Below are 69,008 nucleotides of genomic sequence, written 5' to 3'. Positions count from 1 at the left end.
GCCTTCTTTATGGTCCAGCTCTCACTGGACCATAAAGGGGTATAACGGCGTTTTAAACGTATAGTGTGGATGGGGCCTAAATCCACCTGTCTGCTTCTCTTATGGTGCAAAGATCCCTCCAGCGTCTCGCCCTCCACCCCCGTTTCCCAAAGTTGTCGACCACTAGCTGGGGCGCCCCTGAGAGGCCGGCGCCCTGGCGTAGCGCACCAGTAAACCCAATGGGAAAGACGGCTCTGTCTGCAGGCAGGGCTGGGAATGTCCTCTGCCTGAACTCTGAAGAGCTGTTGCCAATCAGTGTGGGAGATACTGGGCTTGATGGGCCAATGGTCTGCTTTGATACAGGGCAGCTTCCAATATTCCTTTGTAAACCACAAACCGGCAGCATCACTGTGTCCTCCTTGGGCTCTAGCCAGGTCCTGGACATCACTGTGCCGTAATTTTGCTTTTCTGATGCTGTACTCTGCAACATTTTAATCCGTTTTCTTCCCACAATGCTCTTTGGCACCAGCGCTGCAGTCTCAAGGGGGGGGGGGGCGACACAAAAAATAATAATAATAACCCCTCTGGGTGGCCCTTAAATCTCTTTCCCACTTCTTCGCTTCTCATGGGATTAATCTGTCCAGGACAGCCACCCAAACAAAACTCAAAAGGACTGATGCCACCAAAAATAAACGAAACAATTTCTTGGAACAAGGTTGTCATTTCAGGATGCAGTCCATAATACTTACCCCCACCCTTTTTCGCTATCCACATTGAAAGCAGCAAACGTTTACCAAGAACCATTCATGGTGATGTATTTGGAAGAATCCGACTCGAACCCACGTCAAAAAGGCTTCGCTAATAAAACATCCCCAAATTAGAAAGAACAGGAGCTTGGAAAACGAGGTCTAAAAATAAAAGGGAGCTTGTTTTTCTCTCCTTTTCCCCTCCGGAGAATTTCTGCAAAAATGCCATATTTTTGGAAACTCTAAATTTAGAGATTTGTCACTCCTGAAAACAAGGTTGTTGGTTTGTTTTGTTTTCCATATTGATTTTAGAATATTTCTCATCATCGAGGCTGAAATTTGTGGTTGTCCCCTCTCCCCATAAGGAATTGAAAGGGGGGGGGGTGAGCTGAATTTGCATTTAGGCAAATCTACTGAATTCACTATGTTTCTAAACACTATGGCAGTGCTGGTATAGCTGTCAAGCACATTATTTCTATGCAAACCCAGGGAACATTTTAGGTCTTTCAGAGACCATTTGTGGGCTCATGTACCCCTCTATTCTGCCTTGGTTAGACCACACCTGGTGTCCTGTGTTCAGTTCTAGACGCTACAGTTTAAGAAGGATGTTGACAAGCTGGAACGGGAGCAGAGGAGGGCGACAAAGATGATAAAGGGTTTGGAAACCAAGCCTGATGAGGAATGGTTGAAGGAGCTGGGCATGATTACCCTGGAAAAGATGAGACTGAGAGGAGATATGAGAGCTGTCACACGGAGGATGGAGCAAACGTTTTCTCCTGCACTGAAAGATAGTAGTAGTAATTATTATTTATTTATTTATTTATTTATTTATTTATTTATACCCCGCCCATCTGGCTGGGCTTCCCCAGCCACTCTGGGCGGCTTCCAAAAATAATAATATTAAAATACTGTAATATATCAAACATTAAAAGCTTCCCTAAACAGGGCTGCCTTCAGATGTCTTCTAAAAGTCTGGTAGTTGTTTTTCTCTTTGACATCTGGTGGGAGGGCATTCCACAGGGAGGGCGCCACTACCGAGAAGGCCCTCTGCCTGGTTCCCTGTAACTTGGCTTCTAGCAGTAGGAACCGAACCCATGGTTTCAAGTTACAAGAAATGGGAACATTCTTTCACATGTGGTGGATCTGTAAAAGGGTAAAAGAGTATTGGGAAATAATCCATAATGAATTGGGGGCGGAGTTTAAAAGTACTTGTTTAAAAAAACAGAGTCCCTTTTGTCGGGGATAATTCAGACGGAAATTCGCAACCCGAAAAAATGCAACCTGAAGCGTCTGTAACCCAAGGTAGGGCTGTATTTAGAACTTGCGAAAATGACAGAGATTAAGAGGAAACTCAAATCAGAAAGTGAGTAAAGATTGGGCAATATTCAAAGAATATCTAAAAAAGTGTGGTAATGCAAATCTCCTGACAGGTCTAGATTGAACCTTGTATACTAAGGAAATCATAAAAGCAAAAATCTCCTTTTGATATGTGACAGTTAAAAAATAAGGAAGTGCGAATAGACCAGTAGTGTGTAAAACATACAATGAGGTGAATCGGAAGTCAAATGTGTGTGAGATGTCAAATGATATGTTGTTAGTTAGTGTTCAGTTGTTATAAGGGTATGGTATTGGTTTGTCTGTGTTGTTTTTTTACGTAGTATGTAAATTGTTCTGCAATGAAGCTTTAATAATAATTTTTAAAAACCAGAAAAATTAATAAAAAGTATAAAATAAAACGAAGATCATGGCCACTGGTCCCATCACCTCCTGGCAAATAGAAGGGGAAGAAATGGAGGCAGTGAGAGATTTTACTTCCTTGGGCTCCATGATCACTGCAGATGGTGACAGCAGCCACGAAATTAAAAGACGCCTGCTTCTTGGGAGAAAAGCAATGACAAACCTAGACAGCATCTTAAAAAGCAAAGACATCACCTTGCCAACAAAGGCCCGTATAGTAAAAGCTATGGTTTTCCCAGTAGTGATGTATGGAAATGAGAGCTGGACCATAAAGAAGGCTGATCGCCGAAGAATTGATGCTTTTGAATTCTGGTGCTGGAGGAGACTCTTGAGAGTCCCATGGATTGCAAGAAGATCCAACCTCTCCATTCTGAAGGAAATCAGCCCTGAGTGCTCACTGGAAGGACAGATTGTGAAGCTGAGGCTCCAATACTTTGGCCACCTCATGAGAAGAGAAGACTCCCTGGAAAAGACCCTGATGCTGGGAAGGATGGAGGGCACAAGGAGAAGGGGACGACAGAGGGCGAGATGGTTGGACGGTGTTCTCGAAGAGACCAACATGAGTTTGACTAAACTGCGGGAGGCAGTGGAAGACAGGAGGGCCTGGCGTGCTCTGGTCCATGGGGTCACGAAGAGTCGGACACGACTAAACAACTAAACAACAACAACAGCAAAGTTTCAAACTCAAGAACAAAGGCGAGCAACTCTCCTTAATGGATTCAGGAAAGGCACACGATTCTTCATTCGGTGAGGGCTGGGCGGGGTAATGGCCAGTGGAACTCCTTGCCACAAGTTGTCACAGTACCTAGCGTAAGTGAGCTTTGGGAACAGATTTGTTTTTGGTTTTTTTTGAGACACTGATAACGCTGTATATCACCCTTTGCCAACCTGATACCCTCCAGATGTTCTGGGCAACAGCTGCCATCATACTCTAACCCTGACCCCAGCGGCATTAGACCTCTGAAAACCAGTTGCTGGAAATTCATAGAATTGTAGAGTCATCTCTAAGGGTCATCTAGCACAACGCCCTGCAGGAATCATAGCTAAAGAGTCCATGACCAATGGCCATCCAACTTCTGCTTAGAATAAGATGGAGGGCGCAAGGAGAAGGGGACGACAGAGGACGAGATGGTGGGACAGTGTTCTCGAAGCTACGAACATGAGTTTGACCAAACTGCGGGAGGCAGTGGAAGACAGGAGGGCCTGGCATGCTCTGGTCCATGGGGTCATGAAGAGTCGGACACGACTAAACGGCTAAACAACAAAATAAAAAAGAAAGAAATGCAGTAGCAAGATTTACCAACCATCCAGGAGTGGCAGGTGAAGATGATAGATTTTGCAGAACTTGCCAAATTGACAGGAAGGATCCGGCACCAAGAGGACCAGAGATACAATAACGATTGGAATAAATTTATTGAGTATCTAAAGAAGAACAACAAAAATATTAAGACACTGGCAGGACTGGAATAACACCTCCAATGTAAAACAGTAGAGTTATGACAATAATATACGCAAAAAGTACTTTTTGCTCTATAAGAATCACTTTTTCCCTCCTAAAAAGTAAGGGGAAACGTGTGTGCGTCTTATGGGGCGAATGCAGGCTGCGCAGCTGTCCCAGAAGCCAGAACAGCAAGAGGGATTTCTGCTTTCACTGCGCAGCGATCCCTCTTGCTGTTCTAGCTTCTGAGATTCAGAATATTTTTTTTCTTGTTTTCCTCCTCCAAAAACTAGGTGTGTCTTGTGGTCTGGTGCGTCTTATAGAGCGAAAAATACGGTATGTTTCTTGAAACTCCAGCTGGTTTCAGAGAGAATCTGCTCCTCAGGCTCTAAGTCTTGAAGCTTCAGGGGTTGCGAGACCCTCGGAGCAGATGTTTCGAGCTCAAGGTTGATCTGGGAGAAGCAGTTAGGAGCCTGGGGCAGGAACAGATCACAGCCGTCCTCCATCGCACGCAGCAGGGATCATTTGAAGTCAACCTGAGCAGGAGGAAGCGAGATCGGATCAAGCCGGCTCGGAGGTTGCGGCTCTGATCTGGTTTCTGAAAGCCCCTTTGATGTGGAGCCAGAACATTCCCAGCTACGCAACCGTCTCCCCGCCAGCACATCTGAGATCGAGAAACGCGCCCCGACAGACCAGGCCTCGGACCTGGTTTCCATTAAGAAGTCAAACAGCTGTGAACCGGCTCGCCTGAATTAAGAGAGAAATATTAGCCCAAGGTCTCTGAAGGAGGGCTAGGAGAGGAAAGCAAAGGCTTTCAATCACATCGATTTGAATCGGCATTCTGGTTGCGGGGTTCCTACAAAACATGGCTGCCTGAGGAGAGGCCAGCCCAAGACATTTTGCTGCCTGAGGCAACCTAAGGCCCATGGCCACAAGTGGCACATGGAGGTTATTTAACTGGCCCACGAGCCGCACCCGAACCGAGATGCCTGCTCAGCGAGTCCCCGCATGCGGTGCTAAACCGGCGCAGTGCAGCATGGGGACTCGCTTCTGCAGCACCAGAAATCGTGTCTGCGTGGGCACCATAAATCACTGGTGCGGGCACTCACACACATGCATGATCTGTGTGATAGGCATTTTGAGGTCTTAGATATATGGTAATGTTCATAAACGCACGTACATAGATCAGCACAGGAAGACCGACCTGAAGCCATTTTGATTCCTAAACTGAGCAAATGTTTTCTCTGCAAGGTCAAAGTGGAAAAGCCTCCCCATTGTCTTTCCCTTCACAAATCCTGTCTTAAGGGTACGTCTGTGTTTGAATAGGAGGAGGAGGAGGAGTTTGGATTTGATATCCCGCTTTATCACTACCCGAAGGAGTCTCAAAGCGGCTCACATTCTCCTTTCCCTTCCTCCCCCACAACAAACACTCTGTGAGGTGAGTGGGGCTGAGAGACTTCAAAGAAGTGTGACTGGCCCAAGGTCACCCAGCAGCTGCATGTGGAGGAGCGGAGACGCGAATCCAGTTCCCCAGATTACGAGACTACCGCTCTTAACCACTACACCACACTGGCGTGAGCCTGTGACCTGACCCAGGAAATATTTATCACTACAAAAGTCTGGCCAGGCTCCCTAGGCAATCCAATCAAGTAACCTGCCAGACAGGAGATAAACAACGACAGGAGAAAAACAACAGTCAAATTTCTGCTGTAGACCGCCTTTTCTGTGATGTAGGTGTGATGTATCTGAGGGGTGGTCTTAGGTTACACCCCTTCTGTGATGTATGTATGATGTTTCTGGGGGTGGTCTTGATCTACAGGGTGGCAATTTCAAAAGTCTTTATAAGGCCTTGCACGCCATTTTTCTGGGTTCCTCCCCTCTCCTGCGTGTGGTGAGTGAGGACCCTGTTGCAACAGATCAATAAAGACTTGGCTTACTGGCTGCTTTGCTTCTCGATATTCTCTGGTTGGCCTCTGTTATTCTCTCCTACCAATAGGGAACCTAGGTAAGGACTCTATGATGGGCTCTTGGATACCCCATAAGGGGAAAGGGCAATTTTTGTTTACAACATCTGGCCCACAGAGGGATCTCCGCTGGAGTGAACCGCCCAGGTGAGGTAAACCTTGCCAACCCCTGATGTAACCTGTCTCCTCTTTTCCTGGCTAAACACACCTAGCTCCTTCAACTGTTCCTCATAAGGCTTGGTTTCCAGACCCTTGATCACCTTGAGGCGAGCTGAGGCAATTGCCTCGGGTGGCAGGATATGGAAAGGCAGCAGATCCTGATGTAGATCGCTATTCCCTACTCGTTCCTGATGTAGATCTGCACTCACCGCTTTCCCCCGGTGGGGAGGAAAAGCACCGTTTTGTCATTCACCTCAGGAGCCAAAATGTATTGGGGTCACCTGGCAGAATCGGGAGGAACAGGTAGGGGAGTTACCAGCTGCCCCCCCAAAAAACCTCCGCATCCTTATCTCTCTCTATCTCTCTCTCTATCCAAATAAACTGCAAAAAAAAATTAATCCTCCTAATGCCTTCAAGCCACAATAAAATGCGACTCCTCCAAGCAACTTCAACAAAGGCTGAGGGTGCCTCCCGTACAGATTCTGAGAACAAGGAGATGTGAGAGATCTTATCAGCAAAGGGACTTGCAAACATCTCCAAGTGGGAGGCCAAGGAGTAAATCTTCCAGCCTCTTTGATCTCCTAAGCACTCTTACTTCTTAGACATGTTACACAAGCTAGTCAGAGACTTGTTATGCAAGTTTCGCAGGACGGGCTAGCAGAGCTGCGCTGCATCAGGCTGCAGGTAGGCGTTGGATTTCTGAATGCCCTCCCAGATTTATTTATTTTTTAAAACCCCCCACAAATCCTCCTCTTTGCATGTAGAAATCTAGCACGAGAGAGTGCAAGGTTTTGCAAAGGCTTCTGGCTGCTGTGCTAGCTTACTGTGAACAGGGAGCTTTTTTCACATGGGTAAGGGGCAACGTAGGGATGCAGGTGGCGCTGTGGTTAAACCACAGAGCCTAGGGCTTGCCGATCACAAGGTCGGCGGTTCGAATCCCTGTGACGGGGTGAGCTCCCGTTGCTCGGTCCCTGCTCCTGCCAACCTAGCAGTTCGAAAGCACGCCAGTGCAAGTAGATAAATAGGTACCACTCCAGCGGGAAGGTCAACGGCATTTCCATGCGCTGCTCTGGTTCACCAGAAGCGGCTTAGTCATGCTGGCCACATGACCTGGAAGCTGTACGCCGGCTCCCTTGGCTAGTAAAGCTAAAGAACCTTTTAATGAGGGTGAAAGAGGAGAGCACAAAATATGGTCTGAAGCTCAACATCAAAAAAACGAAGATCATGGCCACTGGTCCCATCACGTCCTGGCAAATAGAAGGGGAAGAAATGGAGGCAGGGAGAGATTTTACTTTCTTGGGCTCCATGATCACTGCAGATGGTGACAGCAGCCACGAAATTAAAAGATGCCTGATTCTTGGGAGAAAAGCAATGACAAACCTAGACAGCATCTTAAAAAGCAAAGACATCACCTTGCCAACAAAGGCCCGTATAGTTCAAGCTCTGGTTTTCCCAGTAGTGATGTATGGAAGTGAGAGCTGGACTATAAAGAAGGCTGATCGCTGAAGAATGGATGCTTTTGAATTCTGGTGCTGGAGGAGACTCTTGAGAGTGATGGCTCCTCCCGGAAAACTCCCTCCCTAGATAATTCAGACTGGCTCCCTCCTTGCTATCTTTCTGCTGGCAGGTGAAGAATACCTGCTTGTTCCAACAGTCTTGCAGGAACTGACTGCTTATAATGAAAGTGCTAGCACTGTTTTTATTGTAATTATCTGTTTTTTAATATCGATTATGAATGCTGTGGTACTTTGTAACCCTTACAATATGACTTTTGTTGCAATTGTTCTTTTTAGCTTACTCTTTTCGTTGTTTTACAGAACATCATTGTTCTGCTGATGAATTATAATGGTTTTACTGAGAACTTGTTAATCATTCGATATGATTTATGTTGCGTTCACGGTGTTCTATTATGTTATCGTTGCTTGTGAGCTGCTTTGTGATTCACGAATGAATCACAATGGAAAGCGGCATCAAAATATCAGAAATCTAATGGACGAATGGAAAAATGAAATGGATGAAAGAATAATAGATCTTACAGCTTGCATATGAAACAGAAACAGCTGGAAACACAGAAAATAACGACAATAATTTAAAAGCGAGCCACCATCCATCCTCCAACCGCCTCCAGACACTCACACAGGACCTTCACCGCCTTCACTGGTTCTGATTTGAAAGAGAGGTAGAGCTGGGTATCATCTGCACATTGATGGACACCCAGCCCAAACCCCCTGATGATCTCTCCCAGCGGCTGCATGTAGATGTTGAAAAGCATGAGGGAGAGGACAGAACCCCACAAGTGAGAGCCCAGGGGTCCGAACACTCATCCCCCCCCCAATTTCTGAACACGGCCCAGGAGGAAGGAGCGGAACCACCGTATGACAGTGCCCCCAGCTCCCAGCCCCTTTAGACGGTTCAGAAGGATGTTATGGTTGATGGTATCAAACACCGCTGAGAGATCCAGCAGAACTAGGAAACAGCTCTCACCTTTGTCCCTAGCCCGCCGGAGATCATCAACCAGTGTGACCAAGGCAGTTTCAGTCCCATGATGAGGCCTGAATCCCGACTGGAAGGGATCCAAATGGTCCGCTTCTTCCAGGCGTGCCTGGAGTTGTTCAGCAACCACTCGCTCAATCACCTTGCCCAAGAATGGAAGATTTGAGGAGAAGAAGAGGAGGAGGAGGAATAGCAGGAAATATTTTTTAGTTTAAGATGATATTGGAAAGCTGTTACATGCAGATACAATGAAATTCAGAAGGGAGGGATTTGGGGAAGCCAATTAACAAGGTAAATAAAATTGGGTTTTTAAGGGATATGGGATTAAGATTGCTTTTTTATTGTTGTTGTATTGTTTTTGTTTTTTAGTATTGTATTTTTTTTCTTTTTTGTCTTTTTCTATGTTATATTTGTTATAATTGTGGAAAACTCAATAAAAAAAATTTGAAAAAAGAAGAGGAGGAGGAGGAGGAGGAGGAGGAAGAAGAAGAAGAAGAAGAAGAAGAAGAAGAAGAAGAAGAAGAAGAAGAAGAAGAAGAAGAGGAGGAGGAGGAGGAGGAGGAGGAGGAGGAGGAGGAGGAGGAGGAGGAAGAAATTATAACTCCAGATGTTGTTGGACTCCACCTCCCATCACCCTCCAGCCTGCAAGGCCAAGGATGATGGAAAATCATAGAATCATAGAACTGTAGAGTTGCAAGGGACCCCAAGGGTCATCTAGTCCAACCCCTGGCAGTGCAGGAATCTTTTGCCCAACATGGGGCTCGAACCCTCGACCCTGAGATTAAGAATCTCCTGCTCCACTGACTGAGCTACCGTGTTGGCCCTCCCAGGCAAGATGTGCACCTGGGAGTGAGGAACCTGTTGTCCTTGTCCCCCCGAAGTTGTTGGACCACAACTCCCACCACCCCTTCAACCCTGGGCCATGCTGTCTACAGCTGACAAGAACCGGAGTCCGTCAACATCAGGAGCGCGATGGATTCCCCCCCCCCCTTCCGTGATGCAGAGAACAGCTCTGAAGCTCTATCTGCCGGGATGTTAACGGGAAAATCCGAGGGCTCCCTTGGACAAAAACAAAGACACCAGCCAGGATAACGTGGAGCAAAACAGCAGCCTGTAGGCTTGGCCTTTATTGAATACTGTCGCGACAGGACTCCCACCCGCAATAAGATGAAGCAAAATGGAAGCCCAGAACAAAAGAAGACCCCTACTTTTATTAGTTACTATTCCCCCAAACTACACCCCTAAGACTACATCACAAAAAGGATGGTTGAGGGAGGAGTTGTGGTGGTAACCTGAGTGTCCTGTCACCTGGCTGGTTCCTCCTTTCCTCCCTCCCCATGAGTACTTTCCAGGTGACAAAGGGGAGCTGGCAGTTTCCTGCCCCCAGAGGGAAGAGCTGATCATTGTCCTTTGTTCCAGTCCATGCTGAATCCACTCCCATATGCAAGTCCTTTGTGATCTTGATGGTCTTCTGCCTAGGACCATCAGGGTTGGCATAGCAACTGGGCAGGGCTCCTGTGGATGTGCTGGTATGCTCAAGGGATTATGACTGGCCTATCTCAAACCTTCCCCATTTTGTAGTCCTTCCTGCATGGAGTCAAATAAAAGTGGAACGGTGCAGATCCGATGTATGGTTGATTTTCTATGAATTTATAACAGAAGCGCAGCGTATGTAGTGTTTGTATGTGTGTGTGTGAAGTTTGTGTGTGAATGTGTGTGTGAAGTTTGTGTGTGAATGATTGGGGTGGGGGGTTTCCTACGACAGGGACACAATACTGGCGGCGAAGGCGGACTCTCCAAATGCCAGGCAGCAATTAACCAGGCGCAGCAGGCACAGATCGCGGGGGTTAAGGCGCCATTGCGTCAACATCCTTGCACGGCAAGCATGGCTCCAGATGATCCCGGCGAAACGAGCTGCTCTCTTAAAGAGCTGTCTCCAATTTTCCTTTCCCCCTTCTCTGCATCTGTTTCTGTTTTGGGGTTGTTGTTTTTCCAGCCCTGGGGCAAGAGAGGCTCTCCGGAGAAGCCCAACTTTTTAGGCCGCCAGTGGCATCCAGATCGAAAAGAGGAGGCCGGCAGTATTCGTTTAGCTCCGAAAACACAAAAGCCGAGATGGCAAAGGCCACGCATTCCATGTGGATCTCCGAAGGTTTAAGGGGAAGAAAAGGGGAAAGATGAGCCAAAAAGGGATGAAATCTTCTGGCTCTCGTTCCCAAGTCATTGTGCGGCAGCGTTTGGCTGGGAGGGGGTTCAGGAGGAGGGGGCCATTTTAGGAAGGAATTGGGGTGGTTCGCCTTCATTTCTGGAGAGTTACCTGGATCCAGAGCCCAGAAAGGCCATAGCTCACTTGTAGAGCATCTGCCTTGCACAATAAAGGTTCCGGGTTCAAATCCTGCAGTTTGAGGGGAAGTGTGTGGAACAGGTCTCGGTGTTTCGATTTCTGGGAATGGAGTTGAGAGACGCCCTAACCTGGGGAGAAAACAGCAAAGACCTGATGACGAGAGCACAGCAGAGGTTATATTTTCTGAGAATCCTCCGGAAAAACAATCTCTCAAGGGACCTGTTGATGGCATTTTACCATTGTACTGTGGAGAGTGTATTAACTTATGGTCAGTGTGTGTGGTTTGGGAGCTGCACGGTCAGGGAAACAACAATGCTGTCCAGGGTTGTGAAGACTGCGGAGAGAATAATTGGGTGCACTCTTCCCACCTTGGATCAAATCTATGCTTCCAGGCAGTGCCATAGGAAAGCTGCAGAGATAGTGCTCACCCCGGAAATGATCTCTTCCAGCCCAATATAGCTGAAGGAGCTTCTCCATCCCCATCATTCTGCCCAGACTCTGAGGTCCAGCGCTGAGGGCCATCTGGCGGTTCCCTCGCTGCGAGAAGCCAAGTTACAGGGAACAAGGCAGAGGGCCTTCTTGGTGGTGGCACCCGCCCTGTGGAACGCCTTCCCATCAGATGTCAAAGCGATAAACAACTACCTGACATTCAGAAGACATCTGAAGGCAGCCCTGTTCAGGGAACTTTTTAATGTGTGACATTTTAATGTATTTTTGGTCTCTGTGGAAGCCGCCCAGAGTGGCTGGGGAAACCCAGCCAGATGGGTGGGGTACAAATAATAAATTATTATTATTATATATTATTATGATAAAGACTAGGACTGGCCGCCTGAGAAACAGTTTCTATTCAAATGCGATTTTGGTTTTAAACGCAGTGTAAGGTAGTCTCTGTGGGAATATATTGTATTTAAAAATGGGGTATCAGAGATTTTAGGGGGATAACCAGGCTGGGATAGCAGGCTTGTTGGTTTCTGAATGTCTGGTGTAGATTTTCAATTTTGTTGTTCTGTATGGCACAATGACGATAAATATTATTGTATCGTATCGTATCATCTCCAGGTAGCAGGGAACCCGGCCTGAAACCCTTGAGAGCTGCTGCCAGTCAGTGTAGGCCATACTGAGCTAGATGGAGCAATGATCTGACTCAGGATAAGACAACTTCCTGTGTTCTTATGGCTCCTCCTCAGTCCAGTCCCTGACATTGAGTGAGCTGACATCCACATTGTATGGCGCTAGTGGCAGAGGAGCCTCTGGCTCCGATTGGCTTATTGCAGCCAACTAATCTGCATGGATTCCATGAATGGGCGGCATGGATTCCATGAATGAGACGCAAAGTCAGGGCTTTGGGGCGGGTGTGTTGGCAATGGGTCCCGTGGTAGGGTGCAACCCCTGGAGCTGCCTTTGAACACCTCCAGGGCTTCGCCTTGGATAGCTCAGTTCATAGAATCATAGAATTGTGAGTTGGAAGGCTCCACAATGCCATCTAGTCCAAGCCCACAATGCAGGAATACACAGTTATAATAATAATAATTTTTAATAATAATTTATTATTTATACCCCGCCCATCTGGCTGGGTTTCCCCAGCCACTCTGGGCGGCTTCCAAAAGAATATTAAAATACTGTGATACATCAAACATTAAAAGCTTCCCTAAACAGGGCTGCCTTCAGATGTCTTCTAAAAGTCTGGTAGCTGTTGTTCTCTTTGACATCTGGTGGGAGGGCGTTCCACAGGGCGGGCGCCACTACCGAGAAGGCCCTCTGCCTGGTTCCCTGTAACTTGGCTTCTCGCAATGAGGGAACTGCCAGAAGGCCCTCGGAGCTGGACCTCAGTGTCTGGGCAGAATGATGGAGGTGGAGACGCTCCTTCAGGTATACTGGACCGAGGCCGTTTAGGGCTTTCAAGGTCAGCACCAACACTTTGAATTGTGCTCGGAAACGTACTGGGAGCCAACGTAGGTCTTTCAAGACCGGTGTTATATGGTCTCGGCGGCCGCTCCCAGTCACCAGTCTAGCTGCCGCATTCTGGATTAGTTGTAGTTTCCGAGTCACCTTCAAAGGTAGCCCCACGTAGAGCGCATTGCAGTAGTCCAAGCGGGAGATAACCAGAGCATGCACCACTCTGGAGAGACAGTCTGTGGGCAGATAGGGTCTCAGCCTACGTACCAGATGGAGCTGGTACACAGCTGCCCTGGACACGGATTTAACCTGTGCCTACATGGACAGCTGTGAGTCCAAAATGACTCCCAGGCTGCGTACCTGGTCCTTCAGGGGCACAGTTACCCCATTCAAGACCAGGGAATCCTCCACACCTGCCCGCCTCCTGTCCCCCAGAAACAGTACTTCTGTCTTGTCAGGATTCAACCTTGTCAGCCATCCATCCTCCAACCGCCTCCAGGCACTCACACAGGGCCTTCACCGCCTTCACTGGTTCTGATTTGAAAGAGAGGTTGAGCTGGGTATCCTATAAGTTGTCCTATAAGGGAATTTTACCTGCAACCTTGGCATTAATAGCACTGCACTCAAACCAGCTGGGCTACCCAGGCTGGTTAGAGCATGGTGCTGATAATGCCAAGGTTACAGGTTCGACCCACATTTCAGAGAGCTGCCTACAGTGCCTCACAGCCTAGGACCCTCGTACCTACAGGACCGCCTCTCCCGGTATGCCCTACGGAGAGCCTCAAGGTCCATAAATAGCAACACCCTAGAGGTCCCAGGCCCTAAGAAAGTCAGATTAGCCTCAACCAGAGCCAGGGCCTTTTCAACACTGGCTCCGGTCTGGTGGAACGCTCTGCCTCACGAGACCAGGGCCCTGCGGGATCTGATTTCTTTCCGCAGGGCCTGTAAGACAGAGTTGTTCCACCTGGCCTTTGGATTGGAGCCAAGTTGATTCCCTCCCTCTCTTTCTTTTTCCTTTCTCCTCCTGTGATGAGGCTGCATTTTAATACTTTAATGTTTCAATATTTTAATGTTGTATTTTAATGTTGTTTTTAAATTGTATTCATTTAACTTGTTTTTATTATTGCTTGTTAGCCGCTCTGAGCCCGGCCTTGGCTGGGGAGGGCGGGGTATAAATAATAATAATAATAATAATAATAATAATAATAATAATAATAATAATAATAATAATAATAATTACAGTGGTACCTCGGGTTAAGAACTTAATTCGTTCCGGAGGTCCGTTCTTAACCTGAAACTGTTCTTAACCTGAAGCACCACTTTAGCTAATGGGGCCTCCTTCTGTTCTCATCCTGAAGCAAAGTTCTTAACCCAAGGTACTATTTCTGGGTTAGCGGAGTCTGAAACCTGAAGCGTCTGTAACCCGAGGTACCACTGTATTCCTGCAGAGGTTTGGATTACAATTCCGTGATTCTCCTACAACGATGTAACACAAGGGACATCTTCTGAGTGATGATGACTCTCTGTCTGCTAAGTTTCCAAGGAATTTGGGGGGGCCCTGGAAACACGGTCAGAGCAGAAACCGGATTTCAGCCAATCTGGTTTACTCACTTCCCACCCCTCACTTGTGGGTTGGGAGCCAGATTGGGCGATCTTTATCACCAGCCTTTTCAATGTATACTTGGAAAACATGTCTGTGTGACGCACTCCTTCTTTCCTTTCCCTTTTATTCTTCCTTGAGCAAGCAAACGGGTGTTTAATATCTGATGCCGTCAGAGTTCAGCACAGACCGCAAAGGACAAAAGCCGACAGGCTTGCAAGCCACTATAAATAGCACAGCCCTTCTATTGTATTTTATATGAATACATGTCACAACTCTCTTTTTATAGCCTCGCTGAACCTGATGTTTTCGTTGGCTGTTCAAACCCCGCGGACCAGAGAAGTCAGAGGGACTGCGGCCATAAAGACAGCTCCTCTCTTTCTTCTTGAGGAATCCCATCTGTTCACAAAGACCTACTCTGAGCTCTGTTTCTTGGTCACTTTAGAGCGTGACAGAAAAGTTGGGAGCTGAGCTCCAAAGCCAACCGCCAACCTTCCATCCCTTCCCACGCAGGAAAATTTATTTATTCATTCATTTAAGTAATTAAAATTTAACTCATTGCATTATTCTACTTGGGGAGGGGGAATAAAAGAGTTTTATGAAGGCAGAATCCGTGATCAACGAACAGAGACGGTGGAAGAAGAGTGGAGAAAATTTAAAAGCTATCTTAAGGACTATTATAAACTTAATGAATGTTAAAGTGTTCTGGTTTCCAGAAACAAAGGGATACAGTGACACAAGGTCAGAATATAGAGAGGACTAAGATGACAGAGGTGGAGAGTAACAGTTGGGAGTTGCTATAAAAATATGGACACTGGGATGCAGAAAGGGGGGGTATGGGGAAGTCTGAGAAAAGAGGTTTATGAAAATAGGTGATGAAACTATACATGTATGTTTGTTCTTTTAAGTGTTTGTTTGTTGTTTAAAACTTTGTAAAACCAATAAAAAAATTTTTTTAAAAAAAATAAATAAAAGAGTTTTATGAAACCCTCAGTTCCTGACACTGGTACTCCCCATTTGTAAGAACACTTTCCCACGGAACTTTCCAAGTCATTGCTGTGCCCATTTCACAGAAACAGGAAGCAAGGGCATCAGAATACTTTCGGGGGGGGGTAACAAAAACTCCAAGGTGCACCTATCAGAGCCTGGTGCAAAATGGTGGTTCGGGGGCATAGCCAGTTACCATCCACACCCTGCATTTGACATACGACACATCAGTTAATCTGGCCCCAAACTCTTAATATTGGTTAGCAGTGTTGGAATCGGGGGGACGGGGGACGGAGGGGATAGAACAGATCAAAAGCAACCAATTAATAATACTTGTATTCTGCAGATGAGGTTGAGCAGTTAAAACAAGACCAGCCACGGCAAAATTTATTTTCACTTGCTGATGTTACACTATCAGGCATCAGAAATATTCATTTAATTATTTGGACCCGTCCCATCTGACTGGGTTGCCCCCTCGCCAATCTTCTACAGTCCACCCAGTAGATCATAATCTACCTTCCATCTGTTGGCTCCGTTCTAGACTGCGGTTGGCAGCCTCCTCTCAATTCATTTCGTAGCAAGAATGCAACGAGTTCCCATTTGCCGCGCCACAAATCCCTCTGGGCCACAGAGAAAGCGAAAGGGAAAAGTGCATTGGAACTCCAGATTCCTCCATCAAATTAATGCTCCACCGCTCATTATCCGTTTAATCATATTTGATCAGCCACTAAGCCAAACCACCTCACCCAGACCATGCAAAGGAGAAGAAGACATGTCTACTGAAAGAGCCGGAAGTCCCACTGTCCTCAGGTACGCAGACCCAGGTCCCTCTGGAGCGGTCTTCACTTGCCGGACATGATCCGCAGGAATTCCTCGTAGTTGACCTGCCCATCTCCGTCCACGTCAGCCTCCTTGATCATATCCTCCACCTCTTCGTCCGTCAACTTTTCGCCAAGCTTGGTCATGATGTGACGCAGCTCCGCAGCGCTGACATAGCCGTTCCCGTCCTTGTCGAAGACCCGAAAGGCGTTCCGGATTTCTTCCTCCCCATCGGAGTTCTGGATCTTCCTGGCCATCAAGGACAGGAACTCTGGGAAGTCCACAGTTCCGTTCCCGTCAGCGTCCAGCTTATCAATCATTTCCTTGAGCTCGGCTTCTGTTGGGTTTTGCCCAAGAGACCTCATGACGGTGCCCAGCTCCTTTGTGGTGATGGCACCATCTCCATCTTTGTCGAAGATCAGGAAGGCCTCCTTGAACTCAGCGATTTGCTCTTCCGAGAGATGTTCAGCCATGGCTTCCTCCTTGCTTCTGACAACTTCCACGGTCGCCCTGTGACTGCCTTGGCGTTCTCCGGCGCAATGAAGAAGTTCTTCTCTTCCCTTTTTTGGGAGTTGCCAAGAACCGCGGCTGTCTTCTCTGGCCCTCGGCCCAGGGATGAGCCACAATTTGGGGAAAGGTTAGGCAACACCCAGGTGGAGCTTCTGTTGGAGCAAAGTGAATCACAGGGAAGTAGGAGATCCACACCCTTTTAAGTTACACAACCTGCCAGTCCCGTTTGGGTAGCAAATGAAAGAGGCAAGAAGGTAGCGAACATTTTATTTTATTTCGGATTCCATGTGCTTGGAGGAATGGGAATCATGAAATTAGAAGTGTGGTTTTATTTCATTTGTGGGCAAAAGCAGTTTGCAGAATCTTGGGATGCTAGAGGTAAAAGGGTTCAATTGTAAAGGACCCCCTGGATGGTTAAGTCCGGTCGAATTTGACTAGGGGGTGCAGCGCTCATCTTGGTTTTCAGGCCGAGGGAGCCAGCATTTGTCCACAGACAGCTTTCCAGCTCCAAAAACATCTTGGAGGTCCCAGGCCACAGGGAGACTAGGCTGGCCTCAACCAGAGCCAGGGCCTTTTCAGCTGTGGCCCCGATCTGGTGGAACGCTCTGTCACAAGAGACCAGGGCCCTGTGGGACTTGACATCTTTCTGCAGGGCCTGCAAGACAGAGCTGTTCCACCAGACCTTTGGCTAAGGCTCAGCCTGACCCCATCCTTTGCTAATTCTTCACAGAACTCTAGCCCAGTGGTTGCCATTAATTGGATTTGAACTGATTTTATAATGAATTGATTTTAGAATGCTGTATTATTTTTCATAGGGACGTGGGTGGCGCTGTGGATTAAACCACAGAGCCTAGGGCTTGCCGATCAGAAGGTCGGTGGTTCGAATCCCTGTGACGGGGTGAGCTCCCGTTGCTCAATTCCTGCTCCTGCCAACCTAGCAGTTCGAAAGCACGTCAAAGTGCAAGTAGATAAATAGGTACCGCTCCGGCGGGAAGGTAAACGGCGTTTCCGTGCGCTGCTCTGGTTCACCAGAAGTGGCTTAGTCATGCTGGCCACATGACCCGGAAGCTGTGTTCCCTTGGCCAGTAAAGTGAGATGAGCGCCACAACCCGAGTCGGTCACGACTGGACCTAATGGTCAGGGGTCCCTTTACCTTTACCTTTATTATTTTACTGTTGTTAGCCATCTGAGCCCGGCTTCAGCTGGGGAGGGCAGGATATAAATAAAATATTATTATTATTCTTATTATTTATTATGTGGCCAGCAGGACTAAACTGCTTCTGGCGTAACAGGACACCGTGACGGAAGCCATAGCGCATGGAAACGCCATTCACCTTCCCGCCGATAGATGACATAATAAGAGTTTATAACATTCGGCATGGCATGGGTGGAGAAAGGAATTTCTCCCCCTGTCATAAGTCTAGAATTTATAGGCATCCAAGGACGTGGAATGTTGGAAGATTCAGGACAGATCATTTAGCTTTGGAACTCCTGGCCTATTGAGATAAAGTACATGCCTTCCTACTGGAGTCTCTTTGGCACCTGATAAAAAGGTTCTTGTTTAGACACGTCTACCCACATGCTTAGAAAGTTGGAATAATTTCAATCTTGTTTCAGTATGTTTTAATGCATGGTTTTGAATTTTCCCAGTTTTGCTGTTTTATCTTTTTGTAAACTGCTGGGACTTTAAAAAAAACCAATTAATAGGTGTACACATTTTATGAAAGAAAGAAAGAAAGAAAGAAAGAAAGAAAGAAAGAAAGAAAGAAAGAAAGAAAGAAAGAAAGAAAGAAAGTTCTTCTCTTTTTATGAAGATTCCCCGCTCTGGGAGCCCACAGCTAATTCTCCCCTGGTCTCATCGCTGGCCCAAACAGGACTAATTTAGCCAGCTAGCCCTGGTGATCATCTAATGTTTATTGGATGGATTTCCCCCCTAAATTGATTTTTGAATTCTGAATTTATTGTTATTCATGTTTTATACTGTATTTTATGCTGTTTTGGTTGCATCAATTAAGTGTTTTATATTTGTTGTTAGCCACCCTGAGCCCAGTTTTCTGAACTGGGAAGGGTGGGGTATGAATAAAAATCTATTATTATTATTATCATCATCATCATCATCATCATCATCATCATCATGACACTAGTACTTGCAGAAATCCACTGAAGCTGACTGTTGGGAGATTCGGGACAGAGGAAGAAAGTCCTTCTTCACACAGCACAGAGTTAAACTGTGGAACTCCCTCCCACAGGAAACTGTCATGGCCACCAACATGGACGGCTGTAAAAAAAGGATTGGAGAAACTTATGGGTGGCTAATGGCTGTGAGGTTGGAAGTGGTGATGCTTCTGAATTCCAGCTGATGGAAACTTCAGGAGAGGGAGAGTTGCTCTTGCACTGAGATCATGCTTGGAGGTTTCTCTAGAGGCACAAAATTGTTAGGGGTACAAAATTTCCACACCTGCTGCTGCCTCAATACATCTGCAAGCTTCCGTCCCCGGGCTCCCTTGCAAACCAGGAAGCAACCTCTCCAGACAATAGAATGACTCTTCTTTTATGATCTCTGTGGTTTTGGTCTCCTGGGTGACACGGGCACCCTGAGCCAGTGCTCCCTCCCTTTCCCTCCCTCCCACCATCCCCTCCACAAAGCCCTGGGCACTGGCAACCTGTGCTATGCCACTGACCACCAGGATAATGTCAAACCTAGACTGCACTGGCAACCCACGCTATGCCACTGACCACCGGGCTAATGTCAAACCTAGACTGCACTGGCAACCCACGCTATGCCACTGACCACCGGGCTAATGTCAAACCTAGACTGCACTGGCAACCCATGCTATGCCACTGACCACTGGGCTAATGTCAAACCTAGACCGCACTGGCAACCCATGCTATGCCACTGACCACCGGGCTAATGTCAAGCCTAGACTGCACTGGCAACCCACCCTATGCCACTGACCACCGGGCTAATGTCAAACCTAGACCGCACTGGCAACCCACCCTATGCCACTGACCACCGGGATAATGTCAAACCTAGACCACACTGGCAACCCACGCTATGCCACTGACCATCAGGATAATGTCAAACCTAGACCAGTTTTCCACTGCTTCCTCTTCAGCTGATGAACTGCTGCCGCTGAAAACATAACCAAGTATATTGAGATTAAATTTGCATTCATTGCCCAATGCACGTTTGTCTCTGGCCCACGCATCACCAGCATCCGGCCCCCAGATGGCTGCCCAACAGGGAATGTGGCCCTCGGGCCCTCATCCACGTGAGCACAACAAAGCGGCCTGCCTGTTCTCTGAATCTAATGTCCTCCTTCGCTCCCTCCCTGCTTCACTTCCCGGCAGGCTGTCTGGAGAAAAGATCTGGTGGCTCAGTGTGGTGCTTCTGATCTAACTACCATTTGTCATTTTAGTTTCTGGCCCCCAGATGGGATCATTTGTCACCCTCCGTCATTTTCCATAGGAACCCAAAGGCCCCTGACAGAACGTGAACCATTTATTTTCCTCCTCCCTTCTCAGGGAACGCATGTTTGTCTCAGAACTACTGTGAGATGGTCATTTTTCACATGCGTCGGAGAATCAAGTTGTTTGGGGTTCTCCGATGCTCTGAAACCACCATCTCGAGACTCAGGGGTGGAGCTTTGAAGCTAAATACCTCAAGGACTGCCTTTCCACACATGTCCCAGACCCTGTGATCATCATCTGGGGCCTTTCTTCAAGTGCATCTTCCACAAGAGATCAGGAGAACGGCAACCTGAGAACGGGGCCTTTTCTGTGGTCGCTCCCCGTTTGTGGAATGCTCTCCCTAGGGAGATTCACCTGGCGCCATCCGTACAGATCTTTAGTTGCCAGGCAAAAACATCCCTCTTCTCCCAGGCCTTTGGCTAATTAAACATGGCTTTCTGACCCTCTGGCCTTCTGAGTTGTGGGTTTTTGTTGGTTACTATGGTATGTATGTATGTATGTATGTATGTATGTATGTATGGTATGTATTGGGATGCGGGTGGCGCTGTGGTGTAAACCACAGAGCCTAGTGCTTGCTGATCAGAAGGTCAGCGGTTCGAATCCCCACGACGGGGTGAGCTCCCGTTGCTCAGTCCCAGCTCCTGCCAACCTAGCAGTTCGAAAGCACGTCAAAGTGAAAGTAGATAAATAGGTACCACTCCGGCAGGAAGGTAAACAGCATTTCCATGCGCTGCTCTGGTTTTGGTGTTCTGTTGCACCAGAAGTGGCTTAATCATGCTGGCCACATGACCTGGAAAAACTGTCTGCGGATAAACGCCGGCTCCCTCAGCCTGTAAAGTGAGATGAGTGCTGCAACCCCAGAGTCGTCTGCGACTGGACTTAACTATCAGGGGTCCTTTACCTTTATGGTATATATTTTTGTGTTTTTATACAGTCATACCTCATGTTACGTTTGCTTCATGTTACGTTTTTTCAGGTTGTGTCCCGCGGTGACCCAGAAGTACCGGAAAGGGTTACTTCCGGGTTTCGCCGCTCGTGCATGTGCAGACGTGCAAAATGGTGTCACGCGCATGTGCAGAAGCGGCAAATCGCAACTTGCGCGTGCGCAGATGCGCCGCTGTGGGTTGCGTTCCTTTCGTGTTGCGAACGGGCCTCCGGAATGGATCCCGTTCGCAACCAGAGGTACCATTGTATTCTAAACCACCCTGGCATCTTCGGGTGAAGGGCAGTATAAAATTTTAATAAATCATAATAATGATTCTCCCTGGTTGAGATGGGTCCGTGCCCGAAGTTTCACTGGAAACCAAATTGCCTGTGAATTGTCTATGACTAAAGTTTGGGCTCGAATGGGTAGATCTTCTGGCAAAAGGGCCAACCCAATTGCAAGGGAAGATCAAAGCTCAAAACCTGCTTGCCCCAGCTTACAAAGGCATGGGACCCAACCCTGGAAAGGTCTACTGCACAAGCTCCCCTGAACTGAATGGGAGAAACTCCCAGGGGATTGCGCCCAGAGATGGAACTGCCAGGTGTTTTCCCGGGCAGCCAGCCCTGCCAAATAATACACTCCACAACTGAAAAGAGTACCATGGATTTATTTTCCCCTGGGGCCTGAGACGTCAACATCAGCGACATCTGCCCCAGATCTTTATTTTGGGCGTGTCTCCTTCAACCTGGCTGTGAAGAGGAAGACGCTTGAGAATGTTCCTTTGCAAGCTCCTCCAGTTCTCAGGTTGCAGTTCGGGGTATTAAGTGTCGACGGGGATGGAGGCGAGACATATAGCATTTCTCTGCAAATTTCAGCCAGCGGGTAAACTGAAGTCTCAGCTCCGCTGCAAAGAGAAAAGGGGAGAAGAAAGAAATGGTAAAATAGAGAATACAGTGGTACCTCGGGTTACAGACACTTCAGGTTACAGACGCTTCAGGTTACAGACTCTGCTAACCCAGAAATAGTACCTCGGGTTAAGAACTTTGCAGTCCATGGGACTCTCAAGAGTCTCCTCCAGCACCAGAATTCAAAAGCATCCATTCTTCAGCGATCAGCCTTCTTTATGGTCCAGCTTTCACTTCCATACTGGGAAAACCATAGCTTTAACTATACAGTGGTACCTTGGGTTACAGACGCTTACAGGTTACAGACTCTGCTAACCCAGAAATAGTACCTCGGGTTAACAACTTTGCTTCAGGTTGAGAATAGAAATCGTGCTCCGGCGGCAGCGGGAGGCCCCAGTAGCTAAAGTGGTACCTCAGGTTAAGAACAGTTTCAGGTTAAGAACGGACCTCCGGAACGAATTAAGTTCTTAACCCAAGGTACCACTGTACGGTGAGGAGCATTCGTCGACCCGCTTGGAGTCATTATTATTATTGTTATTATTTATTGAATTTATATAGTGCCCTATACTCGGGGGTCTCAGGGCGATTCACAGAATAAAATCAAGATACAAAACCACAAAAATACCTAATAAATATAAAAACAACAACCCAATAGCCCCCAAAACCCCACATAGGATGCAAATCAGATCAGTCAAAGGCCTGGTTAAAAGGAACGTTTTTGCCTGGTGCCTAAAGGGGTATAATGAAGGCGCCAGGCGAACTTCCCTGGGGAGAGCATTCCACAGACGGGGAGCCACTGCAGAGGAGGCCCTGTTCTTGTGTTGCCACCCTCCGGACCTCTTGAGGAGGAGGCACATGAAGGAGGGTCTCAGAAGGTGATCTCAGGGTCCGGTAGGTTCCTATGGAAAGAGGCGGTCCTTGACATATTGCGGTCCTGAGCTGTGTAAGGAATCATAGAGTCGGAAGGGTCCTCAAGTCCAATCCCTGCAACGCAGGAATCTCAACTGAAGCATCCCTGTCCAATGGCTGTCCAACTGTCCAAGAAAAAGCCAGCAAGAGCTTTTGCACCGCAGACAGTAACGGAACTGCAGGGAAACCAAAGATCATCTGTTTGGGCCTCAGGGCCACCTGGTGGTGAGGCCGACTCCTATAGCCAAATACGAGTCCAAAATCCAAAAAAGCTGTGTTCATCCAGTATTTTATACACACACACACAGAGAGAGGTTCTTGTATAACAGGGGGTTGGACTAGATGACCCCCAGGTCCCTTCCAACTCCATGAGTCCATGGATATATATATAGAAAAACACCAAAGAGCAGCAGTACATAGCATAATCGCCAGGACAGATCCTATACCATTATCCTTCACCTGTTCTGTTGTTCCCATCCTATGAGAAGGATACTACTGAATCGGACGTTATATTAAAAAATGTCCTTTAACATGTATGTTAGAGACATGTAACTAGCAACTGCTGGACGGGCTAATAATAATAATAATAATAATAATAATAATAATAATAATAATAATAATTTATTATTTGTACCCCAGCCACTCTGGGCGGCTTCCACAAAGACAAAAAATACACTAATATGTCATACATTAAAAACTTCCCTGAACAGGGCTGCCTTCAGATGTCTTCTAAAAGTCTGGTAGTTGTTCTTCTCTTTGACATCTGGTGGGAGGGCGTTCCACAGGGCGGGTGCCACTACCGAAAAGGCCCTCTGCCTGGTTCCCTGTAACTTGGCTTCTCACAGTGAGGGAACCGCCAAAAGGCCCTCGGAGCTGGACCTCAGTGTCCGGGCAGAACGATGGGGGTGGAGACGCTCCTTCAGTTATACTGGGCCGAGGCCGATAATGGTTTTAATCACAGCAGACGGAGTGGGGGAGTTTAACCCTTTCCTTCCCTCACCGCCGCTGCAATCCTGATGCAAAGGACCCCTCTGAAGCTGCTATTTGCACGGGAAGGACAGACACACAATCGGGTGCCAATGCGAAGAAGACACGTTCCGTCTCATGCCCGGTTTCGTCCAGGTAAAGCCTTTTGTAAGGCTGGAGCCGTGAGGAGAGCTCTGCAGGGCCAAAGCCCTACAGGACCGCCTCTCCTGGTATGTCCCATGGAGGACCTTGCGGTCTTCAAACAAAAACATCTTGGAGGTCCCGAGCCACAGGGAAGTTAGGCTAGCCTCAACCAGAGCCAGGGCCTTTTCAGTACTGGCCCCAATCTGGTGGAAAGCTCTGTCACAAGAGACTATAGCCCTGCTGGACATCTTTTTATGCAGGGCCTGCAAGACAGAGCTGTTCCACCAGGCCTTTGGCCGAGGCACAGTCTGACCTCCTTCTTTGGTAATCCTCATAGTACTCTAGCCCAATGGTTGCCATTAATTTGATTCTGAATTGATTTTAGAATGAATTGATTTTAGAATGCTGTATTACTTTATTGTTGTTAGCTGCTCTGAGCTGGGGAGGGCGGGATATAAATAAATTATTATTATTATTATTATTATTATTATTATTATTATTATTATTAAGCAGAGTTCATCCCCCAGCCTGCTGTGGCCGGCCAACCGGGGGGATCCAGGTAAACCCACAAGCAAGACAGAAGACAGGAAGGCAACGTTACTCCTCATCCTCTCGTCCGAAGGCTCTACTGACAAGTGCTGCTCACGCAAATCCTTAGGACTCCGAATCCCATCAGCCCCAGCCAGGGTAAGGCTGGTTATTAACAACTTGGGACCACTTCAGCTACAAGACGCATTCGCTGAGATTCCTGCTTTGCAGGGGGTTGGAATAGAGGACATTTGGGGTCCCTTCCAACTCTACGATTCTATGAGAACACCTTGCCCCACATGAGCCCATTCAAACGCTTTGATTGGTGGAATTGGCATGGGTGCCACAAACAGTGGTACCTCGGGTTAAGTACTTAATTCGTTCCAGAGGTCCGTTTTTAACCTGAAACTGTTCTTAACCTGAAGCACCACTTTAGCTGATGGGGCCTCCTGCTGCTGTTGTGCCGCCGGAGCACGATTTCTGTTCTCATCCTGAAGCAAAGTTCTTAACCTGAAGCACTATTTCTGGGTTAGCGGAGTCTGTAACCTGAAGTGCATGTAACCTGAAGTGTATGTAACCCGAGGTACCACTGTAATACCTGGTCCACATTTGTAATAGCTCGATAATTCAGCATGGCAGCATCTACACTTTGGAAGTCAATGCCTATTGATAGGTGTCTTCGCTGTACTCTTTTTGGTGCCTGCTAAAAACATCCTTGTTTAGATGAGCCTAGCAGTTCGAAAGGACGTCAACGTGCAAGTAGATAAATAGGTACCGCTTTGGCGGGAAGGTAAACGGCGTTTCCGTGCGCTGTTCTGGTTCTCCAGAAGCGGCTTAGTCATGCTGGCCACATGACCCGGAAGCTGTACACCGGCTCCCTCGGCCAATAAAGTGAAATGAGCGCCACAACCCCAGAGTTGTCCGCAACTGGACCTAACAGTCAGGGGTCCCTTTACCTTTACCCAGATTCTTAGAAAGTTGATGTGAATTTTAACCTGTCTCATCATTTTAATTTCTTGTAGGTTTTAAGCTACTGTTGTCAATTTCCCTTGATTTTACTGTTTTACCTTTACAGGCTGTTTTTTACAGTGTATAAATCTTATGAAATAAAACGAACAAAAAAAGTTGGTTGTTTTTTTTTGTTTTGCTGTGCTGTGCCTTTTTTTTTTTGAGTCGACCTTTGATATTTGTGTCTGTACCTCTGATATTTACATCAGGAAAATGGCATGGGAGGGGTTAAGCCTATCCTCTCCCCCCAAACCTCCTGCTCTGGTCAAACTCAGAGCCCTCAAAAACTGCGTGTTTCGGATTGTCGCCAGCCAAGCGTTACTCAAAGTAGATGCATCAAAATTCATAGGCCAAAATTAGTCACATCCATACATTTCACCCTCAGTTTTGGTCGTTCTTTAAAAGCTATTCTGTGCATCTCAAATATCTTGAAATGAAAGGTAGTTTGAGAGCTGAGAATTAGGCAGAGGAAAGAAGCAAGAGAAAAGGCCAGCAAGAAACACATTTCTGATTCTGCCCAATTTTCATCCCAAAATGGGATATATAGCATATTTCCACATTTTTTCTCAGAGAAACCCATGATAAAGTGCTGACAGATATATGCCTAATATATACATTTTTGCTAAGCAACTTCTAATATAATGCATCTTTGCATCTCGTCATTTTCAGGAGTTTGCATTGCTTGGTTGGGGCAAGAAAAACAGAATGCAAAATTCAGAGAAGCGCAAATTTCAAAGAATGGTACGTATTGAATTGAATTCCTGCCCTGTCCCTAAGAGATGGCTCCCTGCCCGTGGTCACATCTCCCCTCTCCCCTCATCCTTCATCCACGCATCACTGCCAAACTCTTGAACTGGAAGCTCCTCAGGGCAGAGAACTCTCCTGCAACTGTGCATTTAATGTGAGATTAACCTGTACCTAGAGTGCAGGGCCTCGGGGGTCTCTGGCCACCATCAGCTTCTCAAACTCCTCGTAGGTGACTTTCCCATCCGAGTTGGCATCCACCTGTCTCATCATCTCCTCCACCTTCTCGTCTGTGAACGTCTCCCTCAGGTTGACCAGCACGTGCTCAAGCGAGCGCATGACTTCTCCCAGCTCCGACGAAGTGATCACACCGTCGCCGTCCGTGTCAAAATGTGTGAAGGCCTCTTTGACCACGTCCAGTTCTGCTTCTGTGAACCGGTAAGCCATGGCGTGTCCGTCCTCTGTTCAGCACAACCTCTCTCTCTCGTCTCCAGGAAATCACTCTCTCGTTATCCCTGCTGAAATGGGAAAATCCAGCGTCTGCCGGAAGGAGGAGATGATGAAGGGACGGATTGCTTCGGTCCACACCCTGGCCTGGAGAGGGATCTACTTGTTTGTGGCGAAACCAGAGGAACAGCTTTGCCCCAGTGTAGGTCACACTCTTATAGGGTTGGCAGAAGCAGGTGATGCTCCACTATCGACATCCATCATCTCTGCAACTTCAAGGAATACGAGTCGGGTGGAGCTCTCGCACGTCGCATTATCCGTCGCATTATCCGTCCGGTTTCGTGACATCAGGACAAAGCCCTGAGGTCTCCCTAGTTGAGTGTGTGTGTGTGTGAGTTTGTGTGATAAATGCACCGTTCGTATAGGTGTCAACCGTCCCTTATTTGGTGGGAAAGTCCCATAGAATCACAGAATTGCATTCTTTCCTTGTGCAGAAAGAATGCAGTCTGTCACTGAGCTACATAGGCCAAATATTAATCCTCCACACAGTGATTCTGCTGCAGGTGCAACACATTTTCTCAGCTCTCAAGAGACACCATTTTACTGACAGGGAAAACACAGTTCCCTCTCTAGTTAGTCCATTGCTATTGCTGATCCTTCGCTCACAGTTTGGTGATGGACTCAACATCAGGTATTTGGTTTGGTTTTTTTAAGGATTGGGCAAATTCATGGAGGATTAGGCTACTGATGGTTCCTATATGACTAGCCTCCTTGTGCAGGGGCAGCTTACCTCTCAGCGCCAGGTACAGATGGAATGCATTCTTTCACACCCTGAGATTCTAGGAAGCATCTGAGATGAAGAACAATGGACCTCTATAATTATGTCCTTATTGTAAGGACACATAATTATTTCCTTATTATGCCCTTTATAATTGCATCCTTATTATGACCACAATGTGAAACGTTGATCTCATCAACCCTCCTAGACCCATATTGGACAGGGATATCACTGGTGACAACTTACATCATCCTTCCTCCTGTCTGCATCAAACTGAGACCTTTTCGAATTTGTGTTGTTGTTTTTGTATAAAATTTTAATTAAATTTTCTGTTTTACAATTTAAGATACATATTTTTACACCCTTAAAATATCAGTGACTTCCCTCCTTCTCTTTCCATGGTTCATTTTACATATCATAAATCCCTGCATATTTTACAGAAACTATACCATTCAGAATTCCATCATTACATCCATCATGACTTATTTACCCTGTTGAATTTACCTTAATGCTGCCAGCGTTTTCAGCTGTACACAGTTATTTCCCATATATTCAATAAATGTTTTCCAATCTTCTCTAAACGTATGTTCTTCTTGTTCTCTTATTCTATATGTTAAGTCTGCAAGCTATACCTGAAGGAGCGTCTCCACTCCCATCATTCAGCCCAGACGTGGAGGTCCAGCTTTGAGGGCCTTCTGGCAGTTCCCTCCCTGTGAAAAGTGAGGTTACAGGGAACCAGGCAGAGGGCCTTCTCGGTGGTGGCGCCCACCCTGTGGAATGCCCTCCCGTCAGATGTCAAGGAAATAAAAAACTATCTGACTTTTAGAAGACACCTGAAGGCAGCCCTGCTTAGGGAAGCTTTTCATGTTTGACCTTTTATCGTGTTTTTAATATTCTGTTGGGAGCTGCCCAGAGTGGCTGGGTAAACCCAGCCAGATGGGCAGGGTATAAATATATTATTATTATTATTATTATTATTATTATTATTATTATTATTATTATTATTATTGATTTTGCTATAATAGTGGTTCAGTTCCTTTCTCCTGGGCTGTGTCCAGAAAGTGGGGGGGGGATGAGTGTTCAGACCCCTGGGCTCTCACTTGTGGGGTGCCTCAGGGTTCCATCCTCTCCCCCATGCAGCCGCTGGGAGAGATCATCAGCAGGTTTGGGTTGAGTGTCTATCAATATGCGGATGATACCCACCTCTACCTCTCTTTTAAATCAGAACCAGTGAAGGCAGTGAAGGTCCTGTGTGAGTGTCTGGAGGCAGTTGGAGGATGGATGGCAGCTAACAGATTGAGGTTGAATCCTGACAAGACAGAAGTAATGTTTTTGGGTGAAAGGAGGCGGGCTGGTGTGACTCCCTGGTCCTGGTCCTGAATAGGGTAACTGTGCCCCCTGAAGGAACAGGTGTGCAGCCTGGGAGTCATTCTGGACTCACAGCTGTCCAGGGAGGCACAGGTCAATTCTGTGTCCAGGGCAGCTGTCTACCAGCTCCATCTGGTGCGCAGGATGAGACCCTCCCTGCCTGCTGTCTGTCTCGCCAGAGTGGTCCATGCTCTAGTTATCTCCCGCTTGGACTAGTGCAATGCGCAGAATGTGGCAGCTAGACTGGTGACTGGGAATCTATTATTTTTTTTTTTATTATTATTATTATTATTATTATTATTATTATTATTATTATATATTGTGGCATGAGGGCAGTGCGCAAATTCTGCGCAAATTCTGCGCAAATTCTGGCAACTTAAGTTGCCACCCTGGTTGTGTCCATATTTCACTACACTGGGCTTTGTCTTGATTTCAGAAGATGAGAGCATCAGGAGACGCCTGTGAATAGCTGTCAACTTACAGATTTGAAAATAAGGGACCAGCAGCCTTGAAAATAAGGGATCAGCAGCCAAAATAAGGGATTTTCAGAGCACAGGTATGTTCAACTTCTGAGCCCCTCCGAGCCAAAGGCAGAAAGCCCAGCCAGCAGCCAAACGAAGCCTCAAGCGGTGGTTCCCACAGCGCAGCAACCCGGCAAAGGGGATGCAGCAAGGAAAACCAGCGCCACCTCTCCGCTGGGAAGCGCTGAGCAAAGGCGAGTCCCCAGGCAACGCGGCCGATTTGATTGGCACAAGGCATGCAAGCTCCACCCCCCAGTCGTTCTTAGACTCCTTATTGGGTGAGCAACGCAGCCAAGCAACACAGTTGGAGCCTCCCTCCTCCCTGGCCGGCAGGGAGGGAGGGAGAGGAGCTGCTTCCTTTGAAACCTGGGAAATTTAAGGGACATCATCAATCCAGGACAGCAGCAGGACACAGCGCTGGACTAAGGGACTTTCCCGCCAAATAAGGGACGGTTGACAGCTATGGGCCTGTGGCTCCATCAAGCCAGTGCCCCCTTTATTTTAGCATCCCGTTCCTACAGCAGCCAGCCACAAGTGGTACCTGAGTGCAACAGCTCTCTGGAAGTAAGTGAATGAGCAACAAGGACACAGGGTGATATCCAGAGCTTGCCCTGCTCAGATTTGCCCTATTGAAATTCTACAATTCCTGCATTGCAGGGGGCTGGACTAGAACGGCCCTTCCAACTCTACAGTTCTATGCTTCCCATGGCTAACTGTGTCCCATTCATTTAAGTGTGTCTGCCCTGAATGCAACTTGTTGTTGTTTAGTCGTTTAGTCGTGTCCGCCTCTTCTTGACCCCCTGGACCAGAGCACGCCAGGCACTCCTGTCTTCCACTGCCTCCCGCAGTTTGGTCAAACTCATGCTGGTAGCTTCAAGAACACCATCCAACCATCTCGTCCTCTGTTGTCCTCTTCTCCTTGTGCCCTCCATCTTTCCCAACATCAGGGTCTTTTCCAGGGAGTCTTCTCTTCTCATGAGGTGGCCAAAGTCTTGGAGCCTCAGCTTCAGGATCTGTCCTTCCAGTGAGCACTCAGGGCTGATTTCCTTCAGAATGGAGAGATTTGATCTTCTTGCAGTCCATGGGACTCTCAAGAGTCTCCTCCAGCACCAGAATTCAAAAGCATCCATTCTTCGGCGATCAGCCTTCTTGATGGTCCAGCTCTCACTTCCATGCAACTTAGATGGATATAATCCTCAGGAACAAAGGCAACTGAGTCCGGCCATTGGCCCACATGGACTGGCAGCAGCTCTCCAGGGTTTTAGGCCCCAATCCTCCCCACCCCTGCCTGGTGGAATGGAGCTGGGATCTTCTGCACTCAAAGCGGATGCTCTGCCGCTTAGCTATGGAGACCTGCAGGATCAGGCCCGTGGCAGTGCAGCACCCTGTTCACACAGCAGCCAACCAGATGCCTGTGGGAACCCCGCAAGCAGGATTTGAACACAAGATCCCTCTTCAATGCTTGTTTAGATTACTGGATTGAGCTGAGATGGCAAAGCTGACATGCCTAATCAGAGAAAAGCCGTTGTCAACATTTACTAAAGATCGGGGGGGGGGAATATTAATTTTTTTGCACAAAAAAGAAAAATAAGTCGTTATATTTCGGATTGAGGATTGAAGATAATGTTGGCACATAGAAAGTAGTTTTGTTATCTGCATGGATGTGTTGAACAATTTTTATATACAACTGACAGATAAAGAATCAGAAGTTCTCTTTTTTTCCTCTTTTCCTCTTGCCTTCTCTTTTTCCTTTTTTCTTTTTCTCCATCCTCTATTTCCCTATTTTCTCTCTCTCTCTTTTTGGATCGTGTTTTTACTTAGATTAGGTTTCCAGTTTCGACAAAAAGAGATTTGGTCATAAACTTCGTATTCCTTCCCCCCCAAATCTTAATAAAACCGATTCAAAGATAAAAATAAAAAACAGCCCTCTCCCCTCCTGTGAATTCCAGGAACTGGCATTTAGAAGGATTGTTTGCTGCCTCCAGCAGTTTGAGAAGCCTCTCAAATTTGCTGAGTTGCAGAGAAATGGAGTGCAGGCAGCGCTTTGTCCAGTTTCATTTGTCAAATTTCTCCTGCCTGCTACACCACCACCTTCCCAGGAAGAAAGGCTTCTGGCCAGGCAAAAGAAAAAGTGAGAGCACAGAGGACAGAAGCGAATGACTACTAAGGGAAAGTGCAATTTGCAGAGCTCCACGGAGCTCCCTGCGAATTAAACATGGAGCTCCACAAATTAGTGGTCATCGTTGGCCACAGTAAAGTCTACAGGCTTGTGCCAGTTCATGCCCATCCCTGTATCACCCTTGCTTCTCCTATTCCTCCTTTCCCTTCATTCACTCTCCAGTTGAGTTTTGGGACTGTAGGCACCTTGGGGCAGGGAACTGCCTCCTGCACCCCACCGCAAAGCAATGTAATGCTGTGAAAATTGCAATGGTTTGAAGCTTCTGGGAAATGATATATCAGATGAAAAAGACGTTGAAATATACATTTATTAAGAAACCAGAAGCCTTTTTACTTGGCATTGTAGGAGATGATATTAATAGACAGGATTGTAAGTTGTTTTTATATGCAATGACGGCAGCAAGAATATTATTGGCACAAAAATGGAAGCAAGAACTACCGACGAAAGGACGAAATTGATGGACTATGCAGAATTCGATAAACTAACAAGAAGGATTCAAAACCTACAGGACCAGAGATTCTTAGAAGACTGGAGTAAATATATGAATTATTTGAAAAGTAATAGTAACGAACAGATTACACTAGTTGGATTGCAAGAAGTTTTTTGTAAGGAGGACTATTTGAAATATTACAAGTAAGATTATGAGGAGAATTATTAGTGATAATTAAGAGTAATAGAGAAATGAAGAAATGCAGAAGAACGGAAAATCATCAGAGGTGTTGATGGAAGTCAAAAATATTGTATAAGATAAGAAGTTATATGAATGTTGGAAATGATATGTTAAAAAGCTAATAAAAATATTTTAAAAAGAAAATTGCAATGGTTTGTTACCTAGGCCCTTCACTTCTCCATCATCACCCGCACAAACTCTTCATAGTTGACTCTCCCGTCTCCGTCCACATCGGCCTCCTTGATCATCTCGTCCACTTCCTCGTCCGTCAGCTTCTCCCCCAGGTTGGTCATGACGTGGCGCAGCTCCGCCGTGCTGATGTAGCCGTTCCCGTCCTTGTCGAAGACCCGGAAGGCTTCCCGGATCTCCTCCTCACTGTCAGAATCCTTCGACTGCTTGGCCATCAGCGAGAGGAACTCTGCGAAGTCCACCGTGCCGCTGCAATTGGCGTCCACCTGGTCGATCATGCTCTGCAGCTCTGCTTCGGTGGGGTTGTGGCCCAGGGAGCGCATGACGGTGCCCAGCTCCTTGGTGGTGATGGCGCCATCGCCATCTTTGTCAAAGAGCGAGAAGGCCTCTTTGTACTCAGTGAGTTGCTCCTCCGTGAGCCGCTGAGCCATCCTGCTGCCTCCAATCTCACAACAAGCAACCTCTCTCTCTCTCTCTCGCTCTCTCTCGGTTGCGATCCCTGCCAAAACAGGAAAAGCTAGCATGGTGTAGGGGCGTTGAGTGATGTCAGCCCACACCCTCATTCGTGGCCTAAGGCCTGGCTTTAGATCTTGCTCCTTTCTGGAGAAACCTGCTGAGAAGATAGACTCATCAGGCGTGGTCTGGTGCCAGAGATGGAGGGTGCTCCTCAGGGAGGGGCCGTAGCTCAGTGAGAAGATCATCTGCCTAGCAAGCAGAAGGTGTCGGGTTCAGTTCCCACTGACATCTCCAGGAAGGGCTGAGAGGGACTCCTTTGAGCTAAAAGCACCGGTTAGTTACTGTGACCGGCCATAGTTCCTAGGATCATAGAATTGTAGAGTTGGAACGGCCCTTGAGGGCATCTATTCCAAGCCCTTGCAATGCAGGAATCTTAATAATAATAATAATAATAATAATAATAATAATTTTCTACCCTGCCCATCTGGCTGGGTCTCCCCAGCCACTCTGGGCGGCTTCCAACAAAGACCCAAAATACACTAAGATGTCACACATTAAAAACTTCCCTGAAAAGGGCTGCCTTCAGGTGTCATCTAAAAGTCTGGTAGTTGTTTATCTCTTTGACATCTGGTGGGAGGGTGTTCCACAGGGCAGGTGCCACCACCGAGAAGGCCCTCTGCCTGGTTCCCTGTAGTTTTTCTTCTTGCAATGAGGGAACTGTCAGAAGCCCTCGGCGCTGGACCCCAGCGTCCGGGCAGAACGATGGGGGTGGGCCGAGGCTAAGCTGAACAATATAACAAAACACGACGGCCAATAACAATGGCACTAAATACTATTTATAGACTAATGCAAATGGTCAGAAATTGCAACCAAAGTCTCTAAATCTTCTTCCCCAGTCGCGGTAGAATAATTCAAAAGTTCGATATGTACGTAATCTGTCACCGAATATTGCCAGAACAGAGTTTCCAGATAACCAATCTGTTTCGCTCAATGCTTCATCAGCCTATCATGATCTATTCTTCATCAGCCAGACTTGTAAGAAGTAATATGAGAAGGATGCAGTTTTATTTCTTTACAAGACAATCTTGCAGTATCATATGAGCACTGATCCAGAGCATATTTTCTACAGCGTTTATATTTGCTTACATATAAGATTGGCAAAGAAGCAAAGCAGCTAGTAAGCCTGATCTTTATTGAACTGTTGCAACAGGATTCTCCCCTCACATGTAGGAAAGGAGGAAGAACACAGAACAAAGGTGTGCCTGCCCTTATATAGACATTTTAAATTGCCCGCCCTGGAGTCCAAGACCACCCCCAGAAACATCAAAGCTACATCACAGAAAAGGTGGTCTACAGCAGAAATCTGAGTGGGTTGTTTATCTCTTGTCTGGCAAGTTACCTGTTAATGCTTACTTGATTGGATACCCTGTGGAGCCTGGCCAGTCTTTTGTAATGATGAATACTTAGTTCCTGGGCCAGGTCATAAAGGTAAAGGGACCCCTGACCATTAGGTCCAGTCGTGGCCGACTCTGGGGTTGCGGCGCTCATCTCGCTTTATTGGCCGAGGAAGCCGGCGTACAGCTTCTGGGTCATGTGGCCAGCATGACCAAGCCGCTTCTGGCAAACCAGAGCAGCGCACGGAAACATCATTTACCTTCCCGCCGGAGTGGTACCTATTTATCTACTTGCACTATGGTCATAGGCTCACCCTATTCATACACAGACATACCCTTAAGACAGGATTTGTGAAGGAAAAGACAATGGGGAGGCTTTTCCATTTGACTTTGCAAACATTTGGTCAGTTTGGGAGTCAAAAACAGTTCCAGGGCTGTTTTCCTGTGCTGCTTCAGACATGTGGTTTATATATTTATGTAGATGTTTGCTTGGTACATTTATTATATATATAATACCTTATTTTTTTTAATTTCACATAGGAACCCGCCCGCCCCCCCCAATTGTCTGCTACTCTTCTGATGACTTAAACATTCTGTTTTCCCAAAGCAAGAGAGCTGCTCCGTCAAGAGGGGAAGAGGCAAAGAGGAACATCCGAAGGAAAACAAAGCAGCTTCACACCATATGATTCCAGCACTCCACCCCTCCGTTACACGGGAAAACGCTTTGGGCTGTGTGGAAATTTCCAGGGGCCGAGACCCCCCTGTGACGCAGTGTTTTGTTTGTTTGTCTGTTTGCTTTCCCAACCCCTCCACCTAGGAGCAAATCTCTGAAGCAAGCTGCAAAGGGTTTGTTGCAGGAATTTATGTATAGGTTGGGGGGGGGTTGCCCCTCCAGCAGATATCATGCACATGCAGCCCACTACCAAAATCAGCACCACCGCTTTTGTGACTTTTGTGATTTGTCCCCACAAAACACTTCATCACAGTTTCTTCCTATCTATTCAAAGGGCCTCTGCTGCAATACCAAATGTAAGAATTCACTGATAAATGTATCTATGTACTGGCTCACAGGGAAAACTTCAGAAATTCATATAGACATGTGAGCTCAGCTACCCAGCAGCCCCTCTGCCTGAGTGCTAATCCCTGGCCTCCTGATACCTGAGTGCCAGACAGGTAGCCATTCCAGAAAGAACAAACCCAGATGAAGACAAAAGGGTGTGATTCACTTGGCTGGGAAACAGGGAAATGTAAATATCTCTTTTATTACACTTGATGGGTATTTGGTGGAGGGCAAGGGGAACCATGGGGCAGGGTCCAGGATGCTCAGATTCCTGCCACCAGACCTCTCCTTTCATGATGTAACTGTGATGTAGTTTAGGGGGGGTGTAACATGGGGATTCTCTTTTGTTTGGGGCTTCCCTCTTGTTCCACTTGGTGGCAGGTGGGAGTCCTGTTGCGACAGTCTTCAATAAAGACCAAGCCTACTGGCTGCTGTTTTGCTCTGGGATTCCTGGCTGGTGTCCTTGCTTTTTTGTCCAAGGGAGCCCTCAGATTTCTCCGTTAACAGGTTTCAGATCAGCAACTCCTGAGAATCAGCCGGGTTCAGGCTAAGGTTGCCAACTTTCAAATCAGCTTGGGCAGCTGCGTCTTTCGCAGCAGTTTGAACAGCAGGGATTTCACAGCATAGGTGTTAAGCGCCTCTTGCCCCTGGGAAATTGCCTGGGAGCGAACACAACCCTCTGATCGTTTCTCCACCCAGCTTAAGCAACAGTGATGGATCTCTTTCTGATAAACACCACTGTGGACTCACTCACCCTCGTGGTAGGGCTTGGGCCTGTAACTCTCTGCTTCAACAGGACTTCACATGTTCCTGGAACGGATCCTGGCACCGGACCAGTTTCCGTGGCTCAAGATCTCAATATAAGCCTTTATATACAAGCAGGATTCCCCCTGCCTCTGCGCTATTGTTTTCCATTATTACTCAGTTCTACAGTATTTCTCTCCGTAGTGTATTCTGAGCCTGAACTGCGCTTGCAATTCTCCAGAGGTCTCTTTTTCAAGAAACAAAACCAAGGCGTTGTCTGTGTCACTGACAACCCAGGAAGAATCCGCCTTTATTTCCCCGTGAAGCCTTGATGCAGAAATATCAAGCACGCAACGCCTGGGTTGTTCAGTTTCACTTCTTTTCTCGCTGTTCCGAGGCACTCGGAGGACGGAGATGACTCACTTCTAAACAGGATGTGATCCTTGCCAACCCAATTTGCCTTCGGTTTCGGGTTCAGGCTCTTTGTTTCGTTTTGGTGCCGTGTCCAGTCAGTCGCTGGAGACAAGGACGCTGAGGTCTCCGTCAAGCTCATTCAAGCTGTTATAAGAATTTTAAGGTCTGGGATATGTAATAAATGTTCATAAATGTACCAAGCAAACACGTACATAAATATATAAACCACATGTCTGGAGCAGCACAGGAAGACTGTCCTGAAACCATTTTGACTCCCAAACTGACCAAATGTTTTCTCTGCAAGGAGGGAGGGGGTGAGGGAACCTTCCCATTGTCTCAGGAATTGGGAAATCACCATCTCAAAGGAATGGCCAGACTACCAGGAAAGCCAATCAGATAAGGCATTATCAGCCTTCTTTATGGTCCAGCTCTCACTTCCATACATCACTACTGGGAAAACCATAGCTTTAACTATACAGTATGGACTTTTGTCTGCAAGGTGATGTCTCCGCTTTTTAAGATGCTATCTAGGTTTCCACTGCGGCGGGAAGGTAAACGGCCTTTCCGTGTGCTGTGGTTTCCATCACGGTGTTCCATTGCACCAGAAGCGGTTTAGTCCTGCTGGCCACATCTGTGGACAAACGCCAGCTCCCTCAGCCTGAAACGAGATGAGCACCGCAACCCCAGAGTCGCCACTGACTTTACTTTTACCTCACTGGGTGACCTTGCACCAGCCATTGCCTCTCAGCCTAACCTAAGGAGTAAACCCTACACAAATCCGGAGTCCCTGAGAAGATTGGATGATGCCTTGTTCGCCTCCTTCCAGCAACTCCTGCAGCCCAGCTGGTGCCAAACGTCTTGCTCTGCTATGCTTTGGACCACATCAGCCATGTCGAGATGGGGGTCATGGCATCTGGGCAGCCCAGGACCTCCAGACACGCTGCCCAGGCTTGCGCCCCCGGTAGGTCACTGATGCCGCAGTTTGACTTCACCCCCAGAGGTGCATTCCATTGCCTCTCAAGACAGACGGATGCCAACCACAACAACTCTGAGTTGTCTACTACACCTTGTTTGGGGAAACTCACACTACCTTTCTCCCCTGTGCCCTGGATTTAGGACAAAGACTGGCTTTGCCATTTCAAAGAACCCTAGATTGGCAGAGTTGGAAGGGAACCCGTATTAAGTATAGTAGATATAATTGACACGAAAATGGAAAATGTATGTGTATTAAAGGTAAAGGGACCCCTGACCATTAGGTCCAGTCACGGACGACTCTGGGGTTGCGGCGCTCATCTCGCTTTACTGGCCAAGGGAGCCGGCGTACAGCTTCCAGGTCATGTGGCCAGCATGACTAAGCCGCTTCTGGCGAACCAGAGCAGCGCACGGAAACGCCGTTTACCTTCCCACTGGAGTGGTACCTATTTATCTACTTGCAGTTTTGATGTGCTTTCGAACTGCTAGGTTGGCAGGAGCAGGGACCGAGCAACGGGAGCTCACCCCGTCGCGGGGATTCAAACCGCCCACCTTCTGATCGGCAAGCCCAAGAGGCTCTGGGGTTTAACCCACAGAGCATCCCTTTGTATGTGTATTAATGAAGGTTTAAAATGGAAAATGGCTGTGTGAATAAGACTTTTTTTTTTTTTGTCTGTCTTGAATCTTCCAATCTTCAGCTTCACTGGATGTCCCTAATGAAGATGCCATTCTATCATGAGAATGAATCATCTTATATCCCTGCAGGGTAGGTCAAGAGTATTACGTCAACATCCCAGATTGCCTCTAAGAGAGTTGAGTTTCTCGGCAAGGTGATAATTGAGGACTTGGGAGCAGAGCAAAGACAGGTGAGGGAAACAGGCAGACGTCATAAATAATCGTGGGTTAGTCAACCAATTGCTTGCGGCTACTGGTCAGGTGCTTTAATTAGCCATGTGATTAATTAGCATGTAGTTCAATTATCCCTAGGACCTCATGCAGCTGGTATGTGGTGTCCTGTTTAAAAACAATAGCATCAAGCAGGTATGTCGTTTATACATTGGCACATGATATAATTGCGATAATGATAGAGGAACAATTCCATTCTTGAATATTTTGGGGGTTTTGAGTGGAAGTCACTGGGTTGGGATTAGAACTCAGTGCCATCACCATCTTGAACAGAAGAACTGAGTTCAAGTTGCCACCCCAGTGAATTCCTAGGACCCCAAATTATTTACCAGTAAACGGTCAGCTGTTTGCAGTTTTGCACTACCAGGGGCATGGAGCAAGGAACCTCTTAGTGACTGCAGCTTAGGAACTGCAGTAGTGCTCAGAGGCATAAATTAAATATATATGTTGATTCTTAGGCTGCGTTTTAGCATTGCCCACTCAACAAAGCTCTCTGGGCAGTTTGCAAAACGACACAAATAAGCAATCAAGTCACATCCAAGCACATATTAAAACCAGGTTTTTGTTGTTGTTGTTTAGTCGTTTAGTTGTGTTCAACTCTTCGTGACCCCCTGGACCAGAGCACGCCAGGCCCTCCTGTCTTCCACTGCCTCCCGCAGTTTGGTCAAACTCATGCTGGTAGCTTCTAGAACACTGTCCAACCATCTCGTCCTTTGTCGTCCCCTTCTCCTTGTGCCCTCCATCTTTCCCAACATCAGGGTCTTCTCCAGGGAGTCTTCTCTTCTCATGAGGTGGCCAAAGTCTTGGAGCCTCAGCTTCAGGATCTGTCCTTCCAGGGAGCACTCAGGGCTGATTTCCTTCCGAATGGAGAGGTTTGATCTTCTTGCAGTCCATGGGACTCTCAAGAGTCTCCTCCAGCACCAGAATTCAAAAGCATCAATTCTTCGGCGATCAGCCTTCTTTATGGTCCAGCTCTCACTTCCATACATCACTACTGGGAAAACCATAGCTTGAACTATATGGACCTTTGTTGGCAAGGTGATGTCTCTGCTTTTTAAGATGCTGTCTAGGTTAGTGAAGAATAAAATAAAACCACAAGGTGGTATCCAGCATTAGGTGGTGCACACACTAGGCTGGTAGCATGCACATTTATTTTTTCCATGTGCACTTCTGTGTGTTTGTTCACACACAAGAGCTTTCAACTAGTGGGTGGTGACTGGTGGGGGTGTATTCACATTTCATGTGCTGTTGTCCCTGCTCACCCCCCAACCCTGGGGAATTAGGACTTCCCCAGCCTCCCTGATTTCTGGAAACATTAAGTCCAATCTGGACATGTATCTGTTTACCTGTGTGCATTATTATTATTATTATTATTATTATTATTATTATTATTATTATTTCTTTTAGGTACAAGTTTTCTGATATGTCAGACTTGCACAAAACATTGGGGTTTAGTTTTGGTTTTGTTTAAAAAGAAATCAAATCTCCTTTTGTGTTGCAGCCAGCCCCACCTGCGATCCACCAAGGAGGCCATCGCCAATGGACAGAGGCGATGGGGTGTGATTGATGTCACCCAGCAAAGGCCACCAAGAGAGCAAAGAAACAAAACAGCTGCCCAAACAATGTGCTTCGGTTACATCTGCAGTTAATAATAATAATAATATTTTTTTTAAAGTAATATTTATTAAAGTTTCATAAACAATCAAAAGCTTCAGAATTTAAACGTAGAATACAAAAGCCAAGAAAAGCTACAAAAATAAAAAAATACAAAACAAAACACATAGGAAATACAGAATAAAGAACAGTTAACAAAATAGAAGAAAAAAGGATAAAAAACACCAATAAGCAAAACAGAAAAAAGATTAATATTTTCATATATTATATTTCATTCACTAGTTTCTTGACCTCCTCACACCTCCCTTTTTGTATTCCAATTCAGATATTTAGTTCAGCAAATCCTTACCCTCTATCATTTAGCCTTACTCAGCATCTTAACCTATAGTAAATATATATTTTCCACCATTATCAATCCATATTTACCTATTCTTATTAATCTTTTTACCAACACCGCTTGTTTTCAATCCAACGTCCTTTTAACTTTCATTAATTTTACAGTATTTCTGTAGATAGTCTTTAAATTTTTTCCAATCTTCTTCCACCAACTCTTCAATAATAATAATAATAATAATAATAATAATAATAATAATAATAATAATAATATATTATTTATACCCCGCCCATCTGGCTGGGTTTCCCCAGCCACTCTGGGCGGCTTCCAACAGAATATTAAAATACAATACAGTGGTACCTCAGGTTACAGATGCTTCAGGTTACAGACTCCACTAACCCAGAAATAGTACCTCGGGTTAAGAACTTTGCTTCAGGATGAGAACAGAAATCATACGGCGGCAGCGGGAACCCCATTAGCTAAAGTGGTGCTTCAGGTTAAGTACAGTTTCAGGTTAAGAACGGACCTCCAAAACGAATTAAGTTCTTAACCTGAGGTACCACTGTAGTCTATTAAACATTAACAGCCTCCCTAAACAGGGCTGCCTTCAGGTGTCTTCTAAAAGTCTGGTAGCTGTTTTTCTCTTTGACATCTGATGGGAGGCCATTCCACAGGGCGGGCGCCACCACCGAGAAGGCCCTCTGCCTGGTTCCCTGTAGCTTTGCTTCTTGCAGTGAGGGAACCGCCAGAAGGCCCTTGGAGCGGGACCTCAGTGTCCGGGCAGAATGATGGGGTGGAGACGCTCCTTCAGGTATACTGGACCGGGGCCGTTTAGGGCCTTAAAGGTCAGCACCAACACTTCGAATTGAGCTCGGAAATGTAAGAAGACCAGAAGAGGCTAGTTGCTGGATCAGGCCAAATAGATCTAGCCCAGCATCGCCTTCCCACAGAGGCCAAACAGATGTCACAAGGGGAAGCCTGCAAACAGTTACCCTGCCCTCCTGCAGTTTCTGGTATTCAGAAGCACTGCTGATTCTGCAATTGGAGGGAGGATATCGCCATCAAGGTTAGAAGCCCTCAATAGCCCTCTCCTCCTTTGTGGATTTGTTGAATCCTATTTTGTGGCCAACCCTGCTTCTTGTGGCAGTGAGTTCCATAGTTGAACTACATTGAGACCCACGTACCTACGGGACCGCCTCTCCTGGTATGCCCCGCGGAGGACCTTAAGGTCCACAAATAACAACACTTTGAAGGTCCCGAGCCTCAAGGAGGTTAGATTGGTCTCAACTAGGGCCAGGGCCTTTTCAGCACTGGCCCCGACCTGGTGGAACGCTCTGTCACAAGAGACCAGGGCCCTGCGGGACTTGACATCTTTCTGCAGGGCCTGCAAGACAGAGCTGTTCCGCCTGGCCTTTGGTTTGGACTCGGTCTGACCCTTATGTTTCCCTCCCCTTATGGTTTTGATCTATGGGCTATTATTAAAATAAGGCTGCATTTTAAATTGTATTTTTAACCTGTATTTTAAATTGTGTCCCCCCCCCCCCTTTTTTCTTTTTGTAATTTTACTGGTGTTAGCTGCCCTGAGCCCGGCTCTTGCCGGGGAGGGCAGGGTATAAATAAATTATTATTATTATTATTACATGCTGTGTGAAGGACCTTGTATCTGTCCCAAATCTTCCAGCATCCAGTTTCATGGCATGTCCACAAGCCCCAGCGTTATGCGAGAGGGAGAACGATAGCTATCATTGCTAGTTGGGCAACCTGTGGTTTTGTGCTGGATTTTCCCTCTGTTACCAGACTGGGGTTAGGGTAGGATGCAGCTGGGAGATGCAATGGGAGATCGGGGAAAAGCTGTTGCACAGCTTCAAGGAGGAACAGCGCACGAGCCGCAAGTGGTACCCGCAGCCTCATTACAAACCAGCTCGGCGTCTGACGTGCAGCTCAGCAGCTGAAAACAATTAGGCTTCAATTGTGTGTCCCCCTCCCTCTTTTAAATAAAACGTTTCTGGCCCAGATGTTTTCCAAAAGCACATCACGCACAGCGAGACACAAAAGCCAGACGCTGCTTTGAACAGAGCGTGCCGATTACAACTTGGGCAGAGGGAATAACCGCGCGAGCTTTCTGGGGTTCAGAGGGCACTTTCGAACAGAAGCAAAGCCTCGTGTGCTTTCATTTCAGCTGAACGTATAAAAGGTTGGGGGATGGAGAAGTCTGGAGCTTTTTCTTGCTCCGGGAGACCTGCTCTTCCCCTTGGTGCAGATAGCCCAGACCAGCATGGAGTCAAGGAGTGGGAGGGACTGTATGCCCAGTTTTCCAGTGAAGGGTAGTTGGGAGAGCTGTGTACCGGATTCATAGAATCATAGAATCCTAGAGTTGGAAGAGACCGCAAGGGCCATCGAGTCCAACCCCCTGCCAAGCAGGAAACACCATCAGAGCACTCCTGACATATGGTTGTCAAGCCTCTGCTTAAAGACCTCCAAAGTAGGAGACTCCACCACACTCCTTGGCAGCAAGTTCCACTGTCGAACAGCTCTTACTGTCAGGAAGTTCTTCCTAATGTTTAGGTGGAATCTTCTTTCTTGTAGTTTGGATCCATTGCTCCGTGTCCGCTTCTCTGGAGCAGCAGAAAACAACCTTTCTCCCTCCTCTATGTGACATCCTATTATATATTTGAACATGGCTATCATATCACCCCTTAACCTCCTCTTCTCCAGGCTAAACATGCCCAGCTCCCTTAGCCGTTCCTCATAAGGCATCGTTTCCAGGCCTTTGACCATTTTGGTTGCCCTCCTCTGGACACGTTCCAGTTTGTCAGTGTCCTTCTTGAATTGTGGTGCCCAGAACTGGATACAGTACTCCAGGTGAGGTCTGACCAGAGCAGAATACAGTGGCACTATTACTTCCCTTGATCTAGATGCTATACTCCTACTGAAGCCAGACTGAATCGGGCCTATTTGTCCAAACCATGGTTCAGCAAGGATGCTGGTGACAGCTCCAGATCACTCCGAGATTGGTTGAGCTACCTGGCGTGTTCTAGGAATGTCAGGAAGCAGGGCAGACTGATACAGGAGAGACATGTTTTGTTGCAGCTGGGGCAGAGGAAGGCGTCCGGTTGTGCTGCTGCGGATGCACCAGAGCGTTTCTTCTCTCTGCCCTCCTCCCAGCGGTCATTCCTCCTCTGGTCACTGCTGTGGATGCACCAACTTTCTGCTTATCTCCGGGCAACTGCAGTAGTCTACAAGAGATTCCCACACGGCGGAGTTGACGGAGACATTTTTGCAATGCAGCGCGGGGGTGGTGCTGTGGGTTAAACCACAGAGCCTAGGACTTGCTGATCAGAAGGTCGGCGGTTCGAATCCCCGCGACGGGGTGAGCTCCCGTTGCTCGGTCCCTGCTCCTGCCAACCTAGCAGTTCGAAAGCACGTCAAGTGCAAGTAGATAAATAGGTACCACTCCGGCAGGAAGGTAAACAGCGTTTCCGTGCGCTGCTCTGGTTCGCCAGAAGCGGCTTAGTCATGCTGGCCACATGACCCGGAAGCTGTACACCAGCTCCCTTGGCCAATAAAGCGAGATGAGCGCCGCAACCCCAGAGTTGTCCGCAACTGGACCCAATGGTCCAGTTTAACTTTTACCTTTAATGTTATTATGTAGGCGTCATGCCATCAGTTTCAAGCAAGAGGGATTTTTAAAAATGCAAATATTTACAGCCAGGTTCCCTTGGACTGTTTGTGTATGCAATGCTAGCCTCTTATTGTGCTGGGAATTGGGGAAGGGCGGTAGTTCAATGGTAGAACTCATGCTTTGCATGTATAAGGTCCCAGAGACAGTTACCAGAATCCTCAGGTAGGACTGCAAAGGTGGACTATTGGTTTGACTCCACATAAGCCAGCTTCCTATGAATGCACACATTCCCTTACTGTCAACAAGCATTGCTGCCACATCCAGATCACTTAGTCGGGTAGAGCATGAGACTCTTAATCTCAGGGCTCTGGGTTCGAGACCCACGCTGGGCAAAAGATTCCTGCCTTGGCAAGTGACTTGGACTAAATGACCCTTGTGGTCCTTTCCCAACTAATTTTATGGTTCATTTCCCAGCAGCAAAGCCCATATAGCTTGCAACAAGCTCATCTCGACTTTTAATTATGGATGGAGATATTTTTTGAACTAAAACCATCAACCTAGATGAACTTTTACTACTTTGGGCCCTCAAGAGGCCAACGGGCTCAGTAAAGAGACCGATAATCCAGCCTACTGTAAGGGAATATGTTTCACAAGATAAATATGTGTGCTGTTTTCAGGTGATGCAGCCTCAAAGCTGTGACAGAGCTCACGTCAAGTGCCATTTTGCTTCACTTATGTGTTTACTGTCAAAATACAGAAAAGGAACCCTCTCGGAAAAATGAGAGTGATAAGGATAGTACAATACACACCAACAGGTTTGGGTTAGATGTTCCCATTGGGATAGGAACCCAGGCATCTGAACCACAGCTGGAGTTAAAAAATGCCAGTGAGATTTCTCTGCTTGACCTGGAGAGCTGGCGATTGATGTGCCTGATAAACCACTCTCACATTAAAGATGAAAGACAAGGAAAATATGCAGGAAGTTTTAATTGTACACCACACGTAACACTGTACAAAAACACACACATTTTTACAGAGTCGTTGTGCTTTGGTTGTTTTATTATTTACATTTGTTTCCAGAATTTCATCCCCATTCTAGCTTCTAGCCTGATGGTTCTTCTGCACCAGAAATTCCCCCTCAAAAAGAAAAAGAAAACTTGCAGAACTCAGCTAATTTTTGGAAGTGCTTCAGATGCATAACTAGAAGCGCTCAAAGCTTCTTCCTGCTAATTTGTGTTACACGAAGGTAAACTGCCCTCCTTCCTTTAAATTAAGCAGGGGGGACGACCTCAAAACCGCAAGTAAGGACTTCATCTGTTTCCTTCCTTCTCCTCGCTAACACCACCTCCTACCAAGTCTTGCTACATACACTGTGCCTCCTATTGCTTCCAAATGCACCTTTCTGATGCTCCCTTCCAAAGACCTCATCCCTTTTGTGCTCTCTGTAGTATAATCTCCTCTTTACCTAAACCTTCTGCGACATTCCCTAAGCCTTCTGCGTCCACTGCGATCTGCTTTCAGTAGTTCGGAGTACACAAGGCACTCTACGGGCCTGTGGCCAACCCAAAATGCTACATCAAAACGGACCTCAAATCTTCCCTCCCCGTAAGATTGCCAAACTTGCGGACCACCTAGGTTCTCCTGTACCTTTAAAAGGAAATACAGAATTCTGCTTACACAGCACCTTCTCTCTGCTGAAGTAGAGCTGTTTTAAAGGCACGGGCACCCCAGGTCAGTTTGGGGGATGGGGGTAAAAAACTCTGTTCTCCCATTTTCCCAATGGCTCAAGAACATATGGCTTTGTTTCACCTTGAAAAGTCCTGAACTGGCTTTTAAATATACATAGCATACCAACACATGCTCTCTTCTCTCTCTCACACACACCCATCAAGTACTTAAAAAAAAAAGGAAGAAAAACACCAATTCGGATGTTGAGAAATACAATGAAATCAAAGTACAAAAGTTCTCTACAAATGTATTCAGGTAAAAATAATAATAATAAAACAAGATTAAATACTTGGCAGGTCATGTCAATTCACACAAGGAATGTACAACGAACAAACAAAAATTAAGTACAGAATTCCAGTCAGTAAAATGGAAACCTGTTGAACTTTGGAGTCTGTTTCTCTGAGAAATGTGGGTTGCAGGTATCAGACCACCTTCCTTCTACAGTAAGGGAAATAAACCAGATTTAACAACCTAGGGGGAACTGCATCAATCGGAATCACTCCACATGCCAAAGAAAACTCAAATTTTAAATAATGAGCATTTTTCCATGTGGAACTGCTGAGAGAGAAATAAAACACGCTTTTAAAGATGGGTCTGCTCTATATTCTTTGGGAATCAAGCCTCAAAAATTCACAGCTCCTTGGCAACAGCTGAAGCTTGCTCCAAAACGTTCCTCACAGATGCAACGTTCTCAAAACCCACTTTGTAACCCCAAAAATCAGAGTCCTTACTTTTCAGAACCAGACTCCAGTTCAACAGTGTTTGCTGAAAACCAGTAGCTGCCATCAAAGGAGAACAAAAACACAAAGAAAAAGACCACAGACATTTATATTCAGAAGGAGTAACCATCCTCACATTACAGGAAAGAAAATGTACACTTTTTATTTATAAATAAACAGGGGGGAGAAGGGCTTCCGAACCCTTCAAACGAGTGTCTCTTTCCGCTTGCCGCTGAGTTGGGCTCTCTCCCTCGTCCTCCGGAGCCCAGAGTGCATCCGGTACGGCTTGGGGTTCTTGGCCTCATCCGCCGCCATGTCCGTGACTGAGCTGCACTCCACGCCGTTCTCGTCCAGCTCCATGTGGAGGCTGCCGGAGAGGGTGGACGGCCTCCTCTTGATTTTGGCACTGGGCACAGAGGGGTTGTTCTCCTCTGCCTCTTCGCTGAGCTCCGGCAGCTCTGTGAGCTCGCAAGGGGCAGCGCTCAGCTGGTAGGGCCCAATGGCCGCCCGGATGCAGTTGAACCACTGCTGCTTGTGGAAGATGTCGTTGGCCTGCAGTGTGTGGGACTGGCCGGGAGCTGGGTCTCGGAAGCGGACCCGGAAGATGTTCTTAGCTGCAGAGGGGGGAAACAAGGGGAGGAGAGAGGTCATCAGAATGGAGCTTCAAGAATGCTGATTGACACAAGTTAACTGAGCAATAAGGATGTGGGTGGCGCTGTGGTCTAAACCACAGAGCCTAGGGCTTGCCAATCAGAAGGTCGGTGGTTCGAATCCCCGCGACGGGGTGAACTCCTGTTGCTCGGTCCCAGCTCCTGCCCACCTAGCAGCTCGAAAGCATGTCAAGTGCAAGTAGATAAATAGGTACCACTCTGGCGGGAAGGTAAACGGCGTTTCCGTGTGCTGCTCTGGTTCGCCAGAAGCGGCTTAGTCATGCTGGCCACATGACCCGGAAGCTGTCTGCGGACAAACGCCGGCTCCCTCGGCCAGTAAAGTGAGATGAGCGCCGCAACCCCAGAGTCGTCCGCGACTGGACTTAACAGTGAGGGGGTCCCTTTACCTTTCTAACTGAGCAATGGTCATAGAGGTTCGCTTGCCCAACTACTTTGACACACATTCCTAAGTCTCCCTCCCAGCTCCCCACCACCCAGCGGTTTTCATTTGCTGAAAGGTTTTCACGAATGTTTGACCTACATCCAAATCGTGAGTCACATTCAGGACCAATGCTGATATTTTTTTCAGGGCCTGGCAAGTCCCAATCTGGATTTGTGTGGAAGCTTATGCCAAAATCCAGGAGAAAGGAGGCTAATCCCAACAAATTCCCATTAAAGCAGACAGCTGCATACAAGCCAGCCTTCGGACAGAATTGTCGAAGGATGTGAGCCTATTTGCTTCATACCTTTATCGGAATTGCCAAAGGCACCTCGAAAGGATCCTCCCATTTTCACGTCGCCATCTTGCAAGTCTTCGAGCACCAGGTCCTGAGCGGGTATCGGCTGCCGGTACACTTGGTAAGAATGACGCTCGTTACGTGTCACAGGCCGAGTTAGAACCAAGATATCTTGGAAAAGGAAGACGTAGAGCTTCTGGAGAGGAGAGGAAAAGCTTTGGTCAAGATCTTAAATTGGAACAAAATACATATATATACATGCTACATGCAGAATTACCGTATTTTTTGCTGTATAAGACTCACTTTTTCCCTCCTATAAAGTAAGGGGAAATCTGTGTGTGTCTTATGGAGTGAATGCAGGCTGCACAGCTATCACAGAAGCCAGAACAGCAAGAGGGATCGCTGCTTTCACTGCACAGCGATCCCTCTTGCTGTTCTGGCTTCTGAGATTCAGAATATTTTTTTTCTTGTTTTCCTCCTCCAAAAACTAGGTGTGTCTTGTGGTCTGGTGCGTCTTATAGAGCGAAAAATAAGGTATTGGGCACTTCTCCAGTTGAAAGGGGCCCTTGCTTGAAAGACCTGCCCAAGGCACAGGAGACTGTGCTGGCAGTCAGAGAAAATGCTCAAGCAAACTGGGTCAGCGGAACAACTCCAAATAAGCACCAGATCTCCAGAGGCAGACAACCAGGATAATGCTAGAGGACTCGCATTGCCAGAGCCACTAATGATGCAAGGCTGCCAGCCAGGGAGACACAAGATAGTTTTGACTACAAAATAGGTTGAGCTGACCTATGACAAGACGTTTTGCTCATAGCTGGGAGGAAGGCCAAGCAACCCCTTCAGGTTCCAGCTTCTATTTTTGAGAAGCAGCACCGGCCAAGCTTTTAGAGAGCCGCTTTAGACTCCAAGCTGTCGTCAGTGTTCTTCAAGCCCAAAAGATTACATACTTGGAAGAATCTAAGGGATGCATTACATCACTGGGAGCCCGCAGGAAATACCTCTTGACCCCCAGCAAAATGCATGCCGCGCTTTCTGTAGTAACTTTATGCTAATTATTTCACAACCATCTGCAACCTGGGCAGATGCCAGCCCTGCTTTCGGTGTCTTAAGTGTTGCTTGATGCCTCTTAATGGGTTTTTTAATGACCTGGAACCAAAGTCAAGGTCTGGAAAGAAAGTGGGGGGAAAAGGGGTGCCAATTCTGTCACAGCAAGATAGTCTTCTTTTTTAAAAAAGAGAGAACAGATTGAGAGATAAAAGTGGCAGGTCCTGGGCACTTATTTCTAGAGGGTTAAAAGATGCACCGCCATCAAGAATTTGAGACAGGCCAAGTTCTGGACCATTCCACCCTTTGCTTTAAGGTGGTGCCGTTTCACTCTGCAGTTCCTTGGCAGGTGTTGTGGCTGCAGGATGGAAGCATCTGTAGCATCACCTCTACAAAATCAGGTACTTACATGGCCGTTCTTGTTCTTCAGCTCCCCGTGGCAAAGCAGCACTTTGCTCGTTTCAATTCGTGGGTCTCTCTGCTTCTCGTCGAGGTACTCCAGCTTGTCAATGTAATACTGACATTCAGACTCCCCTTTCTTCAAGTTGATATCAGAGAGGACTCCCTGGATTATGGAGATCTAAAAGCAAAGGGTCCACCAATTAATACTGCTTGATAACTGAAGACGGGCAGTGAAATCACAGGCCTCAATACAGGCAATGGATTGAGAAGATACATGGGACAGGGCCTTACTCAACCAAGTAAAGGGACCCCTGACCATTACCACAACACAAAACAGAAACAGAATGTTCAATTGCTTGAGCCAAGCAGGACTGCCCAAGACGTTTTGGGGCTGAGGTAGAAACTCCAACTGGCAAGTGGAGTACAACACACAAAGCAGTTTCCTACCAAACTGCACCGCGGTGAGCAGAAGCCCTTGGAAGAGCACTGCTTTGTGCTTGCAAAGCTCCCAACCCATTTCAATGGGACTTGCGCAGGAGAACTTCCTGGCAGCTGGAACCCCCACGAATCAGACCTCTCCCTTTGCTTTCGTGCCTGGTGTTGGGCCTGCCGCATTTAACAACGTATTTAAAAGAACGTCAACTAGTCCTAATTCAGAGGGGCCGTTTCCACCTAATCTGATCCATCATTCAACAAACTGCATTTACTTATTATTGCAAGAAAGAGACAGTTTGTAAGGTGGGACTTGGTCTTAAAAAGGTACTTTACTAAAAGAAAGAAGATTCCGATTAAACATCAGGAAGAACTTTCTGACAGTAAGTGCTGTTTGACAGTGGAACGGACTCCCTGGGAAGGTGGTGGACTCTCCTTCACTGGAGGGTTTTAACTAAAGGTTGGATGGCCATATGTCATGGGTGCTTTAGCTGAGATTCCTGCATTGCGGGGGGCTGGACTAGATGACCCTTGGGGTCCCCTTCCAACTCTACAATCATAATATATTAGAAGCTCCGTGCAGAGAATCCCCAGGCACTTACTGCTTCTTCCAGAATCTGAACGTCGGGGTGATCATTGGGTGTATGCCTCAGGATTTCCTTCAGGAGGAGAGGGTACTTGACCAAGCGACTCCGAGGGATATCCAAAAAGCTCCAGAGGTCCAGCTTGCGGCTGAAAGGAGATTCAAGGCAACGCTGGAGGAAGTCCTGGACCCGGCGGTCTTGCTTCTTCTGGTCCAGGAGGGCTTTAGCTGCCAACTGGTTGCTGCAATAGGCCTTGTATGCATTCAGTCCTGGTAGCTAGAAAAGACGATGCAAGGGCATTTGTAAACTGCTGCTTCAGAACTGCCGCCCCTTCCCCACTTGAATGAGTCAGGCAATCTGCTAGGTGCACTACAGTGTTCTATATGAACGTGAGGAATTCCAATTATGCAGCTCCCACTGTGAAGAATATAGCAGGGGGAGAAGAAAGCAAGGGGCACATTCCATAGCCAATTCCTCTGGAGTTCATAGCTGCCTTTTGGTTAAGTGAAGCCCATCTACCCTCAACTGAAGATCTTCAAAAGTGCAAAACTTCAAGAGAGGACTTATGAACTCCACCATATACCGTACTTTTTCAGCCTGGAGTGCTGATATACCTGTCACATATCTTTGTTCATAGTTGTAGTGTACAAAGTTTCTTTTAGCACGGTTTATTTCAAGTGCCCAGGTTACTTCATATAGGTTATCTCAGTAACCCTTACACAACAGCCCTGTAAGTTAGGTTACTATCATTCTCATGTTGTAGATGATTAATTGAGGCTGGGAGGAGGCGAATAACGTGAGAAGCAGGCCTCAGATGTTTGTTGTCGTTGCTCATCTCAAATTAACTGGCAAGCAACCAGACAGAAATGCAAGTCAATTCGGCTTGAAAAGTTCATTATGCAAATGAAATCCGGAGCAACACACATCAGCTTAATTATAGGATCTCATGACTTTCCAAAGCCAATGTTCCCATGAATTTTGGATGGCTGATCTCCCGTAAGGAACAGAAGGAGAGAGATCCGAGGGATACTCACCCATTTCACAAGAATGGGTCCAATTTGCTCCACTGTCCCATCTGGCCTTGTCGCTTCCCCCAGCCTGGCCAGAAAGTCTGCAAGATAAACACAAAAGGGGATTAGTACCAGGACTCTTCTCAACATACACCTTTTTTTTTTAATTCACATTTAAAACAGTAATCAACGCAAGTGCAGAGCGCTGGGGATGACGTTCAAAGCCTTCCACCTATGCACCACAGAGAATGCTTCTTCTTGTGTGGCTTTAGATCTGCAGAAAAACCCTGCTCCACATTGCAGAAGAGGTCTGCTGGAGGAGCTGGCCAGCCCTTCTCTCTGCAGTGGCACTCAGCGGCACTTTGCTGGTGGGTGTATGAAACAGCCCTCGCCATGGACAATGTACAGTCAGGTAAAAACCTGACTGGACGCAGGTGGCGCTGTGGGTTAAACCACAGAGCCTAGGACTTGCTGATCTAGAAGGTCGGCGGTTCAAATCCCCACGACGGGGTGAGCTCCCGTTGCTTGGTCCCTGCTCCTGCCCACCTAGCAGTTCGAAAGCACGCCAAAGTGCAAGTAGATAAATAGGTACCACTCCGGCGGGAAGGTAAACGGCGTTTCCATGCGCTGCTCTGGTTCGCCAGAAGCAGCTTAGTAATGCTGGCCACATGACCTGGAAGCTGTACACCGGCTCCCTCGGCCAGTAAGATGAGTGAGATGAGCGCCACAACCCCAGAGTCGGCCACGACTGGACCTAATAGTCAGGGGTCCCTTTACCTTTTAAAAACCTGAAGCTTTCAGAAAACTTTTGCCATAGGCAGCCCTGTGCTGTCTGCACATGGAATTTTATGTGAGTATTTTGTCGTAGATGCGTTATGGTTTTAACATTTTATTGGCTGGTTTTTTGAGCTACTTTGATGTGACGGGCAGAGAATGTGGCACGTTTACATGAATTCATGAGTGCTGGAGGTTTGGTTTTTGGGAGGCTGGGGTGGAGAAGCTCACCTTCATGCAAAGGGATATAGGAATCCAAGTCCCCAAAGATGTGAGTGAGCTCTTCTTCAGACATGATGGACAGCTTCAGCATGGGGTCATGGTAAGCCTGTCAACAAGAAAGGATGGGAAATTACAAAAAAAATAAAAATAAAAAACAGCTTGACATGGCATTGCAGTGCAGCTGCACAGTTTGGAGTGGGGAAAAGGGTAGTGACAGAGCCGTATCTCAGTGGTAGAGCACATGCGTCACACACAGATGCTTCCAGGTTCAGTCCCCAGCACTGGTCTCCAAGGAGATCTGGGGAAGACTCCAACACCAGAGTGCCACTGCCAATAAGTGGACACAAGGCCGAGGGTCTGGCTTGTTATATGGGCATCCTCCTATGGGACTTTCCACCCAACAGGACTGCGACCTCCAGGCAGCTGAAGCAAGAGCTCCCAGAGCACTTTGTGGCTGCGGGATTCCCTGCCCACAAAAAAGGCAGGCGCACTTGCTGACTGTCGGGCTGGGAAGGGCAGGTGAGCCTATAGCTGAGTTCTCTCCTCTTACACCTTCTCCCCTCCCAAATGCTATAGCTGCAATTCCTGCACTGCAGGGGGCTGGACTAGATGACCATTTCTAAACCACTTTGTGTTTTTAAGAAAAATTCTCAAAGCAGCTTGCTGCACATTAATGGTATATCCTGCCACAAAGGTGCTGCTTTGAGATTTTTTTCTTAAAAACATAAAGTGGCATAGAAATGAAAATAGTATCATTATTATTATTATTATGTGACTTACTTCACTGAAAGACAGAAATTGGCAAAGGAGCAACCAGCGCAAGGAATACATTTATCCAGTGACCTTTAATGGAACGAGCAAAGTCCTTTCCTCTCCAGAAAGTCTGAGGTCTAATCCAGTATATCCAGTGCATTTAACCGTTGCAAAGTGGGGAGTGGAGAGCTAACAAATACCATATTTTTTGCTCTATAAGACTCACTTTTTCCCTCCTAAAAAGTAAGGGGAAATGTATGTGCGTCTTATGGAGCGAATGCAGGCTGCACAGCTATCCCAGAAGCCAGAACAGCAAGAGGGATTGCTGCTTTCTCTGCACAGCGATCTCTCTTATTGTTCTGGCTTCTGAGATTCTTGTTTTCCTCCTCCAAAAACTAGGTGCGTCTTGTGGTCTGGTGTGTCTTATAGAGTGAAAAATACGGTATATTGTTTTGCAGTGTCGTCAATATAAAGAAAGCAGAGAAAGATACTAACCTTTCTGGCAAGCTTCAGGTCCTCAATCAAATCCTGCTCACCCCGAGACATTTCGTAGATCGCCTGTGAACAAAAAGTGGGGGAAATATCAGAACTGTCCCCATTTTATTGCCCTAGAAATAACAGCTGCTGAAGTAAAAAATGTACCACTTCCGGGTTTTGGAGGTTTTGCTGACCACAGACTATTCCACTAGCCAGTTATGTTGAAGCAGAAGCAAAGCAACAGCCAATCTAGCCCTACCTGTATAGCCCAAACTGTTTTGATCAAGAAGCCAGCCGCTCTGCAGCCAAAAGGGGGGAAGCTCAACCGTTGAGCTACATCCACCCACCTGGGCTTAAGGGCCAAAACGGAAGGGAATGGCTTGAATCATTGCTGAGAAAAGTAAACTCCTTGTCATGAAAGGAGGCTTTGAAGCTGCGAGATCATGCCAAATCAAACATTGGGACGCGTTAGACTTCAGTGTGAAGTGCTGAACTCACCCAGAGGGTTGAACTTTGGCCCTCTTTTTCTCGTTTGCTGCTTCAGTCATTTGTATTAATGCATAACTTTGGTCTGGATCACCAGCTAGCATGAGTCATAAAGATGGAGTTTCAGAATTAATCATTTTTTTATGCCCAATACGAAGTATATTGTCTCCCATGTTGGGGCCTCGGCCAGGGGGAATATATTATCAGTCAAGATTCGGAGGGGGGATTTAATCTCTTTTTAAAGGAATGTGGCGGGACAGAAGCACCTTCATTTTGGAGAAGAGAGCAGTTCTTCAAAACTCTTCAACAACTGAGGCCTCCTCCCTCTCCCCCACTACCACCAAGCTGCAGCATAGAAATGCAAAACCAGAGAGCACACTATTTATGCAACCTTCTTCTCATGTATCTACTTGCCCAGTTTGCCTTATTCCAGGCAGCAAAGTAATGCCTTCTGCAGATCTGGGGATATGGTGGTGGCAGGAGGTTAGCTGTCATAAATGGGGAGCTGGAAACATGATTGCTGCCTCCTGAACATTGGCTGCTTCTCTTTACACTGCCGACAGGTCATCTTAACATGCCTCCGGAGACCACGAGGACTATAAACATATTGCTCTTTTCCCTCTCAAACAGCAGCCAAGATGCTCAGAAATCCCAATTCTGTGCTGAATTCTAACAGCCCCATCCGTCTGGGGCTGGCTGTTGGGGTTGCTCCACTGGAGGCATACCTCTTGGCGCTTGATTTCTTTGGTGCTCAGCGTCTCTTTCATGTTGACATCCAACGTCTCGGACCAAAGCACACTGTTTCTTCTTTTCGGTGGCGTGGGGGCAGCTGACCGGCTGCACAGTTTCTGCGCGCTGCCTGGAGATTTGCTCTCGCCGCGAAGAGAGAACGACTGTGGGACACCAGGGAGGGGGAAGGAGATGGTTTGAATTCAGTCACGAACCTTAGGAACTTAGGTGTATTTTAACAGACGCTGTACAGAAAAAGCAGCCGCGAGGCATTTCATGCCAACCAGGGATGTTGCACAGCCCAGCAAAATGTGTGCATAAGCACAAACACAACAACACAACGAAGTCCTGGTCAATGCAACAGCCTCTTGAAGAATGCCTGTGGAAATATCCTTAAGATCAGGCCCACATAATCTGTCACAAACCCACTTGTGCGAGCCAAAGGCAGCCCACTGTGATGCAACAAGTCTCCTGGCTTTGCTGCACGCTAGGGAAGTGACAAATAGGTGAGTTGTCAAGTACCTAGCAGAACGCCATGCCCTGGAGGTGGATTCCAAATTGTGCAGGCCTGCCCTAAGAAACTTCACCCTTAATGGCTTCAGCAGCCAGGGTGTGTGTGTAGCTAATCCTGGCACCACAGAGCCTTGAGAGATCTAATTTGCCAATGCCCTCTTTCGCTTAACCCTCCCCTTCCCATACTCCAGATTTTGGATAGCTGGAGAGGGTTGGGGTTAAGCTGGCTGAGAATCTGGTTTCAAGTACATAAATAGTGTAATTCTACCTCTCCCAGCTCTGGTAACATTAACAAGCCATGTGAGCTGTGTTCTTTGTGGCTCGAAACAGCACTAGCATCCAGAGCAAGGAGTATTTACACAGTTGGGGTGGATGGTATATCTTACATGGCAGGCTTTGCTGAGGTCACGTTTCTATTATGAACAGCCGGGTAAACTCAGACTGCAGCACATGCTGCAGTATGTCACATGCAGCCATCAAGTGTTGGCACAGGAGGCAATTTAATGCCCCCCCCCCCCGCACACTGGCCTCAGTTTATAGGCTGCTCCTGATAAAACTGCACTAAGGTCTTGACTGGGCCATCTCTACACAATTACTACACAATCTGCAAAAGTAACCAGGGGGGAAATAATTCCGCATCCAAAAGCATGCAAATTTCATTTGTTCCAATGATTTGCTTATAGGTTTGTGCAGAGATGGGGACTACAAGGCAGTTAGGACACAAAATGCCAGTTGGTATGTGGAAAAACTGAATTAAAATATTTGTCGGGAGGAAAAATTCTAAATCCAAGTTTTGCAACTGTAAGAACTGAGCAAGTTTCTATGTCCCCCTCACCCTATGGCTTCACTAGAGGTGCTTGGAGACTGGAGAAGAGAAGGAAGACAAAGAAGCCATCCATGCCCCCTCAAACATCCACTTCAATTCCCCCCCCCCCTGGACCCATGAGGACTATAAACTTGCTCATTTTAAAAAGTAAAAAGAGGAATATGAGGCTCGGTTCTGCAGGCTGTAGAAATCCTTTCTTCAGCAGAACTGTGGGTAATACTTACTCCATAGTCGCCCCCCTCCCAACAATTGCAACATCAACCCCACATGCTTATCTACTCTCTTACCTGTATTGTCTGTCCAAATCTTCGCACTGCACCATTTCTCACAGGAGAAATCAGGTTTGCCAAGGAGGTGACCCGAGCCAGAGGTCGGACGCGCTTATTGCTAGGCTCCTGCAAATAGATGAGAGAACAAGTTGTACTGACTGTTTAATCAAGACTTAGTGCGCTGACAGTGTCCAGACTCTCTTGGAGGAAGGGGATAAGGACTGCACAGAGCATCAAGGCACCCAATCCCAAAGCACACAAGCCCCATCAAAAGACAAATATATTTTGTTTAAACACTAAAGTCATAACCATAGTACAAACCAATTGCTCAGGTTAGCAAGAAGCAAGAATAACAAAGTCCACTATGGCTTGAACAAACAAAGTTGTTTTCAGGGCCAACTTTTTTTTTTGCCTGTCCCCCAGGGAGAATGAGGTGTGAGGGGGTTTTTCTGACTCTGCCCCTAAATCTATGCTGGGTGTTAAAACAAAATTTAGCATGACAGTTTGAAGTGTCTTAGTAAGAGAGCCAGTGTGGTGTAGTGGTTAAGAGCGGTAGTCATGTAATCTGGGAAACCGGGTTCGTGTCTCCGCTCCTCCACCTGCAGCTGCTGGGTGACCTTGGGCCAGTCACACTTCTGTGAAGTCTCTCAGCCCCACTCACCTCACAGAGTGTTTGTTGTGGGGGAGGAAGGGAAAGGAGAATGTTAGCCGCTTTGAGACTCCTGAAGGGGAGTGAAAGGCGGGATATCAAATCCAAACTCTTCTCTTCTTCTTCTTCTAAGACAGGCCACCACAGCAAAGTACATGAATAAAGGAAGAGACCAGCTATCTAATGAGAGGGGTGGAAGAAGGAAGAGTGTCTCTGCCCTGGAAGATGACTCCAGTTTGCTAGCAGCTTGCTCACACATAGGTTTGTGTGTCACTGGCAGCCACCTCCTGTGTATCACTACAGATGTGTTGCTACCACTGCCAGGCAATGTGCTGGAGGCAGAGAGCAGGGATACATCCTTGCATTCCTATGCCTCTCTCAGAAAGACACTCAGATTCCCAAAGCAAGAACAAGGCACAACTGTGCGCAGAGAGAGAGAGAGAGAGAGAGAGAGAGAGAGAGAGAGAGAGAGATGTTCAAAGGCCTGAACTAAAGAGAAATAGGCTGCTCAAATACCTTAGGGCTGCATAGCTGAGGTCTGTGTCATTGCTAGGGCTGACTTTCAAGAGATAATGTCTTAAGGTATTGTCAAAGTCTGTCCCAAAACAGCATCTGCACTTTGAAGTTGCAAGACAGGGATTTCCCCTCCCTTGGAAATACAATCGTGATCTCATCAAACTTCCCTCCCAGTACTTTTGATTTAGGCTATCAATTCCAGCCCAGCTTCCCTTCCCCAATTGATTTCAAGCCCTTGGGCAGGATCCTGTTGCTTTGTCAGTTTTGGTACAGCACCCACAATCGCAGTGGCCTTCTACACTTTCATTTTCGATGGGGAATTGACAGGATGCCGTAATTTTACAAGAAGCCAGAGCAGAAGGCAACCCCGTCACAAGACTGTGTTGTCAGCCGGCTCTACTTCACACTAGAAAAGGGTCAAGTTCATTTGATGTTTTCAATCCAGGAGATTTCTCCCTAGAGAAACCAGAAAGGTGGAAGCTATTGCCATGGGGATTAAAAGTGGGACCAACTTCATTCTTAGGTGCACAGATAGTAATGGTTGTTGGGGTTGGGAGATTACACATGCTGCACAGAGGAAGTGGTAGGACTAAAAAAGGAGAAGGACTGAGTCGGTCGGGCTTTACTGTCATGTCCAGGAGTGACGATTCAGAAATAGCTCTGCTGGAGTCAGTAAAGCACAGCCCCAGCGAACAACAATGCTTTGCTCTCCCCATTAAGATACCAATGGACACAGAGGAATGATGTCATGAATTCCACAGATGGAGGGTGGGTGGCAGAGTGCAGGATCCACTTTCAAGGTGAAGCGAGGAACATGCACATCGACAGCCCTTCTGACAGAGGAAAGTCCCATCATTGCTTGCTTGCAGTTTCATAATGTATCTCATTGGGGGAGGGGGGAATGAACACACACAAAAATCTACAGTATATGAAATTGTTTTATATAGGTTTTATTGTTAAATAGCTTTGAGTTGTTTCATAGGAAGCAATGCACACAAAAAAGAAATAAATAAAAGTATGCCATTTTAATGTCCATGGGTGTATGCAGAACTCCTTTCATACAGACCTGCTAGGTCACCAAAACTCATGACAGATAACCGTGCTTCCTGTTTTATTTGTTCTTGCGGTTAAAGCTGTGAAGCAGGGTGCTGTTATTTCCAGTTCACATATGTTGAACAGAGGCTTGGGAGCCAAGAGACTCACCAGTGAATCTAACCTGTTTACTTTGCTCAAGATGCAAGATTTCAGCTACAGCCTAAAGACCAGCTCCTCCCACCGTGTCTAGCCCAGAGAACAGCAGGTTGGGGTTGGGTCTGGGAGTGCCCCATTTGCCTCACTGTATAGCCTTGGGCAAGTCACTCTTCCTCATGTAAATGTTGTGTGCAACAACTATCTGAAAGGGGTACTGCCAATATAAAAGCTCTCTGTAAATAAAAAAGCACTATATTAATGACTTAGGTGGATGAAGCGAACGTAAGTTTGCACTAAAAAAAGAGGACATATTCCCCCACATTTGCTCGATGTGGAATATATTACGGTGGGTGCTTTAGTTTGTGAGCCTAAAAAGGTAGACTAGACATTGATTCTTTTAAAAAATAAGCAAAAAGTGATGATAAAAAAACCAAGAAGAATGAGTTTTTCACGGTGGCTTCTACATTCTTTAGGCACTACAATGCATTCTACAGCTGTGTTGCAACATGATATTTCAAGTGGAGAGTAAGGAAAAGGTTTACATGGGTATATGCTGAATTCAGCACTGTAAAATAAGGTAGAAGAGGAGAACACAGAAGCTAGAGCTCTGCAGAGGAAAAACTGAGAACTGGCAGGGGAGCTCCTTTTCTCAAGGGCCTGTTACAGGCATGTATCACAGCACCATGCTGTTGGGTGTGTACATTACGTTTTCATAGATGCCTGTATAGCACAGCACTGCCAATGTGAAGCACAAAAATGTGGCAAGGCTGGCGAAAAAAATTCCCTTTTTTACAGAGCACAAAGGATGCCACACACACACACACTCCCACTCAACATCTTGGCAATTTCATTCCAAATCAGACAGACACTGGGCAGAAACAAAACTGGTTTTCTTCAGATTGGGGGGAGAGGAACTTCCCCCTTCTTCTAATTTTCTTTAGCCTTAAAAAAGGAACAACACCCCTTTTAGACAATTATTGCTCTTCTGGAAACCTCTGTGAACAGGCAGACTGCATACATTTTGAGTTCACTGTTCTCACACCGAAATAGTTCACCAAGTATTTTTAAATTGTCTTTTGAGCAATTTGTTCATTGTTCCTGATGGGAGATCGGGAGGCAAGCTTTGAGTTTCGGAGTTGCAGCAATGGAGAGCATGACTGAACCAGTTTTTCAAGTTGTGAATTTTAAAGAGAGCTTTATCTGACATCCTTGCCTGCTCTCGTGTAGAAAATAGCCTTCACACTTCAGCACAGAAGCAAGCAGAGAATATAAAATATTCTTCCAGAGGCTTCTTTTGCTTCAGAAAACAAATCAGTCACATTCAGATGAAACCTTTGAACTGAACCTGAATGCCTCCCAGGCAAGCAAGTCCAAATGCTGAGAACACCTGGGAAACATAGGCTTTCAGTTAAAGCCAAATGAGATGTGAGCTGAAGAGCTCAGGGGCACAGGTTTTACCCCAGCTGCCTGGAAGAAGAAGCCGACACTTGATAGCCACATCTGGAAATTCACTTCTAAGACTAAAGTCTGATCCCACAATATGCTTCTGTTTGTAGTTAGAGATCCATTGGAATAGACCACGTAGGTGGTTCCTCAGCACTCATCCAAAGGTGTTCATGTGACAGTCGTTTCTCTCCACCATTTTGCCATATCCAGGGTAACAAAGGATTTAGGACTATGAAGCTGTTCATCTCTGAACCCAATAGAGAAACTACAAGGTTTCTCTGGAAGCAAAAACTCTTCTCTGTCACAAATTTATGACTTAGACATAAACCCTATAAACATACTGGTGAATCAATAAAGAATCTGACTTAACCTCCACTCCTCAAAACATCACCGACATCTAATTTATGGAGTATCTTTCATCGTCAAGATGTTAATCCTAAGCGCCTGTGTGTACATTTCTAATGGCATTATCTGTTCGGCAAGAAGAGAAGCAGCTCACTACATCTATTAATATCCACTTTAGGAAAGTTGTGGCAATATCCCAAATTAAGACAGGTTAATAAATGGCAAAGAGACACGCCCTGTTGTCTTCAATTCGGCCATCTCAGGCAGTACATCCAAGCTGCGTTCAAGACCTATATAACCTGTCAGGACTCACAGTACTGAACCTTCAGGTTGGTAGATAACATAAAAACGTTTTTTTGCCCTGTCCTCCTAAATTAATAAAGTCTCCTGTACATGGAACATCCAGACAGACAAATAAAGGCAAGCTTACTGAGAAATATCCTGAAGTTTGCTTTCAGTTGGTATATTTCACCTCCACAGCTGCCAAAAATCCTTGCGTGTGTCGCACCAGAATGTTTAGACTCAACTTCCAAGTTCTGCCTTATTAAAGCCGAACTGTTGAATCATAAAGAAACCAACAATGCTTCCGGACAGGATGTCATATGTCACAAGGCATCACTTATAGCAGTCTTGACTTTTGAGTTCTCATAATTCCCACCATCCCACCAGAAGACACCTTGAGGTATGCATTTCAGCAGGATTAAAGTACTTTCGTTATGCCTCATATCACCGTCCATACAAGCAATAATCCTGTAGGAATGTCTTGGAGACCAATTTACTCAACAGTAAGGGAAATGCCATTAAAGTGTACAACTAAGCACCCACAGTGGAGCTTGATCCCTTGAAAACGCATACCCAGACAATGAAATACTGTAACTCATTTGTGTCCGCTTACTCCTTTGCAGGATACATACACGCAACATCACAAGATTGGGAGGTGGGTGGAATTAATGTAAAAGAGGAACAAGCCATGCTAAACTCAGAAGGTTAGGGGGAGAGGAGAGAATGAGCAACCAAATTCCACTCAGTTGCTTCAGGTTCCTTAAATGGTAAACGGATGGAGGGGGGGGGGAGCTTATTTCTCTTTTTTGTAATCATTTTTATTAAGTTTCCAATTTTACATTTCAAAACAAACATTTTACAAACTTTAGAATATCCAAAGACTTCCCTTCTTCTCCTTCCATGGTTCATGTCTTTGTCAGCATGCAACTTTAGATAACATGCGTAATATTTTAGGACTATACATTCCTGGCTCCTCGACATCATTGCTATAAGCAGTCCCTCCCTCTTAATAAATAAAGCAGGGTCAATGCCTAGACCTCAACAAATACCCAAAGGGTTTCAACACACCCCAGCAGCTTCCTTTTAACAGGAAAGGCGTGAGACACACACTTGGCACCCTAATTAAGGAGTTCAGAACTGCCTGCCGCAATTACACCTTTCCTTAACAGCGCCCAGCTGTAAGAGAAGCTTTTCCTGAAAGGGCTGTTAAGTCATGCTTAGCTAGCAGCTTCAAATAAAGTATGCAAGACACAAAAGTACCAATAATACTACTCTCTACTCACTGACTCACACCTTAGCCTACGGAGAGCAACCCAGACACTCCGACGGTTTTCACTCTCTTTTGCACCTCTCCCAGCAAGCTGACGGCATTTCTACAGGACTTCCACGTTTGCCTGCCACAGGTGACTTCATTTCAGTCATTGTTAAACAGGCAGGTTTAGGAGCAAGGTGCCAAACAAATCAACGCTTCCACCTCTTGCACGCGCAGCGTAATCCCTTGAAGGCTTACTCTGAAGCAAACCTCCTTCTGCTGAAAAAAGCGGGCTTTGGGCAACTATGCAGAACCGTGCCACTTAAGAAAACCCTTTATGTATCGTTCTTCCGATTGCTTAAGGCTTTTTACGCACGCCTTACCTCTTGTTCCCTGAAAGACGGGTTCTGCGCATCTATCACCCGAATAGTCCTCTTAATGGGGAGCAGCCCCCCGGCGTCATCGTGCGCCACCATAGCCCCTCTTCTTTTCCAAGGCTTCCTCGTGGTTTGTGCTGACTGTAATCCGCCCTCCCCACCCCTGGTACTGCGAGCGAGGCGGTTACTCAGGCACGATCTGCCCCTCGCCGCGCTCTGAGCTCTGCTGGGGCTGCAGCAACAACTCCATCCCGCTTCCAGGTGACTCACGCCGACGCGCTCTGAGCCAGCGGCTCCGAGGAGAGCAGTCCAAGAGGCAGTGGGCGGGGCGTAAGAGCGGGCTGGTGGGCGGGGCTTCCTGGCGCCCGGGAGCCATTGGCTAGCCCGCGGCTAAGTGACACGCCCAGCCGTCTCAGGTTCCCCACGGCAGGGGAGAACCGGCGCTGGACCACTGGGCTGGAGCCCCCTGTAGGAGGTATCCTGAACCGTCGCAGCCCCGAGGGAGACTGGCTTTGCGTGTACAGCCCTGCCGACGTTTGCCTTGCACAGAAGGACGCCAAGGGGAGGCTAGCGTGTTCTCCTAACTTGCAACAAACTGTCAGTATTAACACCCGCGCACCCTGGAAACGCAGGAAGAAACTAAACTCTAAATGCTGAGATCAGAAGCCTTTGCAAAACCGCTAAAATTGGCCGACGCGATCCCGAGGAATAAGCTTGCAAAACCCCATGCATGTTTGACCGAGGAGCGCTTACTTGAAAGTAAACGGGCTTAACTTGTGAATCGCAAAAACAAAGGCTACGAGCCTAACCGTGTCTACTCCTAAGTTATTGAATCCAGTACGGCTCACTTCCAGGAAAACGGAATTAGGTTTGCAACCTAACCAGCAAAATAAACGCACGAGATCGCGACCGAGTAACCCGATCCAGTGCATGCTTTCGCGGAAGTAAGTTCCGCCAAGATCCGTCGCACTTTACTCCCAAAGTAGGTTTCACAGGGTGTACTGCACACATACTTGAGGGTTAATTTCCGAGTTAACATTGCACGAAGGCAATCCGATACACGTTTACTTCAAAGTAAGCCACGCTGACCCCCCCAGCAAAAGTCAAGTTACACAGCAGCAAAAGGATGCATGTATCTGGAAGTAAACCCTACGGTGGCTGTGGGATTTGCTTCAGAGCAAACAAGCATAGGCTCAGGTCAAAGATTTATTGCTTAAACAATGAGACTTCGCAAGTAAGTAAGCAAGAGTCGTGGCACTTTGCGGGAGGCGGAACTAGCTACGCAAATCGCTCTTTTCAAGAGGAATTTGTGGAGGCGTCAGATTTCTCACCTCTGCGCGACAAGTGACACCTGCTAAAATGCCTGCTTTTAACACAACGTTTTGCATCCTTCACACCTGGATTACTCCTATTTTCCCTGCGTGGCACGTTTGATGCAGCTTTATCGGAACTGTTTGGGGGGACTCGCAAGAAATCCAGAGCGTCTCTATAAAAATGAGCTTTAATTTACTGTATGTGCAAGTATTTTTGAGAGTGAAGCAACGAGCTCCGCTAGTAGTAGTGCTAATTCCAAAGCAAATGAAGTTCAAGCACAGCACTTGTGCAGCTTAGGGGGAATTTGAGGCTGCAGTTTTGGGAACACTTACTGGGGAACAACTCCACCTCAAATCTGCTTCCGAGTAGTATAACAGGAGTGAGGAACTTTGCTGAGACCAAGGTTTGCATTCCTTTGGGGGCAAACTAGGGGTGTGTGGCATATGCCAATGGTGGGTGGGACTAGAAGCAAAAGTAGGCAAGGCAACTAATGTAAATTTTACCTTTGTCCAGGCGACTGATTTCTGCACACACCCCTCTCTGTCGTCTACCCAGGCAGGCGAGAGGCATTATCGGAGTTCAGGAGGCATCCTAGCCTGAGAAAAGAGGGACGTGGCCTGGGGAGAGTTTTAAGGACCAGGCAAAGAGGCCACATTTGTTTCCCAGGTCTGAGGTGGCCCACCCCTGGTGTATAGGGCTGGGCTGAAAGATAATCAGATGCTAAAGACAACAAGGCTTCTTCCTGTATCTTTAATAGTGACGGCCAAGTGGGAATTTTAGCAGGTGATTGGCTTTTTTCTCACTCCTGGCGGGGTGGGGCAGGGCAGCTGCATCTGCACCAATCGCCTCTTCTGCCCCACCCTGACCCTTGAGAGAAGCCCCGCCTTCCTTTGCATGTTAAAGGTAAAGGGAACCCTGACCATTAGGTCCAGTCGTGACCGACTCTGGGGTTGCGGCGCTCATCTCACTTTACTGGCTGAGGGAGCCGGTGTACAGTTTCCGGGTCATATGGCCAGCATGACTAAGCCGCTTCTGGCGAACCAGAGCAGCACACGGAAATGCCGTTTACCTTCCCGCCGGAGTGGTACCTATTTATCTACTTGCACTCTGACGTGCTTTCGAACTGCTAGGTTGGCAGGAGCAGGGACCGAGCAACAGGAGCTCACCCTGTCGCGGGGATTCGAACCGCCGACCTTCTGATTGGCAAGTCCTAGGCTCTGTGGTTTAACCCACAGCGCCACCCGCGCCCCTTATCCTTTGCATGTAGCAGCCCTTAAATATGTTTATGAGCCAGTGTGATGTTGCTAGACTTTGACAAGCAAGAAGGCACGGGTTCAAATCCCTGCTAAAGTTGCAAAGTTCACTATGTGATCTGCGGCCAATTGCCCAACTTAACCTAACAGGGCTGTTATGAGGATTAAACTGGGGGGACGGACTGGGGGGGGGGAATCATGTGGGTGGTGATGCTCCAAGCACCTTAGAGGTACAGATGCGATGGCTAAAACAGAGTTAAATAGCACAACTCTAGTGACTTGAGTTAACGGAGCTTACTCCTGAGAAAGTGGTTCAAGGATTTCAAACTGTGTGTGTCTAGATCTGAACCTTGTGGAGCCATCAACTGACATAAGGCAATTGAACTTGAGGACTTCTGAGTGCCCAGATTTCAAAGGCACCAGAGGCTTTGGTTTTACTGCCCATGAGATGAAGGGCAGTAGCCAAAGCTTTCCTTAGCATAATACATATGCAGTATCATATCCCAATCCTCAATTTGTTGGATTAAACAGATTCTGACCCCAGTCTCATGCCTTGGCCCATTTCTACAGTGCCAGAGTAATTATGCACCCAGGTCTTAAAACGAAAGACGTGAAGCAACTCCCTTCACATCTCAACAGGATTTGTAGCTTAGTAAAGATGCTCAGGGCTCACAATATTCAGCCAACCTGTAGCTCACACCTGTGCATGATTATTCAAGGGGGAAATCCCACCGAGTTCTATGGGATTTATTCACACATGTGTGTATTAGACTGCAGCCTTGCAACATGGTTTTTCTTGTATGGACATTATCCTCTGCTGCTAGAACCTTCAGCTTTTCTCTCAAAACTAGATAACAATTATTTGTTTTAGATTAGACAGCTTCCTTAGGTGTTCAAATATTCAAGATTTGCAAAACCCACATGGAATAAGAAAGAGGGCAAAACCAACTAAGATGTTGTGACATTTTCTCTTGCGGCAAAGCTGCTATGTGCTACAGTTTTTCTTAATGAAACTGGAACCCCTGATTAATATATCCTGCATTCCACATTCTTTGTTCTCAAAGCAGCCCCAGCCAGCCAGCAAACTGGATATGTTAACATCCTCTGTTTTATTTTCTGCTGTAAACAACCGTGCCTGCTGTAGGGATTTAAAAAAAAAAACCTACAAAAATCCAAACCTCAGGATGGTCCAAGGCAGGAAATAAATTCAGTTATTGTGGATAAGTGCTAAACATTACAGCCATTCTTTGCAGATGCCCACATTTAAAGCACTTTCCCCCACATTGCTCCCTCACTTGAAAATAAGAGTCAACTCCAAGCATTTTGCTTGCTTTAAGGAGTGTGGCAATGTACATCTTTCAGATTGTTTAGGGCTGAGTGACCCATAGCTGGTCCTCAGCACCCTCTGCAACATTAAAAGGGAAGCCAAGGCAGGGGGGCAAAGTTCAGGTGAAGCAGCTGTTTCAATGGTACCCATGGGCACAGCAAGGATTTATGTTGGGGGGCAGAACCTCAGTTAAGTGTTTTTATTGGTTTACTTGATTTGGGAGGGGCAGCTGCCCCCCTAAACCCTCTTGGCTACGCCCAGGGTGGTACCTGAAATATTTCACATGGCTTGTGAAGTTAGATTGATCCTGGACTGAAGGAACTTATCTTAGTGGCTCCCTGGGGCAAGCATGGGTCCATCAGAGGGGAGAATATTGTTTCTACACTTAGGGGATACAGTGGTACCTCGGGTTAAGTACTTAATTTGTTCCGGAGGCCCGTTCTTAACCTGAAACTGTTCTTAACCTGAAGCACCACTTTAGCTAATGGGGCCTCCTGCTGCCGCCGCACCGCCAGAGCACAATTTCTGTTCTTATCCTGAAGCAAAGTTCTTAACCTGAAGCACTATTTCTGGGTTAGCGGAGTCTGTAACCTGAAGCGTATGTAACCCGAGGTACCACTGTACTTCCTGAACCTTCAGGTGGACACCACTTACATGGAACTGCTCTGTGACTCTTGCACTACTTCTGCTTTTGAATTAAGCAGAACTCTTCATTCTGTTTAATGAGACATGCTAACTTCCTCCTCTGCCTCCTCTCTACGATCTAGAACAGGCTCCCCCAACCTGGTACCTCCAGATGTTTTGGACAACCATCAACTCCAGACAGCACAGCAAAAACAGCCAGAAGGCACAGGCTGGGGAAGGCTGCTCAAGAACGTATTATTTTACTCATTTTGCATCTCAAGATCACACAAGCATCGCTGTAATAACAGCTCATCTGTTTTCCAGTAATTCTCCCCACCCCTACCCCCAATCCCATCTTCAGTGCATTCAGTTACTAATAAAATCTGTGTCAAATGGGGTCAAAGAACTGGTCCTATATTTAGGTATTTTAAAAGGATGGAGGAAGTTCTCGTGAAACTGAGAGGGGCGGGGCAGGGGAAACACCCATAGCATCCAGCTGGGCTCTTTTTAATTAATGAAGGTTCTCAATTTTTGGCCTTCCCCAAAGTAATGAGAAGATGTAGGCCAAGCCCTTCCAAGGTGTAAATAAACCCACATTAAAGCTTAATTAAAAGGTGGTGGACAGCAAGGGTTTAGATTGTGGTCAAAATAAGGAGCACATGATGCGATCACAGAAAAACAAACCTCCATTGCTTTCTCGGGGATTATTTAGACAGAAGCTTGATTAGAATTTGCAGTCCACCCCTATGCATACTTGCCCAGAAGTAAAATTCACTGGATTTGTTTGTGAAGGGACTGTAGAGAATGTAAGGACACAGGAAAGAACGTAGCAAGCTGCAAACTACCAAGTTAGATCATTAGTTGACCTAGCTCAGTATTACCGTATTTTTCGCTCTATAAGACGCACCAGACCACAAGACGCACCTACGGTAGTTTTTGGAGGAGGAAAACAAGAAAAAAAATGTTCTGAATCTCAGAAGCCTGAACAGCAAGAGGGATCGCTGCGCAGTGAAAGCAGCAATCCCTCTTGCTGTTCTGGCTTCTGGGATAGCTGCGCAGCCTGCACTCGCTCCATAAGACGCACACACATTTCCCCTTACTTTTTAGGAGGGAAAAAGTGAGTCTTATAGAGCAAAAAATATGGTATCTACATTGGCAGCAGCTCCCCAGCATTTCAGACAAGGCTCTCTCCCAGCCTCCATGGAAGATGCCATAGATTGAACCTGGGACCTTCTGCATGTAACACAGATGTTCTCCCAAAATAAAAAAATTCCTTCCAGTAGCACCTTAAAGACCAACTAAGTTAGTTCTTGGTATGAGCTTTCGTGTGCATGCACACTTCTTCAGATACACACGAAAGCTCATACCAAGAACTAACTTAGTTGGTCTTTAAGGTGCTACTGGAAGGAATTTTTTTATTTTGACTATGGCAGACCAACACGGCTACCTATCTGTAGATGTTCTCCCACTAAGCCATGGCCCTTCCCTGATGTAGAGGTCCTTTTAGCCGAAAGGATCTCAGCTACTATGGATGGGAAAGAACTCTGCTGGAGCCTTTGGAGAGCCACTGCCAGTCAGAGCAGACAGTACTGGACTAGAGGGCAGTGGTCTGCTGCAGTAAGATGGCAGGGGCCACAAAGCAGGGCTTGCATCTAAATAAATAGGCACAGGATTGAAGCCTTAAGCTGGGTCTTCTTGTGCTGTTCCTGCTTCACCACAGCAAAAGAGGCAAGGGAGCACTTTCAAACCAAAGAATAGTGGGAGATACTTATACCAGCACCACATGCTATCCTATTGGCACACCAGCAGTACAGATCCCGTTATTTATTTGTGTAGGAGCATGCAGTCAATACACAATTTTGCACCCAGTTAAGTTTCTTTTTCATTTTCGGCTTTGCCGACCCCTTAGACTCCATTGCTTTGAAACAGGGAGTGAGCAACTTGAGATTGTTTGTATAGCTGCAAAGTGTTAGGGGCTATAAACCCATTTCAATCGTATTTGCAATTATTTCAATGAGATCAAGGGGCAGATGAATGGCACAGCTTTCACAAGTGACACAGGGCCTCACAGGTGCCATTTCTCTTTCTCCAAGGGTGTGCCATGTGATCTTTTTCTTGCTCTCAGGAAGCTAGATTAAAG

The 69,008-nt window shown here is 46.8% G+C and overlaps 2 protein-coding genes and 1 pseudogene across 3 annotated transcripts; all 3 read right to left on the bottom strand.

The window, feature by feature from the left end:
• Positions 1-15,687: 15,687 nt before the first annotated feature.
• Positions 15,688-16,767, bottom strand: LOC308596714 (neo-calmodulin). The gene has a single exon (XM_081211897.1). It carries the CDS (start codon positions 16,630-16,632, stop codon positions 16,183-16,185), a length of 450 nt encoding a protein of 149 aa, XP_081068023.1. The 5' UTR covers positions 16,633-16,767; the 3' UTR covers positions 15,688-16,182.
• A 4,945-nt stretch (positions 16,768-21,712) lies between these two features.
• Positions 21,713-33,009, bottom strand: LOC308595798 (neo-calmodulin pseudogene; annotated as a pseudogene). Its single transcript, XR_014013361.1, has 2 exons — positions 32,394-33,009; positions 21,713-21,969 (listed from the first exon to the last, which is right to left on the bottom strand). The product of XR_014013361.1 is annotated as a neo-calmodulin pseudogene (transcript).
• An 11,900-nt stretch (positions 33,010-44,909) lies between these two features.
• On the bottom strand, positions 44,910-62,641 carry LOC308595653 (neuroepithelial cell-transforming gene 1 protein-like). Its single transcript, XM_081210206.1, has 10 exons — positions 62,357-62,641; positions 56,311-56,418; positions 54,681-54,848; positions 53,488-53,550; positions 52,249-52,345; positions 51,268-51,344; positions 50,252-50,509; positions 49,225-49,395; positions 47,781-47,967; positions 44,910-46,998 (listed from the first exon to the last, which is right to left on the bottom strand). The coding sequence occupies exons 1-10, from the start codon at positions 62,447-62,449 to the stop codon at positions 46,589-46,591; spliced, it is 1,632 nt and encodes a 543-aa protein (XP_081066332.1). The 5' UTR covers positions 62,450-62,641; the 3' UTR covers positions 44,910-46,588.
• Between the last annotated feature and the right edge of the window lie 6,367 nt (positions 62,642-69,008).

Source organism: Podarcis bocagei, assembly GCF_964188305.1.
Source record: "Podarcis bocagei genome assembly, chromosome: 10".
Classification (NCBI taxonomy): domain Eukaryota; kingdom Metazoa; phylum Chordata; class Lepidosauria; order Squamata; family Lacertidae; genus Podarcis; species Podarcis bocagei.
This window is presented reverse-complemented; position numbering and strand designations above follow the sequence as displayed.

Coding starts and splice junctions, on each gene's coding strand:
- LOC308595653 (XM_081210206.1), bottom strand. CDS start 62,449: ATGGTGGCGCACGATGACGCCGGGGGGCTGCTCCCCATTAAGAGGACT. Junction 52,346..53,487: donor ACCTGAAGCTTGCCAGAAAG/GTTAGTATCTTT, acceptor TCTTGTTGACAG/GCTTACCATGACCCCATGCT. Junction 50,510..51,267: donor GACCCATTCTTGTGAAATGG/GTGAGTATCCCT, acceptor CGTCTTTTCTAG/CTACCAGGACTGAATGCATA.
- LOC308596714 (XM_081211897.1), bottom strand. CDS start 16,632: ATGGCTGAACATCTCTCGGAAGAGCAAATCGCTGAGTTCAAGGAGGCC.